Here is a 56,292-nt window from a genome sequence, read left to right on the forward strand (position 1 = left end):
CTTCATTTCGTCTGATAGGATAACGGTAGTAGGGTCGACACCTAGCTCTCTGGAACTTTATGTTCTGGCAGTGACTTAAAAGGCCTCTATAAACTGATAACACGCATTGACAGGATTAGTGGTGATGACTTGGAGCAGTGTCGGGAGTAATGGTTACACACTATTATTGATTCCAAGCTTTGAATGGAACCTAATTGGTGCACTGACACGAGGAAAGTGACTGTTCACTCATTCACATGTTGGACCAGGGAGTTGTTCAAACGAAAATGAACTATGAATCAACTAATATTATTATTTATTTGTTTGTTGTTTAACGCTGCACTCAGCAATATTCCAGCTTTGTGATGACGGTCTGTACATCATCGAGTCTGGACCAGACAATTCAGTGATTGACATCATGAGCATCGATGCACATAAATGGGATACGATGACATGCATCAACCAAGTCAGCGAGTCTGACTATCCGATCCCGTTAGTTGCCTCTTACGACAAGCATGGGTTGCTGAAGACCAAATCTAACGGCATCTTCACGGGGAGACAAGCATTGGTTGCTGAAGACCAAATCTAACGGCATTTTGATGGGGTCAACGAAGATTAAGACCAATAGTATGTAATAGACTGATGAGTTATGGAATATCGGAAAAAAACCTTGGTACATTTCAAGTGTATCATGATACGAATCATATTGTTTCATGTCATGTCTCTCGTGGTGTTTCATGACATGTCTCTCGTGGTGTTTCATGTCATGTCTCTCGTGGTGTTTCATGTCATGTCTCTCATGGTGTTTCATATCATGTCTCTCATGGTGTTTCATGTCATGTCTCTCATGGTGTTTCATGTCATGTCTCTCATGGTGTTTCATATCATGTCTCTTATGGTGTTTCATGTCATGTCTCTCATGGTGTTTCATGTCATGTCTCTCGTGGTGTTTCATGTCATGTCTCTCGTGGTGTTTCATGTCATGTCTCTCATGGTGTTTCATGTCATGTCTCTCGTGGTGTTTCATATCATGTCCCTCATGGTGTTTCATGTCATGTCTCTCATGGTGTTTCATATCATGTCTCTCATGGTGTTTCATGTCATGTCTCTCATGGTGTTTCATGTCATGTCTCTCGTGGTGTTTCATGACGTCTCTCGTGACTCTCGCATGGAGATATGTTTCATATAATATCTCTTGTATCGCGATGTTTCATCTCGTGACTCACTCCTCGAGATATGTTTCATAAAGTCCCACCATAATATGTTCATTACTAAGACTCTGAAGTTCCGACTCATAGAATCAAAATGCTGTGCCCTTTCCCTGTCACCACCACCGCCACAATGTTCCATGTCGCGAGTATCTCACCGGGAAATGTTTCATGATCCCTGCCTTCCTAGTTATTGACAAACCACATGAAACACACTGACTACAAATTAGTTGTCCCACATGCACCGTCATTTTCGGTTATCGTCAGTCTCAGATTTCGCTCTTACCATTTTTTGTACTTCCATCTCAATGATAATTAGCACCGAAATATATTTAACGAGCACAAATTAAGCTTTCCTTAACAGGCAAAACGCAACAAAGACAATTAAGCATCGCCATCACTCCTTGTTTAAAGACGAATTGTCCCTTCACCATTATCAAGCGCAAGAAAGATTGGACTCTAATTTCCTAAGGACTTGCTCTTGGTTCTTCTTAAGTCTTCAGTGTTTGATGGCGGAAGTTAATAGCCATCAAATGTCATTTATTTGTAAATAAAAAGGCTTGGGGTAATTGAAAATTAAGTGTTAATATTGATACATATTGCCAAAGCTTGCAGTTTAATTGTGTAGGATGCTGAAAATAAATACCAGATTGCATTTATGTGTGAAGGAAACAGACACTGTGAATATTCTGTAAATGTCGCACTTAATTGCATATCTAAAAAGTAAACTGACGGACAAAAGAAAGTATGAGGAAAGTGCTCAGGATCAGTCACTTCCAACTCGAAACCGTCAATGTGTTATTTTACATCAAAATGTAAAGATATATGTAGACTACGTAATGAATTTAATGAGACTGCCCAACACATTGTCAGTGGATGACCAGCTTTGGCACAAACACGGTATCTTAAACGACATGATGGTTAAGCTCGATCATTTTATTACCGTCTTTGCAATGCGTATCATTTTCCATGACGCCCTCAACATATGCTGAGTTGCTTGCATCCCAAGTACCAAGTTGCCCGACTCCCCATTGTTCCTTAGGTTTAGTACCTCCCAATCTGTTGACTGACATTGGGAGAGTACCCGGGTTTGCTACCAGGAATACAACCCTTCTGACAATCTGGGTAATGCAGAAGGCTGCAGAGTTGGGGAGTCTTTACATTCTCCGAAACGTTCTGGGTGGGTGATTTTCAGTGATCCATTCATGTATTTGTCCCGCTATTGTGCCTTTTGCGCCCAATGGAATCTGTAACCGAGAGGTAATTCGCAGGCGTTAACGTTTTGAATGAGCTGAGCACGCCGTAGTCAACAAACCGACGTAAAACCTAACTACCTCACTCTCTCCGTCCTGCGCAGTAGACCAGAGACGGGGATTGATATAAATGGTATAAATCTAACGCTGTGATGACATTCTGACTCTATCCTCTGTCCCTGGTATTGATAATATTGACATCTGCAGCCACTAGAACGGATTGTCGTCAATTTCGCGATCGATTTTTCAGTTATAACCTCCGCTAAACATTTGGCCTTTTTATTCGTGATGAACGAATTCAGGTTAAACTTTAGCTGAGTCATCGCCTGTAGTGTTTGTTATTTATAGTTCAATGAGTAAGTTCGGATATTTAGGAGTTTCCCACTGATGTTTTTCAATAGCTGAGCATGGTCGAAAACCATGGGTTGTAGATAAATCTGTTTGCTCTTCGCACAAATGTAAATGTCAGTCACGCAACGACCTAAGTATCATCTACAAAACTTTGTGAGTGAGTGAGTGAGTATGGTTTTACGCCACTTTTAGCAATATTCCAGCAATATCACGGCGGGGGACACCAGAAATGGGCTTCACACATTGTACCCATGTCGGGAATCGAACCCGGGTCTTCGGCGTGACGAACCAACGCTTTAACCACTAGGCTACCCGACCGCCAACGATACTTTGTACTTACACGTACTCAACTGATAGCGCATAAACAGTGAGTGAGTGAGGGAGGGAGTTTGGTTTGCGTCGTTTTTACCAGTATTGTGGTTGTCATCACGGCGGATTAACTTAATTGAAGTCAAGGCAAAGGACAGTGTTTGTTTGTTTGTTTGTTTGGTTGGTTGGTTGGTTGGTTGGTTGTTGTATGACGCAGCACTCAGAAATAGCCCAGCTAGATTTTTTAACGAGTTATGTTAAATACTCTTAAACGATTTTTTTTTCTATCAAGTCATTTGATCAACGGAATAATACATTCTAGATCATGTTTTTCTTTAAGTTGATGTTTTTCCATTATAGAGAATGGCGACAGTTGAGCATCGTATAATGGCACTGTTTATTGTGATTGTTAATATTTTGGCATTTTAGGAGAGCATTAACATTTCTAGATTTAGATAGAATAGTGATTTAAATACGCTTAAAATAACTGAACCATAATATACTCTATTAAAGATAAAAATATTCGACACATTGTTTGATAATACCGTTAGAGGTGTCAATAACGCTTGACCTATCTTTATAAGGTCAATTTTCATTGTGATCGCCAAAGATTCAAATAATTCCTTCAACCATTTCGGCATCAACGATAGAAATCCAAGCTGCACCGAACATAGTCTACAAATGCAGGGTTGCAGCAACATTAAACGGCTTTAAAACATATAAACCGGTGGAAAAAGATGAAAGCGGTGAAGGGAAGACAGTTAACTTCTATTGCTATCTGAGCTTGGAATTCCTCTCTAAATTGGACCAAGTCCATAACACGCAATAGGAAATACAACATAATCCCTTGGAGAAATTGCAATGACGTTGCCAAAGATTTAGAATGTTTACCATCTGAAGAACCAATTCACGTTTCTACTCAGCAAAGTCCTTTGGCTACTTTGACATTTTGAAACGTAAACCAGAAAGAGGTGTCAGATGCTTGCATCTAGCATTGTCATTAAGACTAGCGTTGTGTATATGTCTCGTGGCATTGACAGAAACTGTGGAACTATGGACTGATACAAGAAGGGGACTCGTGACATTTTGACATTAGGTATTTAATCACTGTTTTAAGACAAGGGGGAGACTAAAAAAAAAAGAATTTACAATACATGTTTTCAATCCGGCATATCCCGCTAACAATGTATTTTCCGATGCACCTGAGGTAAACAGAACGATTTTTGAGCATTTTTTAATATTTTTTAATTCCATTTTCCATCATATTTTACATTTCAATATCATACATAGAGTGTGGGTGGATTTATTGTGACATTATTGGCATGTTTGAAGCATGGACAGATCATGTATCATAGTTATACAGAGATTCTAAATAATACATGTAGAGAAGACCAGAATTTTTTGTGTGCATTTTTGGGAACATTTGCAAACTTTACTGTCCTGACCCAAACTGAATCACATGTTACAGTGTTGAGGTTACTCGAGAGTGTGGATTTGGCGCATTAGTTTCAGTAAGTAATAAATGCAGAACAGAGGATTTGGGGTGTTACTGGAAGACAGGCTGGTTAGGCTAATCATCAGCTCGGGGCTCTTGTCCCCTCTACACGCAGCCCAGACAGCCCATGGGACTTCTCCCGGGAAGCGCTGCGTACTCAAACCCACCCAGAACGTTTCGGAAAATGTAAAGACTTCCCAACTCTGCGGCCTTCTGCATTACCCAGATTGTCAGAAGGGCTGTATTCCTGGTAGCAAACCCGGGTACTCTCCAAATATCAGGCAACAGTTTGGGAGGTACCAAACATAATTCAACGAGAACAATGGGGAGTCGGACAACTTGGTACATGGGATGCAAGCGTGACATTTCGAAAGCGAGGTACGCATATTTGCTATGTTTTTCCTCAATCTTGTCAATCACATTAGTGTGAAAGGGAACAGAAATTCAATAATATAAATGATTTCATTGGATGTATAAAAAAGGACATGATCAGGTTTGTTGGCCTGGATAGGTCTGAGGCTGTAAACGGGCCTATTCCAAAGAATTTTGTATTTATCATTTTCCATGACGCCCTCTACATATTCCGGGTCGTACCATGGATGGACCTCTGTGTCAAAACCACGAGCATGGCGAAGACGGTAATTAAAGGTTCGAGCCACTTAATGCCAAAGCTGATGCATTAGCTGTCATATAATAGTGAGGTGAAGTGGAATGAGGAGGGTGGATTGCTCTCTCTCTCTCTCTCTCGCCAAGTCGTGTGTTGTTTTATCAATGAGAGTACCAGCATTCTTTAAAATATGATGTCACTGCGTTGTCATCTCGTTTCGTGCCGTCAAATGTACACGTTTTTGTCTATTTGAAAAGATCATATACTTTTATCAGACATTACGTTTTCTCATAGATTTATTCTTTTATTCATATGCAATTGAGTTGTTCAGTAAAATCCAGTTTTCATTCAATGTTAAGTTAAGTTAAGTAAGACATCTAGATATTTAAAATAACTATGTCAGTTAAAATAAATACTCTAAATAAAGAGTATTGGAAATCCTTAACCAAGGACATGGCGAAATCCAAATGAATTTTTATTCATTTATTCAACCACGAGGCAATGTGATTATACTCGTTTACAGCGAAACCCCATTGGTCAGCAACTCCGCCTGTCGTGGGACTACTGATGGACGCGCCTTAGATAAATGAGACATAACTGCGTCGCCATAATTCTTTAATCCTGAAGTTAGTTAATGCGAGCTTAAATTCGCATGCACTTAGACTCCCCGCTAAATCTTTGAGTAATCTATGTGATTAATCCCACTTAAAGCGCCATGTTTTATCAACCTAGCGTTCCTGGATGTATTCCAAACTGCAACATTTGACAAAATACAATGAACCAAGAACTGGGTTTGCCGTACCCATGAACTCTTTATTATTTCTTAGTATACCCGTCGTGTCGTCAACATGACGTCGTTTGACGTAGGGAACTTACGTTTGATTTACAGCATTAATTGAAACCTACGTTTTAGATTAAGGGAATACCTTGATAAGGGCTTCATTCAGAATGTCAGCGAGGCACGGCTCTCGATAACAACTAGAGGGAGGACTATCTAGACTGTGTACCCTACGGTTGGCACAAGATGTTTACCGCTGGTTAATGCGGTGAGGTAACCGGATTACAACCTTGGACTGAAGGTACGCTCATGACTCTTTTTCCTTAAGTACAAAACTGATTTGACGCCGAACGGAGAACTGGGTAAAAGCGCGTTTGTCATTTAGGCGATTTGGTTCGACTGCCGCGGAGCGATAGTTGATATATGTGATTTTGTCGGGTTTGGAGTTTGCGGTGATTGAATACCCTGTGATTTTGTGTCAATGCTCGGGACATGCTCTTCTGTCTCAACAAAGACAGCACCTCGTGTCCAAACACAAACAGGATATATACCTATACGGGTCTATTGTTCCGTTAGTCCTGTTCGGTTGAGATGTCTCAGGAAACGCGAGTCTGTTATATTCATTAGTTGTGTCTGGATATTGTCTTAAACATTCCACATATTGCAGGCAGTCGTGACGCACGTGTTCTCGTTCAGATCAACACCGATGTAAGTTAATTAGTGTTTCCTGGACATGATTTCACATTTCTGTTAATTAACTACTGGTATCCGGATATGTAATATGAGTATTTGTTGAAACGTGGTAGGTATGGTCACATTTTGTTAATTGTTACAATAATACCTGTCTTTGTGTTTGGCTTTATCTTTATCTGGGTTAATCAGACGCGAGTGTCACATTGGACATCATTAACGTCCTTTCAACCTTCTCGATTGCGATGTCTAGCATTACAGATAGCGTGAACATACTCAATAACAATAACAATTGGTAATGGGAACACCCGCTATGCCAAATGGTGTGTGGGTGGGGTGGTGGTGGTGGTGATAGGGTGTGGATGGGGTGGGTAGGGTGTTGTGGTGGGTCCCTGATGAAGCTAATTAACTTGTTAACGTACCCGGGAGTAAACTGGTCCATGAACCGAGACGCGTATTAAAGAGAAATAGGCTAGTACAGGTCTTCACAGGCGAGGAATGGACTCGTCCATGTGTACATAGCAGATGACTAGGTATATGTAGGCGGGAAATAGGCTAGTACAGGTCTTCACAGGCGAGGAATGGACTCGTCCATGTGTACAGAGCAGATGACTAGGTATATGTAGGCGAGAAATGGGCTAGTACAAGCGAATGTACGCGGGCTAGAATAGGTGTATATAGACCAGGATTGGGCTTTGCTATTATATGTAAATAAAACCAACGAATAGACTGGTTCATTTTTATCTAAATGTGACAGGCGTATGTAACCGAGAAATAGACTCGATCGTGATTAGACTACTACGGATTTATATAGATAGTGAATAGTACAGGTTTATATAGATGGTGACTAGATTAGTACAGGTGTATATAGATATTGACTAGACTGGTACATGTGTATATAGATGGTGGCTAGACTAGTACAGGTGTATATAGATATTGACTAGACTGGTACATGTGTATATAGATGGTGGCTAGACTAGTACAGGTTTATATAGATGGTGACTAAACTAGTACAGGTGTATATAGATGGTGACTAGACTAGTACAGGTGTATAAAGATAGTGACTAGGCTAGTACAGGTTTATATAGATGGTGACTAAACTAGTACAGGTGTATATAGATGGGGACTAGGCTGGTACATGTGTATATAGATGGTGACTAGACCAGTACAAGTGTATATAGATGGTGACTAGACTAGTACAGGTGTATATAGATGGTGACTAGGCTGGTACAGGTGTAAATAGATGGTGACTAGGCTACTACAGGTGTAAATAGATGGTGACTAGGATACTACGGGTGTATATAGATAGTGTCTAGGCTGGAACAGGTGTGTATATATGGTGACTAGACTAGTACAGGTGTATATAGATGGTGCCTAAACTTGGACAGGTGTATATAGATGGTGACTTAACTAGTACATGTGTATATAGATGGTGACTAGACTAGTACAGGTGTATATAGATGGTGACTAGACTAGTACAGGTGTATATAGATGGTGACTAGACTAGTACAGGTGTATATAGATGGTGACTAGACTAGTACAGGTGTATATAGATGGTGACTAGGCTGGTACAGGTGTATTTAGATGGTGACTAAACTAGTACATGTGTATATAGATGGTGACTAAGCTAGTACAGGTGTATATAGATGGAGACTAGGCTGGTACAGGTGTATATAGATGGTGACTAGACTAGTACAGGTGTATATAGATGGTGACTAGACTAGTACAGGTGTATATAGATGGTGACTAGACTAGTACAGGTGTATAAAGATAGTGACTAGGCTAGTACAGGTGTATATAGATGGTGACTAGACTAGTATATGTGTATATAGATGGTGACTAGGCTAGTACAGGTGTGTTTATATGGTAACTAGGCTACTACAGGTGTGTATAGATATTGACCAGACTATTATAGGTGTATATAGATGGTGACTTTGGTAGTACAGGTGTGTATATAGAGTGTGACTAGACTAGTACATGTGTATATAGATGGTGACTAGGCTAGTACAGGTGTGTATATATGGTAACTAGGCTACTACAGGTGTGTATAGATATTGACCAGACTATTATAGGTGTATATAGATGGTGACTTTGCTAGTACAGGTGTGTATATAGAGTGTGACTAGACTAGAACAGGTGTGTATAGATGGTGACTCATCTTCCCGAGGCAAGAGAGTTAACTGACTTTAAAGTCCAGTTTCCACCCTTGCCGAACTTGGCTGGAATTCCTGGGCTCGATCGTAGCGCCACCAGTGGCTATGACGAGTTATGTCCTTTCCATGCCTCTCCTATTGACCAATCAGATTCAACCTCTAGTATCACTTGCATTTGCTTCAAACAAAACGGTGGCGCACAGTCAAGACGATCTGATCGATAATCAAGATCTATATTGTGATAAAACGAGTCTTACATCCCGAAGTGCATCAAATCACGTGAGCACGTGAGATTTAGAAAATATCTGTTGACAACGAGTTAGCGGTGCACATGCTTTGAAAAATCCTGCAGTCGACCGAAATCTGCATGACACTTTACGAACCGGATTTCGATTTCGGTGCGCGATTTTCATAGGACTATGCAGAGACTCGTTAGTCAAGCCAAAATGTAACTCCATAATACCAGCCTAGTTCGGCAAGGGTGGAAACTGGACTTTTATAGTCAGTTAACTCACTTGCCTCGGGAAGATGATGGTGACTAGACGAGTATATATGTATATAGATGGTGGCTAGGCTGGTACAGGTGTATATAGATGGTGACTAGACTAGCACAGGTGTAAAAAGATGGTGACTAGTCTAGAACAGGTGTATATAGATGGTGACTAGACTAGTACAGGTGTATATAGATGGTGACTAGACTAGTACAGGTGTATATAGATGGTGACTAGACTAGTACAGGTGTATAAAGATAGTGACTAGGCTAGTACAGGTGTATATAGATGGTGACTAGACTAATACAGGTGTATATAAAAAGTTACTAGACTAATACAGGTGTATATAGATAGTGACGAGGCTAGTACAGGTGTATATAGATGGTGCCGCGGAATGGATTGGTACAGGTGTATGTGTTGTGTTTCAGATAACGTCAGCATGAACCTCAGGTGTACAGTGGTGGGACTCATGGTGGTCTGTCTGGTTGTCGTACACGCGGATAAACCATTCGCCGATAAGGAAGACCTGTGCGCCTTCATCTGCCGGACGTAAGTGAAGTTACCATTCATTCATTCATTCATTCATTCATTCATTCATTCATTCATTCATTCATTCATTCATTCATTCATTCATTCATTCATTCATTCATTCATTCATTCATTCATTCATTCATTCATTCATTCATTCATTCATTCATTCATTCATTCATTCATTCATTCATTCATTCATTCATTCATTCATTCATTCATTCATTCATTCATTCATTCATTCATTCATTCATTCATTCATTCAACTGTTCTACGGCAGGGCAAAGTAAGTATACACTTGAAAATTGGATTTCACCACAACATTACAAACTCAAAACCTTCTTAGGCTGCAAACAGTCGCCGTAACACTGCAACTTAAGGTCCAAAACATGACCATTTCTTACTTGTTTCATTTTCAGCCACCACACTTTCAGGCGTATACTTTCTTCTGCCAGGCACGTTTTTTTGTCTATTTAAACAATATATATCGTTTGTTCCTGTATTTGTACATTGTCTTCTAATTTGATGCATTAACTCATTCCTTTAATTATTTTCTTCTTAATGAGTAAGTTTAGCTCTTTATTTAACTATTTTCTTTTTTTTTTCATTTATTATTGAGACATGTGACTGACTAAAAAAAGAAGAAGGCACATTCGTGTGAAACTCATTTCTTTGATTTTGCTGGAATATTGCAAAAAGCAGCGTAAAACATACTCACTCACTCACTCTGGATATAAGTGCGCGTCATTTCATTTCATTATCTGTCTAAAAAGTGAAGAGATGTCTGGGAAAAAATTTGAAATCATTCTCAGCCCGACGACGTGGATGTCGCTGACTCTCACGTTAACGGACGTAGCTGTCATTCCCCTTATCCCCCGGAAACATGGTAAAGGTCACTAATGGGGTTTGAAGCATCTGTGCCCGACTGTTAATCTGCCAATGAAAACACTACGCAGTCACACCGTTAGTTGATATTAATGATTTGTTCCCTGGTGTCTAGGGCCAAGGGATGTCCGAAAAGCTGCAATGAATATTTCAGCGCTTGGAACAAGCGGTCTCTGGATCACCGGTTCGATGACTATAGGTGAGCTACATGACATTTGAAGCTGGATGTTCTCTGTGTTGTTGGGGTGGTATTAAATACCTGGAAAATAATTTGAGGACCTCACCTTTTCATATTCATACATCCCCATCGACCACGTACCTGGTGGAATATCTACACAAATCATAGATCTATTGTTGATAAATGTCTCAAATACCACCACAACTGGTTGAACACTGTGTGTTCCCCAAGATGGGCGTAGCATGCATATGCATGATGTCATCGTATGATGACAAGAGGCTGCAGAAGCAGATCAATCGAAAATCAAATAACTATTGCCATGCAATATTTACAAGTATTTTAATTTGAGTATGGCACAGTACTCAACGTAGGATACGATTTGAAAAGATGGATATTGTCCGAAGAAAAAGATAGTAAACGGTTATTAACCATTTTCTAGTTGCACTTGTGTGTAGAGTATGCTTCAAACTGGTACGGTAATAAAGAAAAGCGTCACAACCCTTTCTATATTAATAAGAAATCTCTGCTACAAGCAGAATAGGTTTTACGATACCGACTATATCATGAGCAGCTGTTCATGAATCACAATGAAATGATACCAGGTGTTCGCGAAAAGGTGAGCGTATCCTGGCACACAAACGCATGCAAAAGCAAGTCAATTGTCATTTTTGCCACTGTTGCATCAAATTTGGAACTTGCTCCCCATGTCCACCATAGAGTCTATCGAAAGTTTTTGAGGCCTTGAGTGTTGTAACCTTGATCAAACAACTTTAACAAGGTTCCGTCACCAAAGGTTGCGACAATGACTATAGTCTACTGCATGACTCTGATCGTACAACCGTACCGTCATAGGATAAAATAATTCTGTACACTGGAAGTCCTAAATTGAACAATGAGCAATGGCTTGTTTCAAGAGCGCATAGTTCAGCGCAGAATAAAGACTACTAGTATTCCCTTTCAATCACGTACGGGACCAGACGCCAACTGAATCAAATTAAAGGCAATTAGCGATGTTATTTCTTTTCCAGTGATAAACAATTTGATAGATCTGCAGGCTTCCGAAAGATGAAATTATAGTTAATGCCTTGTGCTGACATCCCCCGTTAATACAGTCGACATGTATGTTTTAGAGAGCTGATTTATGTGGGGCAGATTCGGGTCAAGTATTGTGCTGTACATTAATCTTGGTTGCATCCGGTTTCAGTTTTGATGACTACCTCTTTATGAAGCTGATGGGACGAAATCTCCAGGGCTGACTCAATAGTGATGGTAATGTATTACATTCGACACAAAAACATGCTATGTAGTGGGCTTAAGGAACCGATAAAAAAATTATGACAGTCCCTAGGGGAGGGTCATTAAGAATAATACATACATTTGGGATGGTCATGTTTAAAATGGGCATTTTATAATACAGCATAACGTGCTTCTGTAGTTTGTCTTTTTGGAGGGAGGGTCAAGAAAAAAATGTACAAAAACATAGGGAAGGGCAACCAAAATTATGACAAGCATCAGAGGGTGGGTTCATAATCGATGCCACTCTTGGCTTTGAAGACACGATGAGCAGATACTGTAAGATGAAGATCCGGGTTAAATTGGTCTTCAGCAACCCATGCTTGTCATAGAAGGCGAATAACGGGATCGGGTGGTCAGCTCGCTGGCTCGTGATGTTTTTCACATGGTTGTCTGGTTCAGACTCGATTAACTACAACCGCCGTCATAGAGCTAGAATATTGCTGAGTGCGGCGTTAAACAACAAACAAACAAAGCTTGTCGCTATAGCAAAGCTATACCATTCTACGAACTAGTCCAAGTTTTGAGAGTGATTATAAATTATATTTCAGCCAAATTCTCAGGGGAATATTAACACTGTGAATTCTAAGCTACCTTATTCATTTATGGATGCATATTCTCTATTTCCTCTTCCAGGTTTTTCAAGCGTGCAAGACCCGTGAAGTGTTTTGTCTCTCTCCATTACGGCAGACGTACCTGGTGACGCGACTCACCTGGAATTGTCATTTCGTCGTCTATGTGACAACAGGCGTTGAGTAATATCACAGTCTTTATTCCCATTTGTTCGTGGACCCGAACACGTGTGCGTTCTACTAACACCCTCAACATCATTTCATTGTCTCCGTCTTGTCTGTTGTTCTACTCTTCCTGCATCAAGCACCGGACGCAATTACTTCAGCACTTCCGGTGTGAAATGAGCGTTCAACTTCCGGTTCCTGTTCAAAGGTGTAATCTGACGCAGCGTGTCTGGGAGAGGGATCAAAAGACACACACATCGACGCTGTTAGCGTCCAGTTTCACTACCTACTCAAACACTGTTCCTGGTCTACCGTCATCGCCAATAACATGATCAGACTGTTTCATACATTTACATTTAACGGCAAGTTTGAAAGTTTTTAAATATCAGATCTACATTTACCTCGATAAACGTACTGAATGTGGCATCCTGTGAAAGCGCAATATCTGCAAAAGGGTCATGAATTATGTATTTAATTACGATAGTAGATTAATGGAATTATTATAAAAATAATTTCAAGAAAACAACTAAAAACATATCATTTGCACTGTAATTGTAGTTTCGTTTCATTTCAAATAAAAATATTGAATTTCGTATTGAAGCAAAGTTGTTCCTTTTTTATGATAGCTATAGTGTAACTCCGTTAATGAGGACGGAACCTGTTGAATTGTCCTGACTACCACATGTCCGGATTGTCGAGTATTGAGTAAACGCCAGTGTGTATGAAGACATTGCAGTCGTCCGGAGAAAGAGTTTCCTGACTAACGGGATTTCACTGTATGTTTGTTTATTTGTTTGTTTGCTGTTTATCGCCGATCTCTGCAATATTCCAGCTTACGACATGAGCATCGATCTACGCAATTGGGATACGATGACATGCATCAACCAAGTTTCACTCTTTATATACGCATATGATAGTGAGTGGTAAAAGTTCTTTTCAACAAGTAGAACACTTTTGTATGAAAACGTGATCGCTTTATTTTAAGAACATACATTATCCACGCAGAGATCTTTTATAAAGAAAAATGCACAGCATTAAAACAGCCTCCGATTTTTGACAGCTGTGATTGTGAAATCATGTTTTTTCTGTCTTGAAGCTCAGTGCAACATGAAAATTCCTACATACAGGTATTAAAATGTACACGTGAATTGTCTCAGAACAGCAGATTTAACAAAGCTAACACTTCTGAATAATTACAAACAAGTTGTCTACAGAGACCCCCTTGGGGTAGCGAACGAAGCGTACGACTGCCATAACTCCAATACTTTATTTACTATAGACTTACGCCAGTCGTAGCGCTAAGTTGGCTCTGTGAAACGGGACCTAGTACATGGATACCGGGGATTTAACCGTTATAGAAGACTCGAGCTGTTTAGTTTACATGGATTAACCACAAGTTGTATGGCCCAGTCACTTTAGTTGAAATGTCATGGCGAATTCTACTCTGATCCGTGGTGAAAATGATCGCGAACTTGGGATGTCAAAAATGACAATTTTGAAAAAGGGAAAATTCAATACTTAAACAATAAACACGTCCTAAAAAATAAATATGGATAATTTGGTATCTCTACAACCGGCTGGAGGTAAAACCTAGTTTAGTCTCAGCACAAACTCGGTAAACATAAGTTGAAAGACATTTTTTACCAGAACTTAAAAATACTTTGACATCAAAGAATAAACAACAGAAACAACGACGGGAAGAGCGTTTAGGTTTAGTCTCGTCTCTCATATTAAATGTCTAAATAATGTTTAACGTGTCCTGCTGCTCGTAGATTCCAGCATGGCACTAATTGTCTCGTGAGTTATCGCGTGATCTCATTGAACGTAGGAGGAGGACCAGTGTCAGGATCAGCAAGATGGCGGCTAGGACTGCCAAAGTTGCTAACGCTGCGACGATGTTGGATGTTAGTTCACACACTGACGGGGATGATTCAGAGTTACCGTCTGGAATAAAACAAGGGGGGGGGTTAATATTCATCGTCCTTTCTTCCAGTCGAGAGTGTAGTTACGACGTGTCACCCCTAAAAAACTTGATCAATACTTCAAGGATTTATATACACAACGTTCCTCAGTCATCCGACTCCTCCGCCACGACCACAACATCAAATACCTTCTGCTACTACCGACTGCAGCTACTGCTGGCTCTACTTCAACTTCAACTACAACTACTACCACCCCTTCAGCGACTATTATTACAACAACAATTACTACTACCATTACTACTACCAACGCCACCACCTCCACCATTACTACTACCAACGCCACTACTACTATAACTACTACCACTACTACTTCTACCTCAAACCACTACTACTACTACCGCCACCACTACTACTACTACCACGACCGCCATCTCTACTACTGGTACTACTACCACCACCGCAACCACCACTACTACTACCTCTACTGTATACCATAAGTACCACTGCAGCGACTACTACTACTACTACAACTACTACCACTACAGCTACTACTACCATCACCACTACTACAACTTCTACTACTAACACTACTACTACTATTACTACTACTGCCTTTATTATTATTACTACTACTACTTCTACTACTACTACTGTATTACTGACATAACTACCACAACAACTACTACTACAGCGACTACTACTACCACCACTACTACTACAACTACTACAAGTACTATCACTGCCACTAATACCCGATCGCCGCGAATAGCTGCGAGATTGCTGAAAGCAAGCAGGCTTTGAAAAGCCAAAGTGCCACTGTCATGTTTATAAGAGAATAGAATATCACAGATTCGAAAAAAATGTCAATCCTCAGAGCATTTAGAAAGGTTGAAACGAGAATTTAAGCTTTGTCTAATTGTAGGCCTTCACTCCACAAGAACAAAAACATTAGGATGCAAAATATATTTAAGATGTGCACACATTGCAAGGCGAGAGACTAGGCCCTGGTTACCTGTTCTGGGAGCTGCTGTTGGTGTTTCCTTGATGACTATTGTTGTTTCTAGAATCTCGGTTGTCTCCCCTGACGCCCGCTTCTTCCGCCCGTATGACGCTTTGCCACCAGTACAGGTGTACTGAAATACAGACGAAGAGTGAGTGAGTGAATGAGTGAGTGAGTGGGCTTTGGGTGGGTGGTTTGTGGATGGATGGGTGAGTGAGTGAGTGGGTTAGTGGGCTCTGGGTTGAAAGGCTTTTTTGAGTGAGTGAGTGAGTGAGTGAGTGAGTGAGTGAGTGAGTGAGTGAGTGAGTGAGTGAGTGAGTGGGCTTTGGGTGGATGGGCTTTGGGTGGGTGGGTTTGTGGGTGGATGGGTCAGTGAGTGAGTGAGTGAGTGGGCTGTGGGTGGGTGAGCTTTTTTTGAGTGAGTGAGTGAATGAGTGAGTGGGCTTTGGGTGGGTGGGTTTGTGGGTGGATGGGGTGAGTGAGTGAGTGAGTGAGTGAGTGAGTGAGTGAGTGAGTGAGTGAGTGAGTGAGTGAGTGAGTGAGTGAGATTTACGCTGCTTGGAACAGCATTACAAATTTATGCGTGATGCGAGTCTTGGACGTTTACTACTTTGAAAATGCTTGAGCCGTACATAATAGTTCAACCTCTGACTTTGATCATAGAAATGTTCACTGGATTACACTGTTGTGTGTCATCAGAATAATGTACTGATGACGTGTGCAGAGCGAGACGTCTCTTGTGACGTAATTAGGTCACGTGTTACTTCATATCTTACAGTCTTTAAGTTTGACTTGACGAGTTTTATCTTTAGGTATGGCAATCAAACATGGAGCTGTTATCCAAACAGAATCAGAACTTGTTTTAGTTTCAAGCAACGTCTAGACGTGTACTAACTGTATAGCCTACCCTCGCCCAGGCCCATACCAACACCCACAACCCATACCACCCTCACCAACTCCCACACCCACAAGCACACCCTCGCCCATACCAACACCCACAACCCATACCACCCTCACCAACTCCCACACCCACAAGCACACCATCGCCCATACCAACACCCACAACCCATACCACCCTCACCAACTCCCACACCCACAAGCACACCATCGCCCATACCAACACCCACAACCCATACCACCCTCACCAACTCCCACACCCACAAGCACACCCTTGCCCATACCAACACCCACAACCCATACCACCCTCACCAACTCCCACACCCACAAGCACACCATCGCCAATACCAACACCCACAACCCATACCACCCTCACCAACTCCCACACCCACAAGCACACCCTTGCCCATACCAACACCCACAACCCATACCACCCTCACCAACTCCCACACCCACACCCACAAGCACACCATCGCCCATACCAACACCCACAACCCATACCACCCTCACCAACTCCCACACCCACACCCACACCATCGCCCATACCAACACCCACAACCCACAACCCATACCACCCTCACCAACTCCCACACCCACACCCACAAGCACACCATCGCCCATACCAACACCCCAACCCATACCACCCTCACCAACTCCCACACCCACACCCACAAGCACACCATCGCCCGTACCAACACCCACAACCCATACCACCCTCACCAACTCCCACACCCACACCCACAAGCACACCATCGCCCATACCAACACCCACAACCACACCAACAACCACACCCACTACCACACCATCGCCCACACCAACACCCACAACCACACCCACACCCACAACCACACCATCGCCCACACCAACAACCACACCCACTACCACACCATCGCTCACACCAACAACCACACCCACACCCACACCCACACCCACTACCACAACATCGCCCACACCAACACCCACACCCCAACCACACCATCGCCCACACCAACACCAACACCAACACCCACACCCACGACCACAACACCGCCCACACCAACACCCACACCCACACCCACACCCACAACCACACCATCGCCCACACCAACACCAACACCCAAAACCACAACCACACCATCGCCCACACCAACACCCACACCAACACCAACACCCACTACCACACCATCGCCCACACCATCGCCCACACCATCGCCCACACCAACAACCACACCCACACCCACAACCACACCATCGCCCACACCATCGCACACACCATCGCACACACCAACAACCACACCCACTACCACACCATCGCCCACACCAACACCCACAACCACAACCACACCCAATACCACACCATCGCCCACACCAACAACCACACCCACACCCACTACCACAACATCGCCCACACCAACACCAACACCAACACCCACAACCACTACCACACCATCGCCCACACCAACACCAACACCCACACCCACTACCACAACATCGCCCACACCAACACCCACACCCCCAACCACACCAACACCAACACCCACACCCACTACCACAACATCGCCCACACCAACACCAACACCCACACCCACTACCACTACCACACCGACGTCCACCAAAACACCTACACCCACTACCACACCAACACCCATGCCCCCTACCGCACCATAGCCCACACCAACACCCACACCCACACCCACACCCACACCAACAACAACAACAACACCCACACCCACACCAACACCCACACCCACACCCACACCCACACCCACACCCACACCAACAGCAACACCCACACCCACACCAACACCCACACCCAAACCATCGCCCACACCAACACCAACAGCAACACCCACTACCACACCATCGCCCACACCCATTACCACACCAACACCAACACCAACACCAACACCAACAACAACAACAACAACAACAACACCAACACCAACACCAACACCCACACCAACACCCACTACCACAACATCGCCCACACCAACACCCACACCCCCTACCACACCATCGCCCACACCAACACCAACACCAACACCCACACCCACACCCACACCTACGACCACACCCACACCCACACCCACACCTACGACCACACCCACACCCACACCCACACCCACACCATCGCCCACAACCACACTCTCACCAACAACCACAACCACAACAACAACCACAACCACACCCTCACCAACAACCACAACCACAACCACAACCACAACCACCTAATACACACCCAATATATACCTCCATAGCGGGCTCCATACCACAATTCCCTATTTGACTTGTACTACATGTTTCCGGGTTGTTTTACAGGTGAACAACTGACTTGCCTTTACATGTGTCTGTGGTGGGCACAACCGTCGGGGTTTACGCTCACCTTTTGTCGAACACCTGGTGTCATCACTATTTGATAGTGATTCATAAACACATGCTTATGCTGTAGTCGGAATCGTACAACGGACTCTGCTTTTGGCAGAGATATTTCTTATGAATATGGAAAGGTTTTTTTCGCTTTCATATAAACAGTGCAATACATGTAGCTAAATTTACTAAATAGTCAACTCTAGTGCGCCTGCCAATTGACCTATATTTTCGGACGTATCCCAATCTTGACAAACTTGACTACACTCGGAGCATTGTACGTGGTGTATTATGCTACACACTATTTTGTTTGTACTACAAACAATGTAATGTTTTATTTATTTGTTAAGTACAGGCCTGTATATCCCTCTAGAACTATTCGTCCAATGTTGCAATTACTGCATCTTCCAATGACTGATTACTTGACACCAGATGTCAATTATGACGGCTTTGTGGTATTATCCTTCATCAATATCACGTGACGATGTACAAATTCACGTACATCTTCAAACGTGTGACGACTGGTCTAGTCTAATCACTGGACTGGACTAGTATATTCACTGGACTGGACTAGTCCAGTCCAGTGATTATACTAGTCCAGTCCAGTGATAATACTAGTCCAGTCCAGTGATTATACTAGTCCAGTCCAGTGATTATACTAGTCCAGTCCAGTGATTATACTAGTCCAGTCCAGTGAATATACTAGTCCAGTCCAGTTATTATACTAGTCCAGTCCAGTGACTATACTAGTCCAGTCCAGTTATTATACTAGTCCAGTCCAGTGATTATACTAGTCTTACAGTCTTTGTCGTCAAACGCGCTATGTTCGCTGGTAAGCACCCCCCGCGGCCATCTACCCCTGATGGGTTTAAGTCTCAGCAATATTTTCAATATTGTTGTCAATGACCGCTTGTTATTCAGACCTAATCTAGCTGTATTGCAGGCGACTACTATTGTAATATAGGTCGATAAAACCCATTACATACCATGTTAAAACGACTTTATGATTCTTGCAAATAAGTGAGTGAGTGAGTGGGTTGTAACGGCCCTTTGAACTCTATTCATCTTATATCACGGCGTGTGAGCTTGATGAGGGAGGAAAGCCCGAAGTGATGCAGGTCTTAGACATTTACCACTTCGGTGAAACCCACGAGCATGGTTGGGTGCTGACAAACCTAGAAACATGATCAGGACGAACTGGGATTCGAACCCAAGATAATAAGTTTGTGGCGTGCCCAAGGGACGCAACTGTGTACAGCGAATTGTGGCGCCTTAGACGCCTGGGCCACCCTCTTCTTACAAACGAGCTATTAAAGCCTTGCTTGTTAAAGCGTTGTATACTTGCTACCTGACCGTGAATAACTACCCCGTCTGCTAAAAGCAAACTAAAAGTAATATTATAAGTTCGGAGTCCTCATGAACGTGTTTAACATACTGTAGCACGTTGTCATCCCTTGCAAACTATGTGACGGACAAACACCTTGACCACGTGGCTAACTTACCACTAGCTGGAGGTATCAGATTGTTTTGGTCGACCTACCGGGTTGCAGACGGGGTCAGTGCCTGTGCAGAATGACAGTTGGAATCTGAAGCCGACCGTGAGGCTGTTTCTGAAGGCGAATGCGTTGATGCAGAAGTAGATCCTCCTCCTGTCGGCCGTGTCTGGCAAGAAGGGCAGTTTGCTGACCACGTTAGCGGTACCGTTTACCGGACACCTGGAACACAGAGAGTGCGTTAGTTGGGTCAACGCCGCGTTGACCTATATTTCAGTTATATCACGGTGTGTCTGTTTAATGTGGGGGGAAATCCCGAAGTGATGCAGGTCTCAGACGTTTGCCACGTTTGGTGAAACCAAAGAGCATGGTGGTGATAAGCCTAGAACATATTTGTGGCGAACAGGGTTGTGAACCCACGATTATAGGTTCCTGTTTCGCCTAAGGGACGCAACTCTGTTCGACATATTTGCGGCGCAGTCAGACACATACTAGACAGCAAAGCAGCCGAACATAACCCGGGCAGGGAAACTAGGGGTTGATAGCATGAGTGGGTAACATGTTGTTCGGGTATGATGACACACAAACGCCCAGTTCTCATTTTCGTCAGTTCTTAGACAAGCACGGGGGGCTGGTGGTTCTATTTCTCCCCGGATTCTTAAACCGATGTTCAAGTGGTATTGGGATCAGTGATTGTAATTATTCATTTCTCCACATAAAGTGCTTCGTTCACTGTAGCCCAGTCTAAATAGAGACTCTCTCCCGAGTGTCTTTTGATATCAAATATATCAACACGAGTTGCTAAAGTTGGAAAACGCCGAGGCTTGCCGAGGATTTTTTTCCACTTTTATCAACGAGTGTTGATTTTTTATATCAATAGACACGAGGCTGAGATTTTATTTATCATCCAACATCATTCTTCCAACTTTTTCAATTTGTAGACAGTGATTAGGAGTGTCTTCAGTGTAAAAGTACTGCTAACAGCTTTAGTAGCAGAGCCATTAGTGATGTCATTTGATTGTGACGTCACAATGGTCTGCTAAGCATTGTGATGTAATTTCATCTCAGCGTTATCTACAGTTTAGATATCGCTTGATCTCATCCAAGCGATATCTCCTGTGGGTGCCACTTTTGGATGATAAATGTTAGTTATGTCGTTTGATTCCTGATAATTCGACTGACTTATCCAACCTTTCAAACCATAGACATATCGTTACGTGAGCCATGCCCCTACCGTGGGCATGCCCACCCAGCTTACCCCTCATCCAGAATCCCATATGTTGTGACTGGGTTCAACTGGTCGTTCGCGACCACACTCTCCAGGCGGAGTGAAGTGTAACCTGAAACACAAAACGTGAGTGAGTATGGTTTTACGCCGCTTTTAGCAATATTCCAGCAATATCACGATGGAAGACACCAGAAATGGGCTTTACACATTGTACCCACGTGGGGTATCGAACCAGGGTCTTCAGCGTGACGAGCGAACGCTTTAATCAATAGGCTACCCGACCGCCCCTAGTTGCATCGTATTAACCATTTCAGATACGTCTTCATGTGGTGTAGATGACGCATGCCATGAAATGTGGTCAAAGTGGTTAATGGCATCGTATTAAGCAGTTTGACCACATTTCATGGTATGCGCTAGTCATACCACATGAAGGCTTATCCGACATGCCACCCGCTTGAGTCATTAGACGTCAGGTGAGGTCAAATGTCTTTCGGTATTACGGATCGAAACACCGACAGAAGCCCTTTCCACTATATCTGTACATTCCATAATAGACAGACATTCTTTATTTCCTCCAATAATTGAAGAGTACATATGACAGTAAGTTAGGTCAAATCATAGATGACCTGTAGTGAACAAAACGCAGATAACAAAAAAAATGAATACAATGTCCTTCTAGGTAGGAGCTTGTGAACATGCTTTGTTTGATGTGTAACCTGCAAATATGTATAAACTTTGAGACAACCAACACAAATCGTATCCAAGTGCTAAAATCAACACGACATAAGGTGTTGTGATCCCCTCCAAGCAAACAGTTCAACATTGCATTGTCATCCTGGTCACAAAAGTTAATAAAATCGTTTATATGCAGAGTGAAGAAAGTTTATCGCACATCTGATTTCTCTGTTGTATGAGTCCTTCACAGTCAATGATGATATGTTTTGTACAGTCCGGTACTATGGTGTGACATAGTGTACATGTGACATAACCAGGTTTTACTGATGCCAGATATATCATGGATGATATTTAGAGTTTGTGTGTTGGATGAACGTATGCTATTTTCCACAAATGATGCATACGCACTGTCGGGTGAATTTCATAAAAGGTTTGTAGCCCTGGTTTGATGTGAGGCACGCTGTCTCAGTAATATTGATTTACGCTGCGATCAGATATATTCAAATTATATCACAGCGGTCTGTAATTATGGACAAGACAATCCGGTGACTAGAGCATGAACAACGATCACTGCCGTAGGGAGGGAAGGGGGGATGTTTTTTTGTTGTTGTTTTGGGGTTTGTTTTTTTGGTTGTTGTTTTTTTGCTTTTCCTTGTTGTTGTTGCTTTTGTTGTTGTTTTTGTTCAACCAGAATATTCATGGTAAAATACTGAGTTACAAATAACTTCGCATCGGTACTATTTCAACTTTATATTTAGCGGGAGACACCCGACACTCATACTGAAGACAAGCATGACGTCACTGGCGTATGTTCTGCGCCGGATTCCCCACGTCGACGTCGACTCAAACACAAGTAGATACACACCTGTTGCCTCGATGACGAAAGCAAAGCACACCTCCTCCCCGACGGCAACTCCCGTCGACGTCACCTCTCTCCCGGTTGCCGGATTCACCACGAACACATAGGCTGCGTTGATGTTGTTAGTTTGGTTGACGAGGATTAACCCTGGAGGACTGTACAAAATAATAATAAAAATAATAATAATAATAATAATAATGATGATGATGATGATGATGATGATGATGATGATGATGCATTTTTTATTTCAGTCATCATCATCATCATCATCGTAATGTTGAGGATGAGGATACAGGGCACATTATTAACATCGTTAAGCTATATAGATATAAAATTAAGCAAGGGTGTGCTTCTCTCTATTGTCGACATCGAGCATTTGAAAACAGTCTACACTTGTGTTGAGGACAGGTTACACAGGGCCGACTATCCGTCGTGACCCAAAGACACTCACCAATAGCTTACAAAGAACACGCTTGAAGATCATTAATATCGTTTAATAGGATTTGGAGGCGTTTCATACCCATTCATATTACGCACACAATAAATGCCCTGGGTGTTCGATAATTGCTTTGCAAGGTCCTGTCAAATACTCATCGTCACGGTGGTCTACTATCTATACTCTGTTTGTCTCGAACTACGGACACCTCGATACACACTTTTCAAAAGAAGTTAAAGAGCACTCGATTCTTTCATATTACCATGGTGACATGCCATGACAGATTAACTACAGTTATATGAAAGCACCGGGTGTTCTTTTAGACTTTAACATCGTTTAAAAAGCCTACCGTTGGTCTTCAAAGGTTTCGCTCTATCTAAGATGTACCTAGGTAACTCAGAAACATCAACGCCTCGATTGCCTGTCGAAACAGACTCCTTGGCACGTTAAAGCCTAAATAATGATTAAAATGACATGAATGGATCTCTGAAAATCAGTTAAGCCACTCGTTGTGATATGACTGGAATATTGTCCAAAGCAGCGTTAAACCCTAGTCACTCACTCAGACACCAGGTGTTCGCGAAAAGGGTTAGATTGCCTGCTCTACTGGAAGCATCCGCCACTCATACTATAAAGAATCGAGTCTTGTCTAGATATTCTAGTGTTAGTGAGTCTTGATCAGACAATCCAGTGACACGATAGCGCTTTAATTTCAAGTTTAACAATCCTTCAAGAGTGAGTACAGAATATGTTTATATGAAAAACATTACTTTTAGAGAGTGAGTGAGTGAGTGACTAGGGTTTAACACCGCTTTGGCCAGTATTCCAGTCATATCACAAGGAGTCGGCTTAATGTGGGAGAAGGTCGGAAGTTATGCAGGTCTCAGACGTTTACCACTTTAGTGAACCCCACGTGCAGGGGTATGGTGCTGACAAACACAGAAACAACTCTTCACAGCGAATTGCCGGGTCTTAGACAAGGTCACCCATTCCCCCAAATCCTGCAGACCTGTGAAGATTCCGGGATAGAATAGGTCTTCAGCAACCCATGCTTGCCGTTAAAGGTGACCATGCTTGTCGTAAAAAGCGACTAACGGGATCGGGTGGTCAGGCTCAGGTTGATGCATGTCATCGATCCCCAATTGCGTGGATCGATGGTCATGATATCAATCACTGGATTGTCTGGTCCAGACTCGATTATTTACAGACCGCCGTCATATAGCTGGAATATTGCTGAGTGCGGCGTTAAACAACAAAACAACCAACCCAAATCCTGCAAGAAGATACATCACAGTTATGCACTCACTTTGGTGAAATGTTTGTCTTATCAATAGTGATCGTCCCCGAAGAGTCGTATCTGCAGTAGGCGGTGAAGATGATGTCGTTCATTGTCCGCAGATTATTCTGGCGAATCATCACCTTCCGGGCCCGGGTGATGGTTCTGTCACTCTGTAAATAAAGGTCATATATTTGAGTTCATAGTTTGAAACCGGCTGTGGTGAGTGAGTGAGGCGGGTTTAACGCTGCTTCAAAGAGCAAAAGATTAAGGGGTCCGTATCCGTGTTAAACTGCCGCTTGGTATCTCAGATGCCGCCTCCGTGGTCTTGTGGTAGAGCGTCCCCCCGGAGAGCGGAAGGTCCGGGGTTCGATCCCCGGCCGCGTCATACCTAAAGACGTTAAAAGATGGTACTTGTTGTTACCCTGTCTGGCGCTCGACATTAAGGGGCTAAAACAAGGACTGGTCGGCTCGGAGTCAGTATACTGTGTCTGAGTGGGGTATTCATGTTAAACTGCGGCATGGTATCTCAGAGAGCTAGCACTATAAATCGGCATCAGTCCGGACTAGTACAAGCAGCCACACACACACACGTGCATGCACGTCGCTATATAAGTGCAATAATCTTGGACGCGACGTTAAACCCAATTTCACCTCACCTCACCTGGTATCTCAGAAGGCTAGCTCTATAAAACCGGCAGAAGTGTGGACAAGCACAAACAAAATTAGCCTAATCTACCCAGCTGTGAAGTCTTTGTCGCCCGATACAAATAATGATAATGATATAATTAAATTCTGATAAGAGTACTCCTACCAATAATGCACCAAACCATATATATATGTAATGTTATGTAGCATGAATTTTATCTGTCTTTGATGCTTTATACCGCATGCTGTGATCTGCCTGGATCAACCTTGTGTCACGTAACGAGGCAATTGCATGTATGGATGCAAGCTCCTCACACAGCGATAGTCCGTTGGCTGCCACCAGTCAAACTCCCCACTGTGATAGGTGGCCCCAACAATGCTTGGAGTTGAACTCGCAACCGAATGACCGTTATGTTTACCAACAAGTGACGACTGTCGTGACGCCGAATACTCTTACCGCTGCTAAATTACTTTCTTTGTTTGTCAATTTGAATTTTCATTTCATTAAAACTATCATATTTAATTGATATAGTAAGAATGTAATGGGGAAGTTGGTTGATTATCCGTTTGTCTGCAACCTCGAACCAATCTGGTTATTAAAATAACAGAGTAAATTCATCTGGAAAACATGGTCAGTCGTAAACCTTTTCAAAATGAAATATGATGGCATTCCCAAAGACATAAAGAAAAGTATAAACGTTACTAAATTTGGGGTTAGAGGGCAAGTTTCAAGATTCGCATAGAAAGGCGAAGCAATTGAACACCTACCTCTGTCGTCGACTCAACATCCCCGCAGATGTTGTCGACATGGTTCAGGCAAATATAGGAGCCGGTCCAGGTGGTGGGGATGTTGTCGCCCCGAGTGATGGCGCTGCTGACACCATTGAGGCTGCACTGGCTGAGGCCTTGTCGTCCAAGAACATAACGTTCCCCGGTGTAACCAACAGGCGGGTCCACATTCAAACACATGCGGGTGGCGAAACATTCAACGTTGTCTGCAACATAGGGAACTCATGTTACACGTGGGAATCTATGGTCATCCATTTTCGATCCAGGAATACTCAGTCTGTCAAGCGTGGCTATCTCACAGGTTATGCTGCTAGGTGAGAGAGTGAGTTGGGTTTAACGCACATTTTAACAGTTTTCCAGTTATATCGCGGCGTGTCAGCTTAATGTGGGAGGAAAGTCCGAACTGATGCAGGTCTCAGACGTTTACCACTTCGGTGAAACCCACGAGCACGGGTATGGTGCTGACAAACCTAGACACATAATCGGGGAGAACCGGGATTCGAACCCACAATCATAGGTTTCTGGCGTGCCCAAGGGACGCAACTCTGCACAGCGAATCGCGGCGCCTCAGACGACTGGGCCACCCGTGCCAACATTTGCTGCTAGGGACAGGCTAGAGAATGTCGTAGCCCAGTCGAATAAGGCGCGCAAATTCACTGTGCAGAGAAACATACGATTGTGGGTTCGAATCCCGCTTCGCCCCCATTATGTTTCGAGGTATGTCAGCACAATACCTGTACTCGTAAGTTTCATTAAATTGGTAAACGTCTAAGACCTGCATCTCTTTCATTCGGGCTTTCCTCTCAATTCAGCGGCTATGCCGTGATGAAACTGGAATTCTGTTAAAAGCGGCGTTAAACCCAACTCACTCACCCACTCATTAGTGTATGTCGACACGTGAACAGTGCCGAGCAGATAAGGATGTTCTGTTTCCTGGGGTAGTGAATGAGTGAGTTGGGTTTAACAGCATCAGCTCATTGTAGGAGGAAAGCAGAGATGCAGATATTTTTTTTTATGGTACAAACCACCAGTGTGGGTAGGGTGCTGACAAAACACTGATAAAAAAACAGGCTCGGATTCGAACCCACAATCAAAGGATCCTGGAACACCAAAGGGACACAACTCTACAAATCATATTCCGGCGTGGAATTCGTACTAAACACCGAACCAGTACAGTAAATATGGCTTGTTGGTGCCAGTTAAGACAGCGGAATCCATCTTTTACCCTGAGTGTGAGTGAGTGAGTTGGGTTTAACACCGCTCGTTAAGATACGTGTCAGTTGTAAATGAGAGGACAATTCAAAGTGATGCAGTCTCAATCGGCGATTGTGGATTCGTCCCACGATCGCAGGATCCCGGCATGGACAGCTAGGCCATCGTTTCCAGTGTGTTATTGATATTGTTATTGTTATTGTTATTGGTACTTACAGCTCTGCTTCAGTTGGCAGGTGTCCCCGACATAGCCGGGCTGACAGACACAAGTGGCTTTCCCATTGTTGACACACACTCCGCTCTGCCCGCAGTTTACACTCGCGCACATGGATGTGTCTAGTTGCCCTGGATACAACAATAACGTCCATTATCCGATTGTCAAAGCCCAAACAACTGTCAATATCATTTTGTAGAGAACTACCACGTTAGGAACTATTATTTCTCAGATTGCGTCGTGGTACAAGTTTAAAAACAAAGCAAACAAATATCGCAATTTGTGCATATTTTTGAGTGAGTGAATGTGGTTTTACACCGCAGTCAGCAATTCCAGCTATATACCATGGGCGTGTATTCGAGAATGGGCCAGTCAAACACATCTTCCCAAAGATCTTTGCAAAGAAAGTGCACCGCTAACTCGTTGTCAACAGATATTTTCCAAATCTTTTCATGTTTTTAATCAAGGTGCTCACGCATCGCTCGATGTAAGACCCGTTTTAACACAATATAGACCTTGATTATCGATCAGATCGTCTTGGCTGGGCGCCACTGTTTTGTTTCAAGTAAATGCAAGTGATACTAGAGGTGGAATCTGATTGATCTAAAGGAGAGGCTCAGAAGGGACATAACTCGTAATAGCCACTGGTGGCGCTACGATAGAGCCCAGGAATTCCAGCCTAGTTCGGCAAGGGTAGAAACTGGACTTTTAAAGTCAGTTAACACTCTTGCCTCGGGAAGATGGTCAAACAACGATCACACCACCATTGTATGACGACACAATCAGCAGCATCACACGACCCAGGGGACAAGCACCATCACATTACTACCCGTAGGTGGTTTAGATCAGAACATGCTCACCCTTTTCGCGAACACCCGGTGTCGTCACAGAATTTCAGTGATCCATTCATATCATTTGCTAATTCACCAATGTGCCTTTTACGCCGTATTAAGTCCGTTTCGGCATATAATCGAGACTGGTTATTCTCTGGCGTTGACGTTTAATATGATTAAATAAAATGCTTCAAAGGAAGCCCTACCGCATCTCGTACAGAGATACACTCACTTATATCTAGACGACAATCTCTGAATGCAGTTGGCATAGACGTTCCTTGGCAGTTACACTGTCCGGTCGTAGACTCGCAGGAGGCGCCGTTCTGGCAGATGTCTCCGGCGTTACAGTTGAATAGTGCAGGACCTACACGCACAGAGGACATAGCATGATTAATCAAACATAGTCAGATAAAGATGTTTCTCATACATAATGCGGAGGGTCCGGGTTCGATCCCATGATCGTCATACCAAAAGACGTTAAAAGATTGTAGTTTTTGTTTCCATGCCTGGCGCTGGGCATTAAGGGGATAGAGCCTGCTTGAAGTAAACACACTCTGTCTGAGTGGGGTATTCATGTTAAAACTGCGGCATGGTATCTCAGTGGGCTTGCACTATGAAACCTCATTAGTCCGTACTAGTACAAGCAGACACACTCACACACACATTCGTGTATGTCGCTATAGAAGTAAAACAATCTTGAACGCGACATTAAAACCTCAATCCAGCCATTTTAGCCCGATATAAATATACAATATACAATAATGATATTAAAACTTGATGCACACGCACGTAAGCACGCACGCACGCGCGCGTATATGCACATCGCTGTATAAGTACGATGACCTTGAACCCCATTTCACCTCACCTCAACTCGTGCATAATTGAAATCTGGCGAGCAATGGAAGGAAGGGGCTTAATACGTTCTAATACAACTCATTCCACAAAACGATTCGGGCTGTACTTCAACGTAACCTTACGGCAGTCGTACACCTAACGTCTATTTGTTGGACAGGGCCCAGAGCACCGTTACACGAACCGACCTTAGCGATTGTCGAAGCGCTACGATTGCTTTTTGTGTGTCCAGTGCATTGCAAATATTGTTATGTAAACGCGACGAGCGTCGTACGTTTATAAAGATAAGCGTCCTGAACTCGTTTCGTCTACATAAAAATATCATGGGGATGTTGAAATGTTTCCACGACTTTCTGATATACCTAAACATGCAAGACTATGACCTGACCTCAATTGCACGCCTAACGGCAGAGTAAGTCGCCACTCCGGTTTTTCACCCACCGTCATTGTCCACGTAGGACACATACACTCGTTGTTTGGCACCGATTGCGTAGCCTGCAGATGGCGCTGTGAGCTCAAATACGTATAGTCTGTCTGGTTCCTGGATCTGAAAAATGTACTTCCGGTTAATTGGGATGTGCGCACACATATACACATTTCTTACAACCACCCTAACAACCACATGCATATGTATACATACAAGCATATCTTACAACCACACCAACAACCAGAAACATGGATGTAAACATACAACTATCTCTTACAACCACACCAACAACCAGATACATGGATGTAAACATACAAGCATCTCTTACAACCACACCAACAACCAGAAACATGGATGTAAACATACAAGCATCTCTTACAACCACACCAACAACCAGAAACATGGATGTAAACATACAACTATCTCTTACATCCACACCAACAGCCAGAAACATGGATGTATTCATACAGGGGGGAGAACCATGGGTTGTTGAGGACCAATTCAAATCCGGATCATCAACGGAAGAGATATGCATGGGTTGCTTATGGCCATAGAACAGTTGGAGTAGAAGAAGTAGGGTGAGAGAAAGACGAAGGACAACTTACTTGATCGTCGAGTGTTCCAAGCGGAAGTGAACGGGTGGCCTCGTCCACGCGAAACTCCACGGGTAGCCGCCATTGTTCGCTGTAGTTGTCTGTAAACTCCAGTGCGATGAGGGTGACCGTGGCACTCTCCGTCACAGCGCCACTCCGTGTGACCTGGAGAACCAGGGGTACATCCTGGCCCTCACGTACCTTAATGGTCACATCATTCACAAATGTGAACTCTAAAATTAGAAATGGATTGTGAACGAAACTTGCAAACGTAGGTGTCGGGTACCAACAATAAACTTACAGTCATTCAAGAAATATAATCCAAAAGAAATTCATAGATTTACGAAAATGTCATTTCGTTACATATCCTAAAGTATCATGCAGCCTTGGCATTTCATAGCCTGATATATCACCCGGAACCCTGCGATCTACCCATAACTACCCTTATTCATTTAAACTGTTCTAAAAAGTATTAGTCTTTGTTGAACGCGTGGATCGTGAAGAAATATGAATCGTTTATTCTATATGTTTCAAAATGTTTTAAATGGCTCATTTTAAAACATAATCGCATATCTAGAATACAGAAATCATCAACATGAGTGAGTGAGTGAGTTGGGTTAAACGCCGTTTTTAACATTCTTCCAGTTATATCACGGCGTGTCAGCTTAATGTGGGAGGAAAGCCCGAAGTGATGCAGGTCTCTGACGTTTACCACTTCGGTGAAACCCACGAGCACGGGTATGGTGCTGACAAACCTAGAAACATAATCGGGGCGAACGAGGATTCGAACCCACAGTCATAGGTTTCTGGCGTGCCCAGGGGACCCATCTCTTCACAGCGAATCGCGGCGCCTTAGACGACTGGGCCACCCGTGTGGTATCACCCGCCACAGGTGATATGAGCACGTGCCTTGTGGAGTGATGAATCCTACCCAAGTTAGCACCACCAGACAGGAACTATAAGCACGTACCTTGTGCAGTGATGACTCCTACACCAGCTAATACCACCAGGCAGGTCATCCATGATGACGTCATCTCTGAAAAACATCAATGCAATGAGTGAGTGAGTGAGTGAGTGAGTGAGTGAGTGAGTGAGTGAGTTACAAAGTCACATCGGTAGTGTTTTAACCATATAGTGATAGACAACCTTTGGATTGTGTTGAGCAACTGATTTAACAAAGTATGTACTGTCTGAGTCACTGAGTCATCTGACAAACGCAAAGACATCTGCAGAGTTGCGTCCCTTGGTTGCCAGGATCTGCTGATCCGATTCTCGGTTTAAAAAAGATTTTAAACCCCATTCAGCACTATTTTCATGCTGGCAATAAACGTCTACGAACTATGTCGATTTGGCCGTTCTGCCCTCTTGCAGATGAGGTGACAGAATCTGAATACACTTTAAATCGGCGTTAAACCCAACTTACTAACGCAGTAATATTTAATCACACACGAATACTGGAATGCTTCCAATAACATGTCCAGGTATCCATGAATTTGTATATTTGTTTATGAAATTGACTAAGACCGTCTGTGTTATTGTGGACCACCTCCGTGGTCTAGTGGTAGAGCGTCCGACCGGAGATGGAAAGGTCCGGGGTTCGATCCCCGGACGCGTCATACCAAAAGACGTTAAAAGATGGCATTTGTTGTTACCCTGTCTGGCACTCGGCATTAAGGGTCGAAAACAAGGACTGATCGGCTCGGAGTCAGTATACTGTGTCTGAATGGGGTGTTCATGTTAAACTGCGGCATTGTATCTCAGTGGGCGAGCACTATAAAGTCGGCATTAGTCCGGACTAGTACAAGCAGCCACACAAAGGTGCATGCACGCCGTTGTTAAAGTACAATAACCTTGGACGCGACGTTAAACCCTATTTCACCTCCCCCGTGTTATTGTATGTGTTTCTTATCTCCAATTATCCCAATAACGATCAGACTGTGTACGCCTTTACTGAACAACAGACAAAGTGCAGGTTTGGAGTTTGAAATTGTATTTTCTTCCATATTTTAAAACAGCTTGGAAATGAGAAACATAGTCACTATTCATTTTCAATTTGTGGTTTGGGTGGCCTAACACTACATTCTACTGTAGACTATTAACACTACATTCTTCTGTAGACTATTAACACTACATTCTGCTGTACACGATTAACACTACATTCTACTGTACACTATTAACACTACATTCTGCTGTACACTATTAACACTACATTCTACTGTACACTATTTACACTACATTCTACTGTACACTATTAACACTACATTCTGCTGTACACGATTAACACTACATTCTACTTACATCATTAACACTACATTCTACTGTACACCATTAACACTACATTCTACTGTACACTATTTACACTACATTCTACTGTACACTATTAACACTACATTCTACTGTACACGGTTAACACTACATTCTACTGCAGCATGCAACTGTACACTATTAAGTCTTATTTGTAGAAAAGACGCTTTTATTTCTCCTGAAATAGTTTTACCCATTTCGCTGGAAAAAGGGTTTTCAGTGTATATTCACAAAGAAACAGATAAACAAGAAGTCAAAAATGGAATTTGCATAAATATAGATGAGCCCTGGCGTGTATTTCAAGATGGTTCAGGTATGGTCACTGTCCGTGATGATCCATAGCGGGGAAATATTCTATATCTGTCCAACGTCGCCCTAGAATGAATGTCCTTTATATTGCCTATATGACGTGAAACCTTCCTATCCCCAGGCCATGTCGTAGCCTCTCGGCTCTATTGAAGTAGACCAGCCTCAGGTTTACATAGAGGGGCTTGGCTGTACGTTATTGAAGCGCAGTGTAAAGTAATAACATACTCGCCTATGTGTTTAAGCTCTGCGTGCAGGTGTTTCCAAGAGACGGGTGGGGACACAATGGCAGGTATAATTCTATCCGTTATAATACCTGTAAACACTGTCTAAATACTGTTACGAGCTGAATGTTTATTAAAAAGGATCCCTAAAAACGTGTTTCCAATGGATATAGGCTCTGAGTGAGACATGGTAGCGATCAATGCTTATTTGATCCTGGGAATGTTGAAAGATCGCTATCTCGTCACCCTGTCAATACAGATTGAAGTTACATACAGATTACAAACAGTTTCATAAAAGTATGGTTCACTCGGCTAATATGTGTCACGCAGAATCAAATCGATTGCGTTAGGGTTGGTGGGTTGGTGACAGGTGTTGATGGGTGTGAGGCGGTGGTTGTCGGTGGGCGATAGGGTGGGTGACAGGTGTGGATGGGTGTGAGGCGGTGGGTGTCGGTGGGCGATAGGGTGGCTGACGGGTGTTGATGGGTGTGAGGTGGTGGATGTCGGTGGGCGATAGGGTGGGTGACAGGTGTTGATGGGTGTGAGGCGGTGGGTGTCGGTGGGCGATAGGGTGGGTGACAGGTGTTGATGGGTGTGAGGTGGTGGATGTCGGTGGGCGATAGGGTGGGTGACAGGTGTTGATGGGTGTGAGGTGGTGGATGTCGGTGGGCGATAGGGTGGGTGACAGGTGTTGATGGGTGTGAGGCGGTGGATGTCGGTGGGCGATAGGGTGGGTGACAGGTGTTGATGGGTGTGAGGTGGTGGGTGTCGGTGGGCGATAGGGTGGGTGACAGGTGTTGATGGGTGTGAGGTGGTGGATGTCGGTGGGCGATAGGGTGGCTGACGGGTGTTGATGGGTGTGAGGTGGTGGATGTCGGTGGGCGATAGGGTGGGTGATAGGTGTTGATGGGTGTGAGGCGGTGGATGTCGGTGGGCGATAGGGTGGGTGATAGGTGTTGATGGGTGTGAGGCGGTGGGTGTCGGTGGGCGATAGGGTGGGTGACAGGTGTGGATGGGTGTGAGGCGGTGGATGTCGGTGGACGATAGGGTGGGTGTCAGGTGTTGATGGGTGTGAGGCGGTGGATGTCGGTGGATGATAGGGTGGGTGACAGGTGTGGATGGGTGTCAGGCGGTGGTTGTCGGTGGATGATAGGGTGGGTGACAGGTGTGGATGGGTATGAGGCGGTGGGTGTCGGTGGGCGATAGGGTGGGTGACAGGTGTGGATGGGTGTGAGGCGGTGGGTGTCGGTGGGCGATAGGGTGGGTGACAGGTGTGGATGGCTGTGAGGCGGTGGGTGTCGGTGGGCGATAGGGTGGGTGTCAGGTGTTGATGGGTGTGAGGCGGTGGGTGTCGGTGGGCGATAGGGTGGGTGACAGGTGTTGATGGGTGTGAGGCGGTGGGTGTCAGGTGTGGATGGGTGTGAGGCGGTGGAAGTCGGTGGGCGATAGGGTGGGTGTCAGGTGTTGATGGGTGTGAGGCGGTGGGTGTCGGTGGGCGATAGGGTGGGTGACAGGTGTGGATGGGTGTGAGGCGGTGGTTGTCGGTGGATGATAGGGTGGGTGACAGGTGTGGATGGGTATGAGGCGGTGGGTGTCGGTGGGCGATAGGGTGGGTGACAGGTGTGGATGGCTGTGAGGCGGTGGGTGTCGGTGGGCGATAGGGTGGGTGTCAGGTGTTGATGGGTGTGAGGCGGTGGGTGTCGGTGGGCGATAGGGTGGGTGACAGGTGTTGATGGGTGTGAGGCGGTGGGTGTCAGGTGTGGATGGGTGTGAGGCGGTGGAAGTCGGTGGGCGATAGGGTGGGTGTCAGGTGTTGATGGGTGTGAGGCGGTGGGTGTCGGTGGGCGATAGGGTGGGTGACAGGTGTTGATGGGTGTGAGGCGGTGGGTGTCAGGTGTGGATGGGTGTGAGGCGGTGGGTTTTGGTGGGCTATAGGATGGGTGACAAATGTTGATGGGTGTGAGGCGGTGGGTTTTGGTGGGCTATAGGATGGGTGACAAATGTTGATGGGTGTGAGGCGGTGGGTTTTGGTGGGCTATAGGATGGGTGACAAATGTTGATGGGTGTGAGGCGGTGGGTGTCAGGTGTGTGTGTGGGGGGGGGGGGGGGGGGGGCGATGAGACGGTGGGTGTCAGGTGTGGATGGGGGTGAGGCGGTAGGTGTCAGATGTGGATGGGGGTGAGGCGGTGGATGTCAGGAGGTGGGGATGGGTGAGGCGGTGGGTGTCGGTGGGCGATAGAGTGGATGCTGGGATTTGGTTGAGTTGACATGTATGTGTAAGGGGAGATGTATGTGTGTGTGTGTGTATGTGTGTGGGGCGTGTGGGTATTTACGCTGCTTTTAAAAACATCACAGAAATACAACGGCTGGGGACACAAAGAAGGATCATCACTCAATGTATCCAAGTGGGGAACCGAACCTGGCTCTTCGGCGTCACGAGCAAACGCTTTAGCCACTAATCTACCCAAACTCTATCAATATAAAATAAAGAAATATCGAAAATATTCGTGGATTTGTCAAAAAAAAGAGACACTGTACAGTCAGCCATGAGATATTCTATAACTGAGACATCATTAATTCTCCGATCTAATCATCCGCCCCAGACTGTGGACGCTTGGGGACATCGGTGTGTCCTGGCGTGGTAGTAATCCAATCCGTGGCCCAGTTTCCTCCAGGCAATTGGTACATAGGTCATTATTGATAATTACCCTCAAATGTTTTTCAAAAGAAGTATTCAATATCATGTGACCAAACGTGAGATAAGGAACTTTATGGGTGAAAATTCACATTTTGACTTCTCATTATATTTTAAAACTACATTGTCTTAGAAACACAAAAATACATTTCACAATCGTCAGTTTACACGTATTTCAGAGATACATGGCTTGAAACATTTGGACTCATTTTCTACAAAGTTCATTTTTCCGACTTATAACTGTTTACTTAATAATTGCAGTTTTCGGATATAATGTCTGATTAGTTGAAAGTAGACATGTATGCTGAAATGTTTTGAAATACTTAGTTAATTTAATGTCATGTGAGACATCATTTACTTTTTCAATTATAAAAAAAGAACGGAGACTGTATTATAGGTTTTCTTTGTTTGTTGATTTAATCTCATGTGAGACATCATTTACTTTTTCAATTATAAAAAAAGAACGGAGACTGTAATATAGGTTTTCTTTGTTTGTTGATTTAATCTCATGTGAGACATCATTTACTTTTTCAATTATAAAAAAAGAACGGAGACTGTAATATAGGTTTTCTTTGTTTGTTGATTTAATCTCATGTGAGACATCATTTACTTTTTCAATTATAAAAAAAGAACGGAGACTGTATTATAGGTTTTCTTTGTTTGTTGATTTAATCTCATGTGAGACATCATTTACTTTTTCAATTATAAAAAAAGAACGGAGACTGTAATATAGGTTTTCTTTGTTTGTTGATTTAATCTCATGTGAGACATCATTTACTTTTTCAATTATAAAAAAAGAACGGAGACTGTAATATAGGTTTTCTTTGTTTGTTGATTTAATGTCATGTGAGTCATTATTTACTTCAAATCAAAAAAAAGAATGGAGACTGTATTATAGCTTTTCTTTGTTTGTTGATTTAATCTCATGTGAGGCATTATTTACTTCTAATTTAAAAAAAGAACGGAGACTGTAATATAGGTTTTCTTTGTTTGTTTATTTAAAGTCATGTGAGGCATTATTTACTTCTAATTAAAAAACCGAATGGAGACTGTATTATAGGTTTTCTTTGTTTGTTGATTTAATCTCATGTGAGGCATTATTAACTTTTTATCATTAAAAAGAATGGAACCATTATTAACTTTTTATCATAAAAAAAAGAATGGAGACTGCTCGAGTCTGTTGCCAGAGTATTACTTAAGCTGTACACGATATAGGTGAATGGTGCACCGTTCTATTGGCGTATCGTGCACAGAATACAGTCATGGTTGTTGTTTATGACTATGAATCCGGTGAGTCACAGGTTGCACATGATATTCTTACAAATATGCGGCATGTAAACATGACGTTCCCTATGTATACAGCTGCACAGTGGTGATCCACTCAGCAGACAGGATCCTAAGTTACGAATTTGAACAACAAGCCATGAAAAGATGGTTGGATGATAATTACCAATGGGAAACTTGCCTTGTGTATGTCTCGGTGTGGTATAGATCTCGTTGTGTGTTTAATAATAAAAACACAGAGAACACACCAGGATGAAGCAAGGTGGTAGTGATGGCGGGTTCGATCGTGGGAAGGAAGAAATTGTTACAAATGGTTGAATGTCATGTTTGCGTCGTGTCTATTGATTTATGTATAAATGTTCTGTGTTGTATATAGACGTGTTAATTGCAACACTGAATATATAAATATTAGACTATCGTTTCAGAGAGATTAAGGAATAAGCAAATACGTTAACCATGTCGGTAGCCCTGGCGTTCAGGATAGTCCTCTCACGATTAATGTTTGGATACAGTGCCTAAATAACAGATCGTATATGACATTTTGAGAAAAATAATTTAGGGATTAAATTATTTGCCAATATTCGATTATGTGACAACATATATCCATTGATCGATATAGTGAAGTTAAACGAGTTAATTTTGTTTGGACAAAAATATATTGTATATAGGATTTTTTAGACATGCACTACTAAACTCAGCTAATACGATATCGCTAATATGTACTCCGTTGCAGAGGTAAACTGTATTGTGATATTGTCGTAAGGACGAAGTTATCCTGATGCCAAGAAGAGAAAACTTCTTTCAGCATTTAATATGGGAAACTGAACACTATGTACCATCAATACGTTTTATTGGTGAACACAGTGAGTGAGATGGGTTTTACGCCGCTTTTAACAATGTTTCGTTTATTTCACGGCGTGTCAGTTTGAGTTTAAGGTGTGTTTGTTGTTTAACGCCACACTCAGCAATATTCCAGCTATATGACGGCGGTCTGTAAATAATCGAGTCTGGACCAGACAATGCAGTGATTGACATCATGAGCATCGATCCACGTAATTGGGATACGATGACATGCATCAACCAAGTCAGCGGGCCTGACCACCCGATCCCGTTAGTCGCCTCTTACGACAAGCATAGTCGCCCTTTTACAGCAAGCATGGGTTTCTAAAGATCTATTCTACCCCGGATCTTCACGGGTCGTGTCAGTTTGAAGTGGGGGGAAAACCCGAAGTGATACAGCTCCCTGACGTTTAACACTTTAGTGAAACCCACGAGCACGGGTATGGTGCTGACAAACCTAGAAACATAATCGAACCCACAATAATAGGTTTCTGGCGTGCCCAAGGGACGCAACTCTGCACAGGGCATTGCAGAGCTTTAGACGACTGGTCTACATGTGCCCCCTGAAGATTATTAACTTATGAATCTAAGAATTTATAATCGAACCCGATCAGACAAGTCAATGGATAATACTAACAAGAGAGGTATGAGCAACTGTCCCCAGCATCAGAACACGACGACACTCAACCATGCAGTCACACACAGTATCCACCTGGTCCTCATTTTAGTCTATTATCATGAATGAGTGAGTGAGTGAGTGAGTGAGTGAGTAAGTTAGAATGGTTTTACGCCGCTTTTAGCAATATTCCAGCTAAATCACGGCGGGGTACACCACAAAAGGGGTTTCATCCATGTGGTACACCGAACCCGGGTCTTCGGTGTGACGAGCGAACACTTAAACCACTAGGGGACCCCACCGCCGTTTATAATTATGGGGTACTCGGGATCTACCCAAACCTGGAATCCCCACGGAGGTAAGATGTTAGTATGTCGTCCTGCGTCGCTGGATCTGGCTTCGAGAATCTCAGATTAGCCAAATAATGACATCATAATGACAGAAGCTGAACTATTCCCTTGCTTGTAGATTTCACCACGATGAAAACGACCAGCGTTATATTGGATTCTTACGTGAGGGACACGGCGTGATGTAACTTAAATGTTGTTCAAAGTTCATTCAGTGTTCTTGTGACGACCCCGTCCTTCAGGTGTGGATTTTATACGTCCACATGACATCTGATAGCTGAACATCATACATTTCAAAGACACAGGTGTTGTCTTAGTTCTATGGCCATTAATTATCTTATCACTTTATCACACGTGCACAAAGCTGACAATTTAGAAAAAGAGTAGTATACGATATTATCCATCCTCGATTACCCAGGGTATAATATGTCCTATATTACCCATAAGGGTAGAATGACCGTGTGTCATAACGCTTCAATATTTGCACGTGTTTTAAAGATTCTCCAGTTGAAGTAAGTTGGTAAGTTGAAGCTATCTGAAGGCACGGTGCTTTACTGGTGACGAAATACTATATGACGTCATCCATTGTTCATGACATCACAAATTGATTACATTACCTCATTTTCTCTCTTAAAATGTCAACCAGTAATATGTAGAATAACCTGCTTGCAATTCAGACAGACGGATTATCTGTCCCTTGTGAATGAACGCTGTAAGTCCCTCGCCAAAGGCCCGGGATTAACACAATTCACTCGGGAGGGATAATCCGTATCTCATTGTGGCTTGTTGGTTATTTTTTAATTCTAATGTGAAAAACACCCCACACTAGATTCTTCTTTAGTCCGATTCGAAATACAAGTTTACATGTGTACATGTTTTTCTATATTATGCTTACAACATTCGATGTGAGTTGTCAAAGTAACACGACACATTGTACCTATATCCACACTTACCAATCCAAATGTACAAATTCTATCCTACAAGACATATTATTTTAATTTGACTAGCAGAGTTGACATGAAAAGCATGTTTTTTCAAAGGGAGCCTAGGCCCTGGTCAACTGACAGGTCCCCCCACCAAGGTTGAGTGTGTGTATGTGTTTGCTACTTAACGTCCCATTCAGCAATATTCCAGCTATATGACGACGGCCTGTAAATAATCGAGTCAGGACCAGACAATCCAGTGAACGATCTACGCCGACAGGTTACGCTGACACACAAAGTCACCACCCGATACACGAAGTCGCCTGTTACGACCAGCAGAGGCTGTGGGGGCCTGGAATCACCAAGGATTACTTTGAGTCAAGGAATTCAAACATCACTGCAGTTGTCTACTAACGAACCCGTTTGAAGCATTTAAATGTAACAGCTGCCGATTAACCTGCATACACCGACCCAACTTCTGAGTTCCACAAAAGACACTAATTCAACGTCTAGAACGAATTCTACCATGACATTGAAGAATGCTTGATTCTGATTGGTTAAAAAGAGGTTTCCTTTTTGCTACGGAAACCCCTTTTTTAATATATATTAAGCCTTTTCACACACAAAAAAACGTGCGCATGTATACATCGATAGCCTACATATTGATTCACACAAAAAATGGCCGCCGATCGATCAGCTATAGGAATTGTAAAACGTATCGATATTTCTTATATTACACGTTGGGTCTCTAATACAAGCCAGGTCTCTAATACGCCGGGTCAACGGCTCTCGCGAAATTAATAGACGGTCTAGCGTCTAAAATAGGAAATACGGTAGTTTGATCGTATGTTTTGGGCGACGATATGATATTCTAGGCCGTAACTTTGAAGCGCTAAAGCGCTCGGTTGCAAATTAAAATAAGAGGTATCTACTCTACAGTGGGACTACATCAAATTTCAAAACACATTTAGTTTATCTCCTAAATCGACTATGGCCACAAGATCGAGAGTCCCACTTTCAGAAACTGATGATTGGTCACAAAGTCGCAGTTTATCGAATTTGAGTACAAAAAAATAAAATCTGAAACAATGTAATCATGTTCTACGAGTTGTAATATTTTCTTCACGCACTGTTCCCAAGGGGCAAAGATGAAGGGAGTCATATTACAAGTCTCCCTTCCACCTTTGTGTATGACGTCTGTGCCATAGTTCATGTTGTATCGTGTATCTACTGAAGCTTGCCTTCATCATCAGCACGTCAAATTAACCTAACATACAAAATAATACTTAAGTTCGAAATACTCTGAAGTAAAAGCGACAAAGTCCATTGTACGTTGCGACTATATCATCAGCATGTGTTTAAGAGTCACTATCGAATGGTGACGACACTCGGTGTTCGCGAAAATGCCCACCTGTGTCACCCGTCACAAACACATGAAAAGGCAGGGCAATTGTTCACATGAAAGAGACGTTATAATAAGAAATTACATCGGACATCAGTTTTTATCACTGATGCGTCAAATTTGGACATGTCCTCCACATGACTACTGTAACCTTTTGAAAGCTTTACATCTGCTTTAGAGCTGAGCGTTAATAATATATTTACGTACGTAAGACCTTATAAGTTATTTTGTCTTATATTTCTTTACACTTATTTTTTTAAATCCCGCGGTACTTCTTTGACAAAGGACCGTTTTCTCCCAGGGCTCTGTATGACAAAACAACGTGCAAAAATCAGTTGATCAGTTAATTCCCTTTGTTCTCACCTTAAAATTTCCGCTAGATCTCGCTCTTTGTTTTGTGAGTTTCGATGTATGGGGTATAATTCCTCAGCTCAAACCACACTTGCACCCTCCCGTGATGATCGCTGCAACCGTCTACCCCGACTCCGTGAACACTTAACCTAAACCTATGCTTGTCATTGCTGTTGGTTTAGACCCAGGACTTTATGCGACTATTTGCTTGCCCCATAACTCATCTCCAGCTGATGAATAGCATCAGTTCTAAGACCATTCCCACCCTTTCATTCCAGTGACGTTGTGAAAATAACAAAAAGAGTGTATCCTTAAGGCTGAGGCGTGTTTTGGATTCTAAAAATATTCACATTGAAACAGGAGAGACGTGACGTTATTAGAATCCAATGAAAACAACGGGTATTTTGTCAAAGAAATCGTATCAGGAAGACGAAGCGGATCAGTAAAATGATACTAAATACACAAAAGAATACTGAAATATTAATAACGTTTCTGCTTGTAAATAGCAATAAATATTTGAAAACTAGATTTTTTCACAAGATGTCTATACAAAGGTTAGGATATTCTAGGTTTATGAATGTTCAGCCAAATTGTATTAAGTTTGACTTACGGATAAATATCAAGGTTCGGCCTACATGTATGTAACCCAATCATTCGGGAATGATATGGTTAAAGAACTTTGACACTTGTCGGTTTTTGTTTTGTTTGTTTATTTGTTTGTTGTTTACCGCCGCACTCAGCAATATTCCAGCTATATGACAACGGTCTGTAAATAATCGAGTCTGGACCGGACAATCAAGTGATTGACATTATGAGCATCGATCCACGCAATTGGGATCGATGACATGCATCAACCAAGTCAGCGAGCCTGACCACCCGATCCCGTTAGTCGCCTCTTACGACAAGCAAAGTCGCCTTTTGCGGCAAGTATGGGTTGCTGAAGACCTATTCTACCCCGGATCTTCACGGGTCGTTTTTAATCTTTGATACTTAGTTCATAACCCATAGACTCCTGCTGTATCCCAATCACAGCTTCGGAATTACGTGTAGCAATTATTCTAAGTACAGCTTGTACTTGTCTTAAATGTCATTGTGTTTTTTCACAATGACGTAACTTAATTTAAATGTATCTAAAACTAACTCAAATGTCCATACAGCAGTCATGATACCCTTGCCAGTTTAAAAGCACACAAATCCTTCGACAATGTTTGCACTACCTACATTTCACTTCCTTACTGACGAATCTCATTGAACTTTGTTCTACCTTTAGGCACATCAGCCCCTTTAAGTTTTCTTTAAAAGACACTTATTAAAACACTAATTCTTCACAATGTTTCTGTTCATACAAGATCCACCCAAAATGTCAACATCTCCGCGGCTACGGGTATTCAAATAGGTATAGACACACCTTAAACCGCTCGATATTCTGGTACACACTTCAGAAGCCGCCAAGAGAATGCTGTCGTGATCAAATATAACCAGTGTTTGCGAAGACATATGGAGCACCCACTGATGCGTGTATTTGTCACATGTCCGTGTGTATATGTTCCCTGAACAGTGCTTGTGCATCTGTATCCACTGTGCGAAGGATATAAAAATATATACATCGTGTACTGACAAGGGGGGTGTTATAATCCATGAAAACATCCTTGTCGGACACCAGTAGGGTGATACAGGCTGAACATTACATTATCGACGCGGTGCTTGGTGAAAGTCATGATGGAGGAAGGGGGGGAGGGGCGTTTTTTTCTATTATTTAACTAATTACAATCTATATACCATGGTATAGATGAAAAATTCTATATAACAATTTACAAATGTTGGATTGTAACAGCGTTATGAAGCCGGCGATGAGTATGTGCGACTTCCTCAACTCTCCGAAATACTAGAGGTGACAATAATGATATTTTCCTACATTTTGTTAATAAAATCCGACACGTTTGCGGGTTAAGTTATGAACAAAGACCGATAAGATTAAGTCGCCTTGTTTGCACTCAGCAATATTCTGGGTACGTTGATGTGAAAACTATCACGGCTATACACAATAAAGTGAAAACTATCCCAGTTATACACATTGATGTGAAGACTAGCACGGCTATACACAATAAGGAGAAAACTATGACGGCTATACATTTGTACATAATAAAGTGAAACTATCACAGATATACACATTGATGTGAAAACTATCACGGCTATACACAATAAAGGGGAAACTATCACGAATATACACATTGAAGTGAAAACTATCGCGGATTTTAACAATGAAGGGAAAACTATCGCGGATTTTAACAATGAAGGGAAAACTATCGCGGATATACACAAAGTAGTGAAATCTATCACGGCTCTACACAATGAAATGAGAATTATCACGGCTTTTGGCATAAAGTGAAAACTATCGTCGATATACACAATGAAGCGAAGACTATCGCGGCTCTACCCATTGAAGTGAAAACTATCGCGGATGTACACATTGAAGTGAAAACTATCGCGGATGTACACATTGAAGTGAAAACTATCGCGAATATACACATTGAAGTGAAAACTATCGCGAATATACACATTGAAGTGAAAACTATCGCGGATTTTAACAATGAAGTGAAAACTATCGCGGATTTTAACAATGAAGGGAAAACTATCGCGGATATACACAAAGTAGTGAAATCTATCACGGCTCTACACAATGAAATGAGAATTATCACGGCTTTTGGCATAAAGTGAAAACTATCGTCGATATACACAATGAAGCGAAGACTATCGCGGCTCTACCCATTGAAGTGAAAACTATCGCGGATGTACACATTGAAGTGAAAACTATCGCGGATGTACACATTGAAGTGAAAACTATCGCGAATATACACATTGAAGTGAAAACTATCGCGAATATACACATTGAAGTGAAAACTATCGCGGATTTTAACAATGAAGTGAAAACTATCGCGGATTTTAACAATGAAGGGAAAACTATCGCGGATATACACAAAGTAGTGAAATCTAACACGGCTCTACACAATGAAATGAGAATTATCACGGCTTTTGGCAATAAAGTGAAAACTATCGTCGATATACACAATGAAGCGAAGACTTTCGCGGCTCTACCCATTGAAGTGAAAACTATCGCGGATGTACACATTGAAGTGAAAACTATCGCGGATGTACACATTGAAGTGAATACGATCGCGGATGTACACATTGAAGTGAAAACTATCGCGGATGTACACATTGAAGTGAAAACTATCGCGGATGTACACATTGAAGTGAAAACTATCGCGGATGTACACATTGAAGTGAAAACTATCGCGGATGTACACATTGAAGTGAAAACTATCGCGGATGTACACATTGAAGTGAAAACTATCGCGGATTTTAACAATGAAGTGAAAACTATCGCGGGTATACACAATAAATAGAAAAATATCGCGGATTTTAAAAATAAAGGGGAAATTATCGCGGATTTTAACAATGACGTGAAAACAATCGCAGATTTTAACAATGAAGTAAAAACTATCGCGGATTTTAACAATGAAGTGAAAATTATCGCGGATTTTAACAATGAAGGGACAACTATCGCGGATTTTAACAATGAAGAGACAACTATCGCGGATTTTAACAATATGGGGAAAACTATCGCGGATATACAAAATGAATTGAGAATTATCACGGCTTTTGGCAATGAAGTGAAAACTATCACAGACATACATAATGAAGTGAAAACTATCGCCGATTTACACAATGAATGGAAAACTATCGCGGATTTTAACAAAGAAGGGATAACTATCGCGGATATATACATGGCTATGAAATCTATCACGGCTCTACACAATGAAATAAGAATTATCACGGCTTTTGGCAATGAAGCGAAAACTATCGCGGATATACACAAAGAAGTGAAATCTATCACGGCTCTACACAATGAAATGAGACTTATCATGGATTTTGGCAATAAAGTGAAAACTATCGCGGATGTACACAAGGAAGTGAAATATATCGCCGATATACACAATGAAGTGAAAACTATCACAGATATACACAATGAAGTGAAAAATATCGCCGATATACACAATGAAGTTAAAACTATCGCGGTTGAAGTGAAAAATATCGCGGATATACACAATGAAGTGAAAAATATCGTCGATATACACAATGAAGTGAAAAATATCGCGGATATATACATTGAAGTGAAAAATATCGCGGATACACACAATAAAGTGAAAACTATCGCGGATATACACATTGAAGTGAAAAATATCGCGGATATACACAATGAAGTGAAAAATATCGCCGATATACACAATGAAGTGAAAACTATCGCGGATATATACATTGAAGTGAAAAATATCGCGGATATACACAATGAAGTGAAAAATATCGCCGATATACACAATGAAGGGAAAACTATCGCGGATATATACAAGGAAATGAAATCTATCACGGCTCTACACAATGAAATGAGAATTATAACGGCTTTTGGCAATGAAGTGAAACCTATCGTGGATATACACTGTCACTATAAATGATACGTGCCTATCCAAAAGAGAAAGTGACGTAAAAATCAAATAACACGAATTTAGTTTTCTTGCCTTATATTATTACACATCATGTACACTATCCAACACGTAGTAGTAGTAGTAGTAGAAGTAGTAGTAGTAGTAGTAGTAGTAGTAGTAGTAGTAGTAGTAGTAGCAGTAGTAGTAGTAGTAGTAGTAGTAGCAGTAGTAGTAGTAGTAGTAGTAGTAGTAGTGCGTTTTTTTCCATGCTAAATGTCATTCTCAAAGCCTACCCAGTCAATGGATCGGCATGCATGCGAGTTTCTTTCTCGACTCCCTGGGGAGTATACAACCCAAGCTGCCTGTGGGGCGCTAGAAGGTTAACAGTCACATTACCATCTACTATCATAACAATCACAAACTACTGATAAATGCGAGAAGTTACCTGCTGATGCCCTACGACACCCAATGTAAGATATCACAATAACAAGATACGCACAGTCCATGCACAGCCACTGCTATCATCATGTCGAAGTCCACACCCTGTGCCCTTACCCCTGACTTCACGTCACATCATACCTTTCAGCACCAGGTTGTAGACCCAAAGACATTACAGCAAAGAAAAAATTACTTGTATATCAATATTTGTGTGCAGCTATGGCAACACTATTTACATTTTTGCCACGGGCTCTGTACTCTTCGTGTTTGGTCTGGCTTTGGTCGATGTCTTTTACATAGAGCTGCAAAAAAACTATTGATGTGTTGATTCTCGCGAACGTCACGCACTGATCGGGTCATTACAGTAACTTGTCACATTGAATAGCTGGATCATTGTGTCCATGCATTATGACTGCTGATTAATTATGTATGGAAGGAGCTTCAGGCTAACGTTGATGCATATAGGTTGTCTCTGAATTGTGAAACATTGTGATAGAAAGAAAGTGTATCAATGACGGTGTAGGTGAGTGAGTGAGTTGGGTTTAACGCCGCTTTTAACAGTATTACAGTTATGTCACGGCGTGTCAGCTTAATGTGGGAGGAAAGCCCGAAGTGATGCAGGTCTCAGACGTTTACCTCTCGGTGAAAACCACGAGCACGGGTATGGTGCTGACAACTTAGAAACATAATCGGGGTGAATCGGGATTCGAAACCACAACCATAGGTTTCTGGCGTGCCCAAGGGACGCAACTCTGTGCAGCGAATTGCGGCGCCTTAGATGACTGGGCCACCCGTGCCCCCCGGTGTAGGTGAAGAGGTCCTTGGTGTATATAATGTATGATTCACGCAGGGAATATACATAATCCATAAAATTCTCAGGTATTATACATATTCCCCGATTTAACAAATCGATTTTTAGACATATTTTCGGAAACTACTTCATTCATGGTTGTTAGAAGAATAGATCTCTCTTGTATCAATATAACATTGTTTATATACTAGAAAAGGGTTGTAAAAAACATATGCAAATGTTTGTAGCCTGGTTGATGGAACAATAATTAGCCAACACTATGATGAAAACAACGTTAGTATAGGCGTCGCTGTCTCCTAAATAAGAGAAATTTATTGTTGTGACAACATATGGTCATTTTTGTCATTACAGCAAGTATTTTATAATGAAAGCGACAAAACCATTTCCATATTTATTGAAATATCTGCCCCAAACAAGTCGATTGTTCGATTCCGACTATAATTATGAGCATGTGTTTATGAATCACTATCAAATAGTGATGGTGCCAGGTGTTTGCGAATAGGTGAGCGCATCCTGCACCACCTGGGGCATCCGTCACAAACACATCCAAAGGAAGGTCAATTGTTCACCTGAAAATAAACACGGGAATATATGGTACAAGTCAAAATTGGGAATTGTATTGGACATCATTTTTGTCATTGATGCGTCAAGTTTGGAAAAGTCCTCCACATGACAACAATAAAACCTTTTGAAGCTTTACTTGGGCCCTGAAGGTGGTAGACTTGATCAAACAAATGCATAATTATCTCAAACATATGACATTTAAATTTCAAAAACAGACATTTTTATATCTATGTGCAACAACGAAGGTCTTAATTTTAAATTGGTCTTAAATAATTTTACATTTTCATTTAGGCAACAGACGAACTAAATTTCCCATTCAACACTAATAATAACATTCTTAATTGAGTTTTCATTTTTGTCGATTCATCAAATACAGTTTACATGTCAACTTTATCAATAAAACAATTATTTTCATGTTTTCTTCCTTTGAAATTTGGTCTCTTCGTGAAATTGACTTATATATGTTACTATTTTGTCAAATAAATATTTAGTTAGAATTCATAAACTCATTAACATTGCTGTATTGATACTTGAGAGAATAATTCTTCTAACAACAATGCAGTTTCTGTGAATATGTCTGAAAACCTTGTTATTAAATGTAAGGGATTATGTATATTCCATGCGTGAATCAGGTATAACCTATATTCCCTGAACATTTAAGGGATTATTCATATTCCCTGATTTGACATAATCCCTGTAAAATATACAAGTAGGGTGGACATCAATGATGGGTACAGGGTACGTGAAGTGGTCTGTGGTGAATATAAGTGGGGTGGACATCAATGACGTCGTACGGGGTAGGTGAAGTGATCTGTGGTGAATGTAAGTGGGGTGGACATCAATGACGTCGTACAGGGTAGGTGAAGTGGTATGTGGTGAATGTAAGTGGGGTGGACATCAATGACGTCATACAGGGTAGGTGAAGTGGTCTGCGGTGTATATAAGGGGGGTGGACATCAACGACGGGTTACAGGGTAGGTGAGGTGGTCTGTGGCGTATATAAGTGGGTTGGACATCAACGACGTCATACAGGGTACGTGAAGTGGTCTGCGGTGTATATAAGTGGGGTGGACATCAACGACGGGTTACAGGGTAGGTGAGGTGGTCTGCGGTGTATATAAGTGGGTTGGACATCAACGACGTCATACAGGGTACGTGAAGTGGTCTGCGGTGTATATAAGTGGGGTGGACATCAACGACGGGTTACAGGGTAGGTGAAGTGGTCTGTGGCGTATATAAGTGGGTTGGACATCAACGACGTCATACAGGGTAGGTGAAGTGGTCTGCGGTGTATATAAGTGGGTTGGACATCAACGACGTCATACAGGGTACGTGAAGTGGTCTGCGGTGTATATAAGTGGGGTGGACATCAACGACGGGTTACAGGGTAGGTGAAGTGGTCTGTGGCGTATATAAGTGGGTTGGACATCAACGACGTCATACAGGGTACGTGAAGTGGTCTGCGGTGTATATAAGTGGGTTGGACATCAACGACGGGTACAGGGTAGGTGAAGTGGTCTGCGGTGTATATAAGTGGGGTGGACATCAACGACGTCATACAGGGTACGTGAAGTGGTCTGCGGTGTATATAAGTGGGGTGGACATCAACGACGTCATACAGGGTACGTGAAGTGGTCTGGGGTAAATATAAGGGGGGTGGACATCAACGACGTCGTACAGGGTAGGTGAAGTGGTCTGTGGTGTATATAAGTGGGGTGGACATCAACGACGTCGTACAGGGTAGGTGAAGTGGTCTGTGGCGTATATAAGTGGGGTGGACATCAACGACGTCGTACAGGGTAGGTGAAGTGGTCTGGGGTAAATATAAGGGGGGTGGACATCAACGACGTCGTACAGGGTAGGTGAAGTGGTCTGTGGCGTATATAAGTGGGGTGGACATCAACGACGCGTTACAGGGTAGGTGAAGTGGTCTGTGGTGTATATAAGTGGGGTGGACATCAACGACGCGTTACAGGGTAGGTGAAGTGGTCTGTGGCGTATATAAGTGGGGTGGACATCAACGACGCGTTACAGGGTAGGTGAAGTGGTCTGTGGTGTATATAAGTGGGGTGGACATCAACGACGGGTTACAGGGTAGGTGAAGTGGTCTGTGGCGTATATAAGGGGGGTGGACATCAACGACGTCGTACAGGGTATGTGAAGTGGTCTGTGGTGTATATAAGGGGGGAGGACATCAATGACGTCATACAGGGTAGGTGAAGTGGTCTGTGGCGTATATAAGTGGGGTGGACATCAACGACGTCATAGAGGGTAGGTGAAGTGGTCTGTGGTGTATATAAGTGGGGTGGACATCAACGACGTCATACAGGGTAGATGAAGTGGTCTGTTGGTGTGTTGGCTTTTCAGCCTCAATGATATAAACCGATACCCCTTGGATCATATTCACATGCACTGGACCTGCATCACTTGGGCCATCTGAGTGAATCACTTTGGTTTCAACACCGCTTCCAACAACGTTTGAGTTACATCACGGCGTGTCAGCTTGATGTGGGAGGCAAAAAAGTTCAACTCGCCTTAACAAGAAACCAGTAAAGCACAATTCAGATATTCGGGCGGCACAACATGGTCACCTTGTCTTTCCGACCCCGGTCAGGTATTGTTAGCTCAACCCTATGGTGCTTATCTGAGCTAACTGTAAGCGTTTGTGGCAAGACATAACGAAACATTCAAAGTCACACATGTCAAAGGGTACCACAACACAGCCTTTCCTGGAATCACCCCAGAGGTATGGCAAAGTGCTGAAGATCGCTCTCTTGACATAGATAGAAAGTCAGTACCGCCAAAATGCTACCAGCCTTGTTTCACCAGTTATCATACCTTTGTGTGATAGTGTAGATTCAGATACGTCATCAGCTGAGTCAGATGCTAGGTAAAGAAATCCTTTGGAGAACAACAAAAACGTCTTGATTCAAAGCCCCCAACCTTCCAATATACTCAACCCGTTTCATAGCTTTTAACTATTCTATCATTTTCCAAGCAAATATGATGCAGAACATATCTTAATTGCTATCCCCGTCAACGCACATCTCAATAAAGTACAATAACAGCAATATTTTGAGACCACCTCCAACTTAGTACATTTGCACCTGTGACAATGCACGCGCCGGTGTGAGGTCACCACCTCGGAACGGGTGTCGGGTAATTAATTACCTCAGACTTTTGGCCGTTTCAGACATGCAAGGCAACACGACCATTTTCTTGTTTATCAACTTACCTGTAAACAAACATTTGTAGGCTAATCAAATTGTCAGTTAGGATAGGCTAGGTACATTTGCGTTATTTCTATAGCTCTATGATTCGTGTTTATTAAATAGAGCCAGGAAAGCATTTTGGCATGAATGTGTGTGGCAGCAGCACCGTGACGGGGAAGGCTTAGTCCTGCCCCATGAGTGTGGAAAATAATTATTTATTTTATGAAAAAAACCACAAAAAAACAATCTAAGATATATACAAAAACAAGTCTAGCCAGCTCTGAATACCTCTATTCCACTTGGGCGCGGTCAGGTAGCCTAGTGGTTAAAGCGTTCGCTCGTTACGCCGAAGACCCGGGTTCGATTCCCGACATGGGTACAATGTGTGAAGCCCATTTCTGGTGTCCCCCGCCGTGATATTGCTGAAATATTGCTAAAAGCGGCGTAAAACCATACTCACTCACTAACTCTATTCCACATGAAATCAGCATCAGGAAAATTGGCTGATTAAAATGTGGAGCCAAGAAGTCAATTGTGTAATATAACATTTCATACACTATATGTTAGTCTGGGGGAGGCTGGCATGTCAAGGTTGTTGGTGGAGGTATCGTGGGTGTTACATGCGCAAACTACTCGCCGCCCACATCAATCTGGTAACAGAAGGTTACGCCTTTTCCCAGGCTTGACATGAATAACGGAACGTGAGATTGCCCGCAACATGACCTGTCTTCAATTAACACCATTTATACCTTCCTCTAATAAAGCACGCTGCGATAATGTATAGTTAACACCCGAAGTGCGTCACTTCATACACATGCCGAGTAAGAGGAATTATTAATAAGATGCTGATACTACCACGACTACAACAACATGAGACGAAGGCATGACGCACATGCAGCAGAATACTTTTCTTTCTTTGTTGTTTAACGCCGGACTCAGCATTATTCTAGCTATATGACGGCGGTCTGTAAATAATCGAGTCTGGACTAGACAATCCAGTGATTGATATCATGAGCATCGATCTACACAATTGGGATATGATGACATGCACAAACCAAGTCAGCGAGCCTGGCCATCCGATCCGGATATTACGACAAGCCATAGTCACTCATCTCTTACGGCAAGCATGGGTTGCTATAGATCTATTCTCTACCCGGATCTTCACGGGTTAGCATGACTGACAAAAGGCATAAATTCACACATAGATTTAACATTCGCCCAGGCCTTTTCCGTAAGGCTATCCTAAGGCTTAATACACACATTTGGGAGAGAACTTTCAAAAGTAAATTTAATCGTTATCAATGGAGTGGGTAAATTGTTTATGCAGCGGTCGGCAATATTCCACCGATAACAAACTTCACTGTTAAATAATGTCTCTGTGCAAGCTGCCTTTAGTTCTGTCCCCTGTTGGGGCTGTCATTCACTCATTTGCATCACTGGTTGGGCCTAAAGCCATGCTGTCATTCACTCATTTGCATCACTGGTTGGGGCTAAAGCCATACTGTCATTCACTCATTTGCATCACTGGTTGGGGCTAAAGCCATGCTGTCTTTCACTCATTGTATCACTGATAGAGGCTAAATGCATCCTGTCATTCACTCATTGTATCACTGGTAGAGGCTAAAGCCATGCTGTCATTCACTCATTTGCATCACTGATTGGGGCTAAAGCCAAACTGTCATTCACTCATTTGCATCACTGGTTGAGGCTTAAGCAATGCTGTCATTCACTCATTTGCATCACTGGTTGGGGCTAAAGCCATGCTGTCATTCACTCATTTGCATCACTGGTTGGGGCTAAAGCCATGCTGTCAATCACTCATTTGCATCACTGGTTTGGGCTAAAGCCATGCTGTCATTCACTCATTTGCATCACTGGTTGGGGCTAAAGCAATGCTGTCATTCACTCATTTGCATCATTGGTTGGACCTAAAGCCATGCTGTCATTCACTCATTTGCATCACTGGTTGGGGCTAAAGCCATGCTGTCATTCACTCATTGTATCACTGGTAGAGGCTAAAGCCATGCTGTCATTCACTCATTTGCATCACTGATTGGGGCTAAAGCCAAACTGTCATTCACTCATTTGCATCACTGGTTGAGGCTTAAGCAATGCTGTCATTCACTCATTTGCATCACTGGTTGGGGCTAAAGCCATGCTGTCATTCACCCATTTGCATCACTGGTTGGGGCTAAAGCCATGCTGTCAATCACTCATTTGCATCACTGGTTTGGGCTAAAGCCATGCTGTCATTCACTCATTTGCATCACTGGTTGGGGCTAAAGCAATGCTGTCATTCACTCATTTGCATCATTGGTTGGACCTAAAGCCATGCTGTCATTCACTCATTTGCATCACTGGTTGGGCCTAAAGCCATGCTGTCATTCACTCATTTGCATCACTGGTTGGAGCTAATGCCATGCTGTCATTCACTCATTTGCATCACTGGTTGGGCCTAAAGCCATACTGACATTCACTCATTTGCATCACTGGTTGGGGTTAATGCCATGCTGTCATTCACTCATTTGCATCACTGGTTGGGGCTAAAGCCATACTGTCATTCACTCATTTGCATCACTGGTTGGGGCTAAAGCCATGCTGTCATTCACTCATTGTATCACTGATAGAGGCTAAATCCATACTGTCATTCACTCATTGTATCACTGGTAGAGGCTAAAGCCATTCTGTCATTCACTCATTTGCATCACTGGTTGGGGCTAAAGCCATACTGTCATTCACTCATTTGCATCACTGGTTGGGGCTAAAGCCATACTGTCATTCACTCATTTGCATCACTGGTTGGGGCTAAAGCCATACTGTCATTCACTCATTTGCATCACTGGTTGGGGCTAATGCCATACTGACATTCACTCATTTGCATCACTGGTTGGGGCTAATGCCATGTTGTCATTCACTCATTTGCATCACTGGTTGGGGCTAAAGCCATACTGACATTCACTCATTTGCATCACTGGTTGGGGCTAATGCCATGTTGTCATTCTCTATTTGCATCACTGGTTGGGCCTAAAGCCATGCTGTCATTCACTCATTTGCATCCCTGGTTGGGGCTAAAGCCATGCTGTCATTCACTCATTTGCATCACTGGTTGGGGCTAAAGCCATACTGACATTCACTCATTTGCATCACTGGTTGGGGCTAATGCCATGTTGTCATTCTCTATTTGCATCACTGGTTGGGCCTAAAGCAATGCTGTCATTCACTCATTTGCATCACTGGCTGGGCCTAAAGCCATGCTGTCATTCACTCATTTGCATCACTGGTTGGGGCTAATGCCATGCTGTCATTCACTCATTTGCATCACTGGTTGGGGCTAATGCCATGTTGTCATTCTCTATTTGCATCACTGGTTGGGCCTAAAGCCATACTGTCATTCACTCATTTGCATCACTGGTTGGGGGCTAAAGCCATGCTGTCATTCACCCATTTGCATCACTGGTTGGGGCTAAAGCCATGCTGTCATTCACTCATTGTATCACTGATAGAGGCTAAATCCATACTGTCATTCACTCATTGTATCACTGGTAGAGGCTAAAGCCATTCTGTCATTCACTCATTTGCATCACTGGTTGGGGCTAAAGCCATGCTGACATTCACTCATTTGCATCACTGGTTGGGGCTAAAGCCATGCTGTCATTCACCCATTTGCATCACTGGTTGGGGCTAAAGCCATGCTGTCATTCACTTATTTGCATCACTGGTTTGGGCTAAAGCCATGCTGTCCTTCACTCATTTAGATCACTGGTTGGGGCTAAAGCCATGCTGTCATTCACTCATTTGTTTCACTGGTTGGGGCTAAAGCCATGCTGTCATTCACTCATTTGCATCACTGGTTGGGCCTAAAGCCATGCTGTCATTCACTCATTGGCATCACTGGTTGGGGCCTAAATCCATGCTGTCATTCACTCATTTGCATCTCTGGTTGGGGCTAAAGCCATGCTGTCATTCACTCATTTGCATCACTGGTTGGGGCTAAAGCCATGCTGTCATTCACTCATTTGTATCACTGGTTGGGGCTAGAGCCATGCTGTCATTCACTCATCTGCATCACATGTTGGAATATTGCTGAGTGCGGCGTAAAACAACAAACCAACAAATACATTGAGGCTATACCAAATCGGGACACAATGAAGTGATTCCGGGATAATGGTAGTTTTAACTTTTCCATAAGCTACCGAACTGTCATGAAACATCTCCATCTGAAAGGGCTAACTCCAACACCCACCCATGCTGTCAACTTCAGCGGATGATGTTGCTTTCCTCAGGGAGTGAGCAGTCGAGTTCATGAGGGAAAGATCATGCAAGGTCATGAACACCTTCAACTGCCATCACTCAGGATAATGTTGTTAAAATATATGTTTATGGATGATCGACGACCCACTACGTCACTTAGCCAATACATTAGGCATCTTCTTGTTTGTTTGTTTGTTTGTTTGTTTGTTTGTCGTTTAACGCCGCACTCAGCAATATTCCAGCTATATGACGGCGGTCTGTAAATAATCGAGTCTGGACCAGATAATCCAGTGAACGACTTCATGAGCATCAATCCACGCAATTAGGATACGATGACATGCATCAACCAAGTCAGCGAGTCAGACCACCCGATCCCGTTAGTCACCTCTTACAAGCATAGTCGCCTTTTACGGCAAGCATGAGTTGCTGAAGACCTGTTCTACCCCGGATCTTCACGGGTCATCTATAATGAGAGTTGGAAACATTTTGAGGAGCGAATTGAGCATGACAAAGTTTCAGCAAGATGGGTTTCAAGGCTTCCGACTCTTGATCAGAAACGATGCTGGTTCATCATCTTTAGTGAGAATTTGCGTCGTTTTGAAGC

At 42.8% G+C, this 56,292-nt stretch overlaps 1 protein-coding gene across 2 annotated transcripts; it reads right to left on the reverse strand.

Moving 5' to 3' along the window:
• Nucleotides 1-13,892: 13,892 nt before the first annotated feature.
• LOC124115548 lies at nucleotides 13,893-46,962 on the reverse strand. 2 transcript variants are annotated; one of them, XM_048382449.1, is made up of 13 exons: nucleotides 46,858-46,962; nucleotides 31,607-31,672; nucleotides 30,649-30,869; nucleotides 30,058-30,163; nucleotides 28,997-29,128; nucleotides 27,934-28,062; nucleotides 26,485-26,711; nucleotides 25,099-25,241; nucleotides 23,363-23,511; nucleotides 21,853-21,934; nucleotides 20,642-20,816; nucleotides 15,870-15,990; nucleotides 13,893-14,879 (listed from the first exon to the last, which is right to left on the reverse strand). In XM_048382449.1, the coding sequence occupies exons 1-13, from the start codon at nucleotides 46,916-46,918 to the stop codon at nucleotides 14,722-14,724; spliced, it is 1,770 nt and encodes a 589-aa protein (XP_048238406.1). In that variant the 5' UTR covers nucleotides 46,919-46,962; the 3' UTR covers nucleotides 13,893-14,721. The 2 variants fall into 2 exon arrangements, with proteins under 2 accessions (XP_048238406.1, XP_048238407.1); XM_048382450.1 differs by lacking the exon at nucleotides 46,858-46,962 and adding an exon at nucleotides 41,941-42,097.
• Nucleotides 46,963-56,292: the final 9,330 nt, after the last annotated feature.

Source organism: Haliotis rufescens, unplaced genomic scaffold, assembly GCF_023055435.1.
Source record: "Haliotis rufescens isolate VD_foot unplaced genomic scaffold, xgHalRufe1.0.p SCAF_4, whole genome shotgun sequence".
NCBI classification, from domain to species: Eukaryota; Metazoa; Mollusca; class Gastropoda; order Lepetellida; family Haliotidae; genus Haliotis; species Haliotis rufescens.

Bases quoted from the DNA above. Each gene is read 5' to 3' on its own strand.
- LOC124115548 (XM_048382449.1), bottom strand. From the start codon at position 46,918: ATGGACTGTGCGTATCTTGTTATTGTGATATCTTACATTGGGTGTCGT. The intron at 28,063-28,996 runs GTGAGTGTATCT...TGTTGTATCCAG, and splicing joins AGATTGTCGTCTAGATATAA to GGCAACTAGACACATCCATG. The intron at 15,991-20,641 runs GTAGGTCGACCA...TCTGTATTTCAG, and splicing joins CTGACCCCGTCTGCAACCCG to TACACCTGTACTGGTGGCAA.